General features: G+C 45.1%; 1 protein-coding gene across 2 annotated transcripts; it reads left to right on the top strand.

The window, feature by feature from the left end:
• Positions 1-33,904: 33,904 nt before the first annotated feature.
• NDUFAF6 (NADH:ubiquinone oxidoreductase complex assembly factor 6) lies at positions 33,905-65,335 on the top strand. Of its 2 annotated transcripts, none has more exons than XM_038745296.1 (8): positions 33,905-34,000; positions 35,000-35,122; positions 42,215-42,271; positions 51,482-51,584; positions 53,987-54,120; positions 57,164-57,265; positions 61,432-61,488; positions 65,030-65,335. In XM_038745296.1, exons 2-8 carry the CDS (start codon positions 35,036-35,038, stop codon positions 65,156-65,158), a joined length of 669 nt encoding a protein of 222 aa, XP_038601224.1. In that variant the 5' UTR covers positions 33,905-34,000; positions 35,000-35,035; the 3' UTR covers positions 65,159-65,335. The 2 variants fall into 2 exon arrangements, with proteins under 2 accessions (XP_038601224.1, XP_038601223.1); XM_038745295.1 differs by having other exon boundaries at positions 33,917-34,004.
• Positions 65,336-72,089: the final 6,754 nt, after the last annotated feature.

The following is a 72,089-nucleotide window of genomic DNA, read 5'->3' as shown; positions in this document are numbered from 1 at the left end:
CCCAGCGCTTAGAACAGTGCTTTGCACATAGTAAGAACTTAACAAATACCATTATTATTAATAAATACGGTTGAATGAATGAATGAAAATGGCAGAACTGGAATTAGAACCCATGACCTCCGACTCCCAAGCCCCGGATCCTTCCACTGAGCCACGCTGCTTCTCTAGTCCCCGGCCCATAGCAAGGGCTTACCAAATACTACACAGAATACGATCGATCGATTGATAGAGCCGCTGAGTTCAAAGATGAGCATCGAAAGTATATATGTCTGTACATATTTATTACTCTATTTATTTATTTGACTTGTACGTATCTATTCTATTTATTTTATTTTGTTAGTATGTTTGGTTTTGTTCTCAGTCTCCCCCTTCTAGACTGTGAGCCCACTGTTGGGTAGGGACTGTCTATATATGTTGCCAACTTGGACTTCCCAAGCGCTTAGTCCAGTGCTCTGCACACAGTAAGCGCTCAATAAATACGATTGATTGATTGATTGATTGATTGAAAGCCTCGCTTGTGAGGCGGCCAGTTGTAAAGGATCCAGCAGAAGAGAATTGGATACTGCGAGGTGGGGGAGACTCTGAATTAAAGAGGACCCGCTCTCCTCCACTTTCAGCAGCAGCTGAAGTCAGGTAAATTAGGGTGAAACTGGCTGGGTGGTGTCCCCCTCCATCAATCAATCAATCAATCAATCAATCGATCGTATTTATTGAGCGCTTACTGTGTACAGAGCCCTGTACTAAGTGCTTGGGAAGTACAAGTTGGCAACATATAGAGACAGTCCCTACCCAACAGTGGGCTCACAGTCTAAAAGGGGGAGACAGAGAAGAAAAACCAAACATACTAACAAAATAAAATAAATAGAATAGATATGTACAAGTAAAATAAATAGAGTAATAAATATGTACAGACATATATACATATATACAGGTATATATGTATATACATATACATATACGGAAGCAGCGTGGCTCAGTGGAAAAGAGCCCGGGCTTTGGAGTCAGAGGTCATGGGTTCAAACCCCAGCTCCACCAATTGTCAGCTGTGTGGCTTTGGGCAAGTCACTTGACTTCTCTGTGCCTCAGTTACCTCATCTGCAAAATGGGGATTAAGACTGTGAGCCCAGCGTAGGACACCTGATCACCTTGTAACCTCCCCAGCGCTTAGAACAGTGCTCTGCACATAGTAAGCGCTTAATAAATGTCATTATTATTATTATTATTATTATTATTATTATTATTATTATATATACCTCCATTGACCATCTCTGTGGATATTGGTTTTGGCCTGGGGCCCCTACCGGGGTCCCAGGGGGCAGGACATCCCTGTGTTTCCTCTTGTTGGCTCCGAGTTTACTTTCAGTTTCTCCTGGCCCCATTTCTGGATTTGGCTGGACTTATTACTCTGTTTATTTGTACATATTAATTCTATTTATTTTAGTTTGTTAATATGTTTGGTTTTGTTGTCTGTCTCCCCCTTCTAGACTGTGAGCCCGCTGTTGGGTAGGGACCGTCTCTATATGTTGCCAACGTGTACTTCCCAAGCGCTTAGTACAGTGCTCTGCACACAGTAAGCGCTCAATAAATATGATTGATGATTTATTTGTACATATTAATTCTATTTATTTTATTTTGTTAATATGTTGGGTTTTGTTGTCTGTCTCCCCCTTCTAGACTGTGAGCCCGCTGTTGGGTAGGGACTGTCTCTAGATGTTGCCAACTCGGACTTCCCAAGTGCTTAGTACAGTGCTCTGCACACAGTAAGCGCTCAATAAATACGATTGATTCATTGATTGATTGGAGGACCGAAAGTTGCGGCGGGGGTGGGGGTTCGAGGAGAGGAAGTGGGGAAACTCCACTTGAAGCGCAAATCTGCAGATAATAATGACGGTATTTGTTAATAATAATAATAATGATGATGATGATGGTATTTGTTAAGCACTTACTATGTGCAAAGCACTGTTCTAAGCACTGGGGGGGCATACAAGGTGATCAGGTTGTCCCACGTGGGGCTCACAGTCTTCATCCCCATTTTACAGGTGAGGTAACTGAGGCTCAGAGAAGTTAAGTCACACAGCTGATAAGTGGCGGAGCCAGTGAGGCCTGTGGCGGCCTAGAGGAAAGGTAACAGCCTTGGAAGGCTGGAGGCCTGGGTTCTAATCCCCTCTCTGCTTTGAGAATTAAAAAAAAAATTTGAAAATACACTGGCAGGTTTAAAATAAATCACTTAGTTCCGCCTCCTCCAGGAGGCCTTCCCAGATTGAGCCCCTTCCTTCCTCTCCCCCCCGTCCCCCTCTCCATCCCCCACATCTTACCTCCTTCCCTTCCCCACAGCACCTGTATATATGTATATATGTCTGGACATATTTGTTACTCTATTTATTTTACTTGTCCATATCTATTCTATTTATTTTATTTTGTTAGTATGTTTGGTTTTGTTCTCTGTCTCCCCCTTTTAGACTGTGAGCCCACTGTTGGGTAGGGACTGTCTCTATATGTTGCCAACTTGGACTTCCCAAGCGCTTAGTACAGTGCTCTGCACACAGTAAGCGCTCAATAAATACGATTGATTGACTTAGGAGTACTGAGATAGAATTTTTCTTCTAGACTGTGAGCCCACTGTTGGGTAGGGACCGTCTCTATATGTTGCCAACTTGTACTTCCCCAGCGCTTAGTACAGTGCTCTGCACACAGTAAGCGCTCAATAAATACGATTGAATGAATGACCTCTGACTCCCAAACCCGTGCTCTTTCCACAGAGCCACACTGCTTCTCATGCTTACTATGTGTCGGGGACTGTACTAAGCGCTGGGGTAGAAAGAAGATAGTCAGGTTGGATACAGTCCCTGATCCACATGGGGCTTACAGTCTTCACCAACCAGGCTTCTCATTTTTTTCACCACTGTCATAAATACTGAAAAATACAGGAGCATGCTTCCAGCCATGAGTAGTTTACAGAATTTTTCTGTTAAAATTTTATTTTATTACTACATTTTTTGCCACAGAAGAAGGTGCTAATGCAGTCTAGTCCCAAATATTCTAGACTGTGAGCCCACTGTTGGGTAGGGACCGTCTCTATATGTCGCCAACTTGGACTTCCCAAGCGCTTAGTACAGTGCTCTGCACACAGTAAGCGCTCAATAAATACGATTGATTGATTGATTGATTGTTCGTATTTATTACTCTATTTATTCTACTTGTACATATCTATTCTATCTATTTTATTTTGTTAATATGTTTTGTTTTGTTCTCTGTCTCCCCCTTCTAGACTGTGAGCCCACTGTTGGGTAGGGACCGTCTCTCTATGTTGCCAACTTGTACTTCCCAAGCGCTTAGTACAGTGCTCTGCACACAGTAAGCGCTCAATAAATACGATTGATTGATTGATTGATTGATTGATCCCCACTTTACAGATGAGGGAACTGAGGCCCACAGAAGTGAAGTGATTTGCCCAAGATCCCACAGCAGACAAGCGGCAGAGCTGGGATTAGAACCCAAGCTCTGAAGGGAGAAAATGAGGGTGATGTAGAAGGGAGTGAGAGAAGAGGAAAGGAGGGCTTAGTCAGGGAACCTTCTTGGAGGAGATGTGCCTTCAATAAGGCTGGAATTAGAACCCAGATCCATGCTCCATTTATTCCATCGTATTTATTGAGCGCTTACTGTGTGCAGGGCGCTGTACTAAGCGCTTGGGAAGTACAAGTCGGTAACATATAGAGACGGTCCCTCCCCAACAACGGGCTCACAGTCTAGAAGGCTTAGTGCTCTATCCACTAGACCATCCCCCAGCACATCTTGCAAACCCTGGAGGTGTGAATTTTGTTCTTCCTGTCTCACTTGCCTCCTGCAGTCCTGATCCAATCAATCAATCGTATTTATTGAGCGCTTACTGTGTGCAGAGCACTGGACTAAGCGCTTGGGAAGGACAAGTTGGCAACATATAGAGACAGTCCCTACCCAACAGTGGGCTCACAGTCTAGAAGGGGGAGACAGAGAACAAAACCAAACATATTAACAAAATAAAATAAATAGAATAGATATGTACAAGTAGAATAAATAGAGTAATAAATATGAACAAACATATATACATATATATATACATATATACAGTATATATATACATATATACATGATGATGAAGATGATGATATCCTTTAACTTCTCCATGCCTGTTACCTTGTCTATAAAATGGAGATTAAAACTGTGATCCCTATATGGGACATGATCAATCAATCAATTGTATTTATTGAGCGCTTACTGTGTGCAGAGCACTGTCCTAAGCACTTGGGAAGTACAAGTTGGCAACATATAGAGACAGTCCCTACCCAACAGTGGGCTCACAGTCTAGAAGGGGGAGACAGAGAACAAAACAAAACATATTATCAAAATAAAATAAATAGAATAGATATGTACAAGTAGAATAAATAGAGTAATAAATATGAACAAACATATATACATATATATATACAGTATATATACATATATACATGATGATGAAGATGATGATATCCTTTAACTTCTCCGTGCCTGTGACCTCGTCTATAAAATGGAGATTAAAACCGTGATCCCTATGTGGGACATGATCAATCAATCAATCAATTGTATTTATTGAGCGCTTACTGTGTGCAGAGCACTGGACTAAGCGCTTGGGAAGTCCAAGTTGGCAACATATAGAGACAGTCCCTACCCAACAGTGGGCTCACAGTCTAAAAGGTGATCTAAAACATGATCTTCTTGTATTTACCTCAGCGCTTAGTACGGTGTTTGGCACAAAGTTGGAGCTCAACAAATACCACACTTATCGTTATTATCCTTTCTTCCAGAGTGAGCGTTGACGCGGAACTTGCCGGATGTCTTGCGCATGGCCGATGTCGTGAACTTACGGGGCCCGTCATCCTCGTTCTCTGTGAAAGTGAGGGATGTGATCGTGGCTGAGTCTACCCACCTGCCTGAGGGAGGGGTTGGCAATCAATCGTATTTATTGAGCGCTTACTGTGGGCAGAGCAAGAGGTTGGGTTGGGTTCTTTTCCAAGTCTCCAGGCCTGCCGTCCTGCTCTGCTGCTCATCCGAAAACCCTTCCACAGCCTCCAGAGACGATGGCAGCAGGGTGAGGGAAGCAGTTTAGAGGTAGCAGCCCCCCCGAGCCAGCAGCTAGGAATTAGGTGGTCAAGGGACGCGTCTGTTTATTATTACATCGTGCTCTCCCAAGCACTTAGTACACTGCTCTGCACACAGTAAGCGCTCAATAAATACCCACTGACTGACCGACGTGTCCCCTGAGCGACCAACACTCGCTTACAGCCTCCCAGCCACGCATCCAAGTCATTTTACTTCTCCGGGCCTCCGTTACCTCATCTGTAAAATGGGGATTAAGACTGTGAGCCAAGAGCCCGGGCTTTGGAGTCAGAGGTCATTGGTTCAAATCCCGGCTCTGCCACTTATCAGCTGTGTGACTTTGGGCAGGTCACTCAACTTCTCTGTGCCTCAGTTCCCTCATCTGTAAAATGGGGATTAAGACTGTGAGCCCCACGTGGGACAACCTGAGCACCTTGTAACCTCCCCAGCGCTTAGAACGGTGCTTTGCACAGAGTAAGCGCTTAATAAATGCCATCATTATTATTATCCAGATCGGCGGAAGCTCGGAGCCAACTGCTTTCGGGCGGTTCATGAAGACGAAGACAGAAGCACGAGCTGCAAATCTTCCCTTTTTGGGGATCGAAAATGGGGCGTTCGCCGCGGTAGGAAAACCGTGGACTTTGCATGTTTGTTTTTCCCTAAATGAGAGTTGGGATTGGCCCTTTGGGGACAAGCCTAGATGTTCGCCTGGAGTTCTGGTTCCAGCTAAAGTGCAAAGTCCCTTGGTGGCTCTCTGGGACTCTTAGAGAATCAATCAATCAGTCAATCAATCAATCGTATTTATTGAGCACTTACTATGTGCAGAGCACTGTACTAAGCGCTTGGGAAGTACAAGTGGGCAACATATAGAGACATTCCCTACCCAACAGTGGGTTCACAGTCTAAAAGGGGAAGACAGAAAACAAAACCAAACATACTAACAAAATAAAATAAATAGAATAGATATGTACAAGTAAAATAAATAAATAAATAGGGTAATAAATATGTACAAACATATATACAGGTGCTGTTGGGAAGGGAAGGAGGTAAGGTGAGAGAAATCAGTTACTGGACTGTGTACTCAATCAATCCTTCTTATTTATTGAGCGCTTACTGTGTGCAGACACAATACTAAGTGCTAGGGAGAGTACAGCATAACAGTGTTGGTAGATACGTTCCCTGCCCACAACGAGCTTACGGTCTAGCTTATATGTTGCCAACTTGTGCTTCCCAAGCGCTTAGTACAGTGCTCTGCACACAGTATGCGCTCAATACAATTGATTGATTGATAGAGGGGGAGACAGACATTAATATAAATGAATAAATTACAGATACGTTCGTAAGTGCTGTGGGGCTGAGGGAGGGGTGAATAGAGGGAGCAAATCCAAGTTCAAGGGTGATGCAGAAGGGGGTGGGAGAAGAGGAAATGGGAGATTAGTTGGGAAAGGCCTCTTGGAGGAGGTGTGCTTCTGTGGGTAGGGAATGTGTCTGTTTATTGTTGTACTCTCCCAAGTGCTTAGTACAGTGCTCTGCACACAGTAAGCGCTCAATAAATATGATTGATTGATTGATTGATAGAGGGGGAGACAGACATTAATATAAATGAATAAATTACAGATACATTCATAAGTGCTGTGAGGCTGAGGGAGGGGTGAATAGAGGGAGCAAATCCAAGTTCAAGGGTGATGCAGAAGGGGGTGGGAGAAGAGGAAATGGGGGCTTAGTTGGGAAAGGCCTCTTGGAGGAGGTGTGCTTTTGTGGGTAGGGAATGTGTCTGTTTATTGTTGTATTGTACTCTCCCAAGCACTTAGTACAGTGCTCTGCACACAGTAAGCACTCAGCAAATACAATTGGATTAATGGCGAGGGAGGGGTGAATAGAGGGAGCAAATCCAAGTTCAAGGGTGGTGCAGAAGGGAGTGGGAGAAGAGGAAATGGGGGCTTAGTTGGGAGAGGCCTCTTGGAGGAGGTATGCTTTTGTGGGTAGGGAATGTGTCTGTTTATTGTTGTACTGTACTCTCCCAAGCGCTTAGTACAGTGCTCCGCACACAGTAAGAGCTCAATAAATACAATTGGATTAATGGCGAGGGAGGGGTGAATAGAGGGAGCAAATCCAAGTACAAGGGTGATGCAGAAGGGAGTGGGAGAAGAGGAAATGGGGGCTTAGTTGGGAAAGGCCTCTTGGAGGAGGTATGCTTTTGTGGGTAGGGAATGTGTCTGTTTATTGTTGTATTGTATAAGTGCTCAATAAATACAATTGGATTAATGGTGAGGGAGGGGTGAATAGAGGGAGCAAATCCAAGTTCAAGGGTGATGCAGAAGGGAGTGGGAGAAGAGGAAATGGGGGCTTAGTTGGGAAAGGCCTCTTGGAGGAGGTGTGCTTTTGTGGGTAGGGAATGTGTCTGCTTATTGTTGTATTGTACTCTCCCAAGCGCTTAGTACAGTGCTCTGCACACAGTAAGCGCTCAATAAACACAATTGGATTAATGGCGAGGGAGGGGTGAATAGAGGGAGCAAATCCAAGTTCAAGAGTGATGCAGAAGGGAGTGGGAGAAGAGGAAATGGGGGCTTAGTTGGGAAAGGCCTCTTGGAGGAGGTGTGCTTTTGTGGGTAGGGAATGTGTCTGTTTATTGTTGTGCTGTACTCTCCCAAGCGCTTAGTACAGTGCTCTGCACACAGTAAGCGCTCAATAAATACAACTGGATTAATGAACGAATGAATAAGGCTTTGAAATGAGTAACTGTCCATCAGATATGAAGAGGGAGGGAGGCCAGAGGCAGGACGCGGGCGAGGGGACGGTGGGGAGACAGGTGAGATGGAGGCACAGTGAGAAGGAGCACGAGAGGAGCGAAGCGTGTGGGTTGGGTCGTAGTAGAAAAGCAGCGAGGTAAGCTAGTCCAGGAGTTTTGATTCTTACTTAGCTCCATTTTGTTCCAGTTGGCTTTACAGTAGTGGTCCACTTATACTGACTAGCCGGACCTGCGCTGATCCAGGTTCTTATTGCACTTAAATATGGCTCTTTGTTTCCCCGAACCCTGACCATTTCGGCCACAAACGTTATCACTCATTTTCATTCACTCAATCGTATTTATTGAGCGCTTACTGTGTGCACAGCACTGGACTAAGCGCTTGGGAAGTACAAGTCGGCAACATCTAGAGACGGTCCCTACCCGACAACGGGCTCACAGTCTAGAAGGGGGAGACGGACAACGGAACATGTGGACAGGTGGCGAGTCATCAGAACAAAAAGAATTAAAGCCAAATGCACACCATTAACAAAATAAATAGAATAGTAGATACAAAACATGTGGACAGGTGGCGAGTCATCAGAACAAAAAGAATTAAAGCCAAATGCACACCACTAACAAAATAAATAGAACAGCAAATACAAAACATGTGGACAGGTGTCATCAGAACAAAAAGAATTAAAGCAAAATGCACACCATTAACAAAATAGAATAGTAAATCGGGAGGTATGTAGGTGGCAACTGCTGAACACCATCACCAGAAGAGAAACAGCCATTCCAATCAATTAGTCAATCGATGGTATTTATTGAGCGCCTACTGTGTGCCGAGCACTGTACTAAACGCTTGGGAAGTACAAGTCGGCAACATATAGAGACGGTCCCTACCCGACAACGGGCTCACAGTCTAGAAGGGGGAGACGGACAACGAAACATGTGGACAGGTGGCGAGTCATCAGAACAAAAAGAATTAAAGCCAAATGCACACCATTAACAAAATAAATAGAATAGTAAATACAAAACATGTGGACAGGTGTCGAGTCATCAGAACAAAAAGAATTAAAGCAAAATGCACGCCATTAACAAAATAGAATAGTAAATCGGGAGGTATGTAGGTGGCAACTGCTGAACACCATCACCGGAAGAGAAACAGCCATTCCAATCAATTAGTCAATCGATGGTATTTATTGAGCGCCTACTATGTGCCGAGCACTGTACTAAGCGCTTGGGAGAGTACAATATAGAAGTGATAGACACATCTCCTGCTCACAAGGGGCTTTTTTCCACAAACCCCATTAATCATCATCATCATCATCAATCGTATTTATTGAGCGCTTACTATGTGCAGAGCACTGTACTAAGCGCTTGGGAAGTACAAATTGGCAACATATAGAGACAGTCCCTACCCAACAGTGGGCTCACAGTCTAAAAGGGGGAGACAGAGAACAAAACCAAACATACTAACAAAATAAAATAAATAGAATTGATATGTACAAATAAAATAAATAAATTAATCCCACTATACATGTTCCCCTCACTGCACCTCCCCCCTCCCCGATTTTATTTCACAACAGAGATCACAGTTCTTTATTTCACTTTCCCATGGACGTGACGGGCTGATTGGAGGCTTCCGGACCGCAACCTAGCCAATTTGATCAATCAATCAGTCGCATTTATTGAGCGTTCACTCCGCGCAGAGCGCTGTACTTTCTTTCTCTAAGCAGAGCGGCCCTCCATTTCAGAAGCCCTTGAACTGTGGGGAAGGGACTAAGACAGCATATTGATTTTTTTAAAAAAACAAATACATTTTAGATCTGGGTTGGCTTTGTGTGGGGAAATGAAAGTCGCCTGCCTTTCGACTCTCATTATATTAATTCCAGCCCTAAAAGTGTCCTGTTGTCCCCCATATTTGAGAGAACTGCAACGTATTTTGGAACTGCAACAAAATTTACCGGTGTAAGACGAAGGTGACGGTCATTTTGCCTTCTTAAAAGCAGTTGCCCCAAAATTCACCAGTGTAAGAGGAAGGTGATGGTCATTTCGCCTTCTTAAAAGCACCTAGAAGCAGTTGCCCCAACCAACTGCTCAATAAAGTACACACTGTACCCACTGGGCACTCAACAAATGCTATTTCCCAAGCTCTTAGTACACAGGAAGTGCTCAATAAATGCGATCGAACTGAATGAATAAGTAATAATAATAATAACGGTATTTGTTAAGTGCTTACTATGTGCCAAGTGCTGTTCTAAGCACTGGGGTCGATGCAGAGAAATCAGGTTGTCCCACATGGGGCTCACAGTTTTAATCCCCATTTTGCAAATGAGGTAACTGAGGCACAGAGAAGTGAAGTGACTTGCCCAAGGTCATCGAGTGGACGAGTGGCAGAGCCGGCATTAAAACCCATCTCCCCGTTTTCGACTGTGAGCCCACGGTTGGGTAGGGACCGTCTCTATGTGTTGCCAACTTGGACTTCCCAAGCGCTTAGTACAGTGCTCTGCACACAGTAAGCGCTCAATAAATACGATTGATTGATTGATTGATGTCCTCTGATTCCCAAGCCCGTGCCCTTTCCCCTAAGCCACGCTGCTTTTCTATTGATAAGTACTATTACTACTAGTAGTACTAAGTAGTAGTACCCTTATTAGGTGGCTCAGTGGAAAGAACACGGGCTTTGGAGTCAGAGGTCCTGGGTTCAAATCCCGGCTCCAATTGTCAGCTGTGTGACTTTGGGCAAGTCACTTCACTTCTCTGGGCCTCAGTTACCTCATCTGCAAAATGGGGATTAAGACCGTGAGCCCCCCATGGGACAACCTGATCACCCTGTAACCTCCCCAGCGCTTAGAACAGTGCTTTGCACATAATAATAATAATACTAATAATGGCATTTATTAAGCGCTTACTAAGTGTAAAGCACTGGTCTAAGCGCTGGGGAGGTTACAAGGTGATCAGGTTGTCCCACGGGGGGCTCACGGTCTTCATCCCCATTTTCCGGATGAGGTAACTGAGGCCCAGAGAAGTGAAGTGACTTGCCCAAAGTCACACAGCTGACAAGTGGCGGAGCCGGGATTTGAACCCATGACCTCTGACTCCAAAGCCTGGGCTCTTTCCACTGGGCCACGCTGCTTCTCTATAGTAAGGGCTTAATAAATGCCATAATTATTATTATTATTATTATTATTATTATTAATTCAATCTTATTTACTGAGTGCTTACTGTATGCAGAGCACTATACTAAGCGCTTGGAAAGTACAATTCAGCAACCAAGAGAGACAATCCCTGCCCACAACGGGCTCACAGTCTAGAAGGGGGGAGACAGACATCAAAACAAGTAAACAGGCATCCATAGCATCAATATAAAGAAACAGAATTATAGATCTATATGTACACTATAATTTTATATATTTACTTATATAATTATCATAATGTATACTTTTAAATGTAATATGATGCCATTTATAACATAATTATCAATGATATTGATATTCTAGACTGTGAGCCCACTGTTGGGTAGGGACTGTCTCTATATGTTGCCAACTTGTACTTCCCAAGCGCTTAGTACAGTGCTCTGCACACAGGAAGCGCTCAATAAATACGATTGATGATGATGATGATGATATTCAGTCAGTCAGTCAATTGAGCGCTTACTGTGTGCAGAGCACTGTACTAAGCACTTTGGAAAGTATAATTCGGCAACATATAGAGACCCAACAACGGGGAGGCAGACAGCAAAACAGAACAAGTAGACAGGTTCAATGCCATCAGAATAAATAGAATTATAGCTATATACACATTATTATTCATTTTATACACTGCTTCACATCATTGGGAAGACAGACAGCAAAACAGAACAAGTAGACAGGCTCGATGCCATCAGAATAAATAGAATTATAGCTATATACACATTATTATTCATTTTATACACTGCTTCACATCACTGGGAAGACAGACAGCAAAACAGAACAAGTAGACAGGTTCAATGCCATCAGAATAAATAGAATTATAGCTATATACACATCGTTATTCATTTTATATACTGCTTCACATCATTGGGAAGCAGTGTGGCTCAGTGGAAAGAGCCCGGGCTTTGGAGTCAGAGGGCAGGGGTTCAAATCCCGGCTCCACCACTTGTCAGCTGTGTGACTTTGGGTAAGTCACTTCACTTCTCTGGGCCTCAGTTCCCTCATCTGGAAAATGGGGATGAGGACTGTGAGCCCCCCCATGGGACAACCTGATCACCTTGTAACCTCCCCAGCGCTTAGAACAGTGCTTTGCACATAGTAAGCGCTTAATAAATGCCATTAAACAAAATCATTAATGAAATAGAGTAATAAATATGTACAAATATACACATCGTATCATTGAAAGGGGTGCTGCCTTCAGGCCAGCCGGGCTCAGTTGCAAGAGCCAGGCCTTGGGAGTCAGAGGTCGTGGGTTCTGGTCCCGCCTCCGCCACTTGTCAGCTGGGTGACTTGGGACAAGTCATTTCGCTTCTCTGGGCCTCGGTTCCCTCATCTGTAAAATGGGGATGAAGACTGTGAGCCCCATGTGGGACAACCTGATTAGTCTGTATCTCCCCCAGCGCTTAGAACGGTGCTTGGCACATGGGAAGCGCTCGAGAAATACCAACATTATTAAGCATTATTATTAGAAGCAGCGTGGCTTTGTGGAAAGAGCCCGGGCTTAGGAGTCGGAGGTCTTGGGTTCTAATTCCGCCTCTGCCACTTGTCAGCTGTGTGACTCTGGACAAGACACTTCACTTCTCTGTGCCTCAGTTACCTCATCTGTAAAATGGGGATGGAGACTGTGAGCCCCATGTGGGACAACCTGATTACCTTGTATCCCCCCCAGTGCTTAGAACAGTGCTTGGCACAGAGTAAGCGCTAAACAAATACCCTCATTATTATTATTATTACTATGATGATGATGACGACTGTTGTTGGGTAGAGACTGTCTCTATCTGTGGCTGAATTGTCAATCAATCAATCAATCAATCGTATTTATTGAGCACTTACTATGTGCAGAGCACTGTACTAAGCGCTTGGGAAGTACAAGTTGGCAACATATACAGTCCCTACCCAACAGTGGGCTCACAGTCTGGGGGGAAGGGGGGGCGCTTAGCAGAGTCCTCTGCACACTCCTCCCCATACCCCTGCCCTACCTCCTTCCCCTCCCCACAGCACCTGTATATATGTTTGTACAGATTTATTACTCTATTTATTTTACTTGTACATATTTCCTATTCTATTTATTTTGTTAATGATGTGCGTTTGGCTTTAATTCTATTTGTTCTGACGACTTGCGTTTTGTTTTGTTGTCTGTCTCCCCCTTCTAGACTGTGAGCCCGTTGTTCATTCATTCATTCAATCGTATTTATTGAGCACTTACTGTGAGCAGAGCTCTGTACTAAGCGCCTGGGAAGTACAAGTTGGCAACATATGGAGACGGTCCCTACCCAACAACGGGTTCACAGTCTAGAAGGGGGAGACGGACAACAAAACAAATCATGTGGCCAGGTGTTCATTCATTCATTCAATCATATTTATTGAGTGCTTACTGTGTGCAGAGCACTGGACTAAGCGCTTGGGAAGTACAAGTTGGCAACATACAGAGACGGTCCCTACCCAACAACGGGCTCACAGTCTAGAAGGGGGAGACGGATAACAAAACAAAACATGTGGATAGGTGTCAAGTCCTGTATATATGTATATTTGTTTGTACATATTTATTACTCTATTTATTTATTTTACTTGTACATGTTTATTCTATTTATTTTATTTGGTTTATATGTTTTGTTGTCTGTCTCCCCCTTCTAGACTGTGAGCCCACTGTTGGGTAGGGACTGTCTCTATATGTTGCCAACTTGTACTTCCCAAGCGCTTAGTAGAGTGCTCTGCACAAAGTAAGTGCTCAATAAATACGATTGATGATGATGAGCCGTTGTTGGGTAGGGACCGTCACTATATGTTGCCGACTTGTACTTCCCAAGCGCTTAGTCCAGTGCTCTGCACACAGTAAGCGCTCAATAAATACAATTGAATGAATGAATGAATGTGGACAGGTGTCAAGTCCTGTATATATGTATATATGTTTGTACATATTTCTTACTCTATTTATTCATTTTACTTGTACATGTTTATTCTATTTATTTTATTTGTTTTATATGTTTTGTTTTGTTGTCTGTCTCCCCCTTCTAGACTGTGAGCCTGCTGTTGTGTAGGGACCGTCTCTATATGTTACCAGCTTGTACTTCCCAAGTGCTTAGTCCAGTGATCTGCACACAGGAAGCGCTCAATAAATACGATTGAATGAATGAATGAAGTCACCAGAACAAATAGAAGTAAAGCTAGATGCACATCATTAACAAAATAAATGGAATAGTAAATGTATACAAGTCAAATGTTGGTTAGAGACCGTCTCTATATGTTGCCAACTTGTACTTCCCAAGCGCTTAGTCCAGTGCTCTGCACACAGTAAGCGCTCAATAAATACGATTGAATGAATGAATGAAGTCATCAGAACAAATAGAAGTAAAGCTAGATGCACATCATTAACAAAATAAATGGAATAGTAAATATATACAAGTCAAATGTTGGTTAGGGACTGTCTCTATATGTTGCCAACTTGTCCTTCCCAAGCGCTTAGTCCAGTGCTCTGCATACAGTAAGCGCTCAATAAATACAATTGAATGAATGAATGAAGTCACCAGAACAAAAAGTAAAGCTAGATGCACATTATTAACAAAATAAATGGAATAGTAAATATATACAAGTAAAATGTCGGTTAGAGACTGTCTCTATATGTTGCCAACTTGTCCTTCCCAAGCTCTTAGTCCAGTGCTCTGCATACAGTAAGCGCTCAGTAAATACAATTGAATGAATGAAGTCATCAGAACAAATGGAAGTAAAACTAGATGCACATCATTAACAAAATAAATGGAATAGTAAATATATACAAGTAAAATGTTGGTTAGAGACCGTCTCTATATGTTGCCAACTAGTCCTTCCCAAGCGCTTAGTCCAGTGCTCTGCATACAGTAAGCGCTCAGTAAATACAATTGAATGAATGAAGTCATCAGAACAAATGGAAGTAAAACTAGATGCAAATCATTAACAAAATAAATGGAATAGTAAATATATACAAGTAAAATGTTGGTTAGGGACCGTCTCTATATGTTGCCAACTTGTACTTCCCAAGCGCTTAGTCCAGTGCTCTGCATACAGTAAGCGCTCAATAAATACAATTGAATGAATGAAGTCATCAGAACAAATAGGAGTAAAGCTAGATGCACATCATTAACAAAATTAATGGAATAGTAAATATATACAAGTAAAATGTTGGTTAGAGACCGTCTCTATATGTTGCCAACTAGTCCTTCCCAAGCGCTTAGTCCAGTGCTCTGCACACAGGAAGCGCTCAATAAATACGACTGAATGAATGAATGAAGTCATCAGAACAAATAGAAGTAAAGCTAGATGCGCATCATTAACAAAATAAATGGAATAGTAAATATATACAAGTAAAATGTTGGTTAGGGACCGTCTCTATATGTTGCCAACTAGTCCTTCCCAAGCGCTTAGTCCAGTGCTCTGCACACAGTAAGTGCTCAATAAATACAACTGAATGAATGAAGTCATCAGAACAAATAGGAGTAAAGCTAGATGCACATCATTAACAAAATTAATGGAATACTAAATATATACAAGTAAAATGTTGGTTAGAGACCATCTCTCTATGTTGCCAACTTGTCCTTCCCAAGAGCTTAGTCCAGTGCTCTGCACACAGTAAGTGCTCAATAAATACGATTGAATGAATGAATAGGGTTAAATACGATTGAATGAATGAATGAATGAATAGGGTTAAGTGAATGAATGACTGACTAAATGAATGAATGACTGACTGACTGAATGATGAGCAGGTCCACCGCGGGCGGCGGTGGGTGAAGGCCGGGCGCCCTCTGGCGGCACGGCGCGGTATTGCCGAGGGAGGGAGGGGGCAGGGCCGGAAGCACGTGTGTGTATTTATTCATTTTAATCGTATTTATTCATTTACTATTCATTCAATCGTATGTATTGAGCGCTTACTGTGTGCCGAGCACTGTACTAAGCGCTTGGGAAGTCCAAGTCGGCAACAGATAGAGACAATCCCTACCCAACAACGAACTCACAGTGTCCCCTGGGCCTCAGTGACCTCATTTGCCAAATGGGGATTAAAACAGTGACCCCCTCCACGTGGGACAAACTGATTTCTAAGCGCTTAGCAGAGTGCTCTGCACACTCCTCCCCATCATTCATTCAATCGTATTTATTGAGCGCTTACTGTGTGCAGAGCACTGTCCTAAGCGCTTGGGAAGTACAAGTTGGCAACATATAGAGACGGTCCCTACCCAACAGTGGGCTCACAGTCTAGAAATCCCCCCCGCCCTACCTCTCCTTCCCCTCCCCACAGCACCTGTATATATGTTTGTACAGATTTATTACTCTATATTTTACTTGTATGTGTATACTGCGTGGCTCAGTGGAAAGAGCCCGGGCTTTGGAGTCAGAGGTCATGGGTTCAAATTCCGGCTCTGCCAGCTGTCAGCTGTGTGGCTTTGGGCAAGTCACTTCACTTCTCGGTGCCTCAGGTACCTCATCTGTAAAAATGGGGATGAAAACTGTGAGCCCCCCCGTTGGACAACTTGATCACCTTGTAACCTCCCCAGTGCTAAGAACAGTGCTTTGCACATAGTAAGCGCTTAACAAATACCATTATTATTACTATTATTATTATTATGGGGATTAAGACTGTGAGCACTGTGCGGGACAACCTGATCACCTTGTAACCTCCCCAGCCCTTAGAACAGTGCTTTGCACATAGTAAGCGCTTAACAAATACCATCATTATTATTATTATTATTATGGGGATTAAGACTGTGAGCACTGTGCGGGACAACCTGATCACCTTGTAACCTCCCCAGCCCTTAGAACAGTGCTTTGCACATAGTAAGCGCTTAACAAATACCATCATTATTATTATTATTATTATGGGGATTAAGACTGTGAGCACTGTGTGGGACAACCTGATCACCTTGTAACATCCCCAGCGCTAAGAACAGTGCTTTGCACATAGTAAGCGCTTAACAAATACCATCATCATTATTTATTACAACTTGTAATACAAGTACAACTTGTACTTCCCAAGCACTTAGTACAGTTCTCTGCACACAGTAAGTGCTCAATAAATACGATTGATTGATTATTATTATTATTATGGGGATTAAGACTGTGAGCACCGCGTGGGACAACCTGATCACCTTGTAACCTCCCCAGCGCTTAGAACAGTGCTTTGCACATAGTAAGCGCTTAACAAATACCATCATGATTATTATTATTATTATGGGGATTAAGACTGTGAGCCCCACGTGGGACAACCTGATCACCTTGTAACCTCCTGAGCGCTTAGAACAGTGCTATGCACATAGTAAGCACTTAACAAATACCGTCATTATTATTATTATTATTATGGGGATTAAGACTGTGAGCCCCACATGGGACAACCTGATCACCTTGTAACCACCCCAGCGCTTAGAACAGTGCTTTGCACATAGTAAGCGCTTAATAAATGTCATTATTATTATTTTGTTAATGATGTGCATTTAGCTTTAATTCTATTTGTTCTGATGACTTGACACCTGTCCACATGTTTTGTTTTGTTGTCTCTCTCCCCCTTCTAGACTGTGAGCCCGTTGTTCATGATTTCAGGGAATTCATGATTTCCCTGTCCCCCTGATTTCCCTGTATCTACCCTAGTGCTTGGGATAGCGCTGGGCACTTAACGAATACCATTCAATCGTATTTATTGAGCGCTTACTGTGTGCAGAGCACTGTACTAAGCGCTTGGGAAGTCCAAGTTGGCAACATAGAGAGACGGTCCCTACCCAACAGTGGGCTCACAGTCTAGAAGGGCGAGACAGACAATAAAACAAAGCATGTTAACAAAATAAAATAGAATATGTACAAATAAAATAAATAAATAAATACAGTAATAAATACGTACAAACATATATACATATATACAGGTGCTGTGGGGAGGGGGAGGAGGGGGAGAGGAAGGAGGGGGCTCAGTGTGGGAAGGCATCCTGGAGGAGGTGAGCTCTCAGTAGGGCTTTGAAGGAAGAGAGCTAGTTTGGCGGATGGAGAGCCATACCATAATACCATAATTATTATTACGATTATTACTTTCACCCATTTACCCGATCGTATTGATTGCGCGCTTTCTGCGTGCGGAACACTGTACTAAGCGCTTGGAAAGGACAAGTCGGCAACATAGAGAGATGATCCCTATTATTCATTCATTCAATTCAGTCGTATTTATTGAGCGCTTACTGTGTTCAGAGCACTGTACTAAGCGCTTGGGAAGTCCAAGTTGGCAACATATAGAGACGGTTCCTACCCAACAGCGGGCTCACAGTCTAGAATGGGGAGACGGAGAACAAAACAAAATATATTAACAAAATAAAATAAATAGAATAAATATGTACAAATAAAATAGAGCAATAAATACGTACAAACATATATACATATATAGAGGTGCTGTGGGGAGGGGTAGGAGACTGTGAGCCTGTTCTCGGGCTCACAGTCTAGAAGGGGGAGACAGACAACAAAACCAAACATATTAACAAAATAAAATAAATAGAATAAATATGTACAAATAAAATAAAAAAATAAATAGAGTAATAAATGCATACAAACATATATACAGGTGCTGTGGGAGAGGAAATCAATCAGTCAATCAATCATATTTATTGAGTGCTTACTGTGCACAGAGCACTGTGCTAAGTGCTTGGGAAGTACAAGTTGGCAACAGATAGAGACAGTCCCTACCCAACAGTGGGCTCACAGTCTAGAAGGGGGAGACAGAGAACAAAACCAAACATATTAACAAAATAAAATAAATAGAATAGATATGTACAAGTAAAATAAATAAATAACTAGAGTAGTAAATATGTACAAACTAAGAGACGGTGAGCCTGCTGTCGGGCTCACAGTCTAGAAGGGGGAGACAGACAACAAAACAAAACATATTGACAAAATAAAATAAATAGAATAAATATGTACAAATGAAATAAATGAATAAATAGAGTAATATATGCGTACTAACATATATACATATATAGAGGTGCAGTGGGGAGGGGAAGGAGACTGTGAGCCCGCTGTCGGGCTCACAGTCTAGAAGGGGGAGACAGACAACAAAACAAAACGTATCAACAAAATAAAATAAATAGAATAAGTCTGTACAAATAAAATAAATAAATGAATAAATAAATAATAAATAGAGTAATAAATACGTACAAACATATATACATATATACAGGTGCTGTGGGGAGGGGAAAGAGACTGTGAGCCCGCTGTCGGGCTCACAGTCTAGAAGGGGAAGACAGACAACAAGACAAAACATATTAACAAAATAAAATAAATAGAATAAGTATGTACAAATAAAATAAATAAATGAATAAATAAATAATAAATAAATAGAGTAATAAATACGTACAAACATATATACAGGTGCTGTGGGGAGGGGAAAGAGACTGTGAGCCCGCTGTCAGGCTCACAGTCTAGAAGGGGGAGACAGACAACAAGACAAAACATATTAACAAAATAAAATAAATAGAATAAATAGAATAAGTATGTACAAATAAAATAAATAAATGAATAAATAAATAATAAATAAATAGAGTAATAAATACGTACAAACATATATACATATATAGAGGTGCTGTGGGGAGGGGAAAGAGACTGTGAGCCCGCTGTCGGGCTCACAGTCTAGAAGGGGGAAGACAGACAACAAGACAAAACATGTTAACAAAATAAAATAAATAGAATAAATATGTACAAATGAAAAAAAAAATAAATAAATAAATAAATGAATAAGAGTAATAAATACGTACAAACATATATACATATATACAGGTGCTGTGGGGAGGGGAAAGAGACTGTGAGCCCGCTGTCGGGCTCACAGTCTAGAAGGGGGAGACAGACAACAAAACAAAACATATCAACAAAATAAAATAAATACAATAAATATGTACAAATAAAATAAATAAATGAATAGGGTAATAAATGCATACAAACATATATACATATACACAGGTGCTGTGTGGAGGGGAAAGAGACTGTGAGCCCACTGTCGGGCTCACAGTCTAGAAGGGGGAGACAGACAACAAAACAAAACATATCGACAAAATAAAATAAATACAATAAATATGTACAAATAAAATAAATAAATGAATGGAGTAATAAATGCATACAAACATATATACAGGTGCTGTGGGGAGGGGAAAGAGACTGTGAGCCCGCTGTTGGGCTCACAGTCTAGAAGGGGGAGACAGATAACAAGACAAGACATATTAACAAAATAAAATAAATACAATAAATATGTACAAATAAAATAAATAAATGGAGTAATAAATGCTTACAAACATATATACATATATACAGGTGCTGTGGGGAGGGGAAGAAGACTGTGAACCCGCTGTTGGGTAGGGACCGTCTCTATGTGTTGCCAACTTGTACTTCCCAAGCGCTTAGTCCAGTGCTCTGCGCACAATAAGCGCTCAATAAAGACGATTGAATGAATGAATGAATGAATGAATGAATGAGGTAAGGCTGGGGGGATGGGGGGAGAGGAAGGAGGGGGCTCAGTCTGGGAAGGCCTCCTGGAGGAGGCGAGCTCTCAGTAGGGCTTTGAAGGGAGGAAGAGAGCGAGCTCGGCGGACGGAGAGCCAGACCATAATACCGTAATCCTATAATTATCATCACGATTATTACTTTCATCCATCATCATCATCATCAATCGTATTTATTGAGCGCTTACTATGTGCAGAGCACTGTACTAAGCGCTTGGGAAGTACAAATTGGCAACATCTAGAGACAGTCCCTACCCAACAGTGGGCTCACAGTCCCGAAGGGGGAGACAGAGAACAAAACCAAACATACTAACAAAATAAAATAAATAGAATAGATATGTACAAATAAAATAAATAAATAGAGTAAAAAAATATGTACAAACATATATCCATATATACAGGTGCTGTGGGGAAGGGAAGGAGGTAAGATGGGGGGGATGGAGGGGGGACGAGGGGGAGAGGAAGGAAGGGGCTCAGTCTGGGAAGGCCTCCTGGAGGAGGCGAGCTCTCAGTAGGGCCTTGAAGGGAGGAAGAGAGCGAGCTCGGCGGACGGAGAGCCAGACCATAATACCGTAATCCTATAATTATCATCACGATTATTACTTTCATCCATTCATCCAATCGCATTGATTGCGCGCTCCCTGCGTGCGGAGCACTGTACTAAGCGCTTGGAAAGGACAAGTCGGCAACACCGACGATCCCTATTAATAATAATAATAATGGCATTTATTAAGCGCTTACCATTTGCCAAGCACTGTTCTAAACGCTGGGGAGGTTACCAGGTGATCAGGTTTTCCCACAGAAGGCTCACAGTCTTAATCCCCATTTTACAGACCAACTCCCAAGCCTGGGCTCTTTCCACTGAGCCACGCTGCTTCTCTTATAATAGTAATGGCGTTTATTAAGCGCCATTATTCATTCATTCAATGCGGCCGTATTTACGGGGCCCTTACCACGTGAGGGGCAGCGTACTGAGCGCCGGGGAGGGGGCGGTAGGCCAATAAGCGGTGGCTTTGTGGCGGGGGGGTCAAAGGTCAGGGGGTGGTGCTGTCATGGCGGCGGGTGGGATGGGCCTGGGACTGGGCCTGGGCCTGCGGCGACGACGGGGGCCGGGGGCCACTTTATCCTCCTCCTTCTCCTCCTTCTTCTTTTCCTCCTCCTCCTCCTTCCCCTCCTTCTTCTTTTCCTCCTCCTCCTCCTTCCCCTCCTTCCCCTCCTCCTCCTTCCCCTCCTTCCCCTCCTCCTCCTCCTCCCCCTCCCCGTCCTTCCCCTCCTCCTTCCCCTCCTTCTCCTCCTCTTCCTCTTCCTCCTCCTCCTCCTCCTCCAGGTGGTCCTCCTGGTTGTCCTCCCGCCCCCGGCGTCCCGTTCTCCTCCCGGGCCCCGACCCCCGACCCCCACCCGCCCTCCACCTCTACTGCGCCCACCTCCTCCGGTGAGCCCAACTGGACGCCTGACCGAGGGAGTGGGCGGGGGGCAGGGGATGGAGACAGGGCCAGGAGGGGGTCAGGGGTCACGGCTGTAGGGGACGGACCCTGGACCGGGACTGGAGGACGGACAGGGGTCGGGGGAGGGGATGGAGACTGGACCAGGAGGGGTCAGGGGTCAGGGCTAGGGGACGGACCCTGGACCGGGAGTGGAGGACGGACAGGGGTCGGGGGAGGGGATGGAGACAGGACCAGGAGGGGGTCAGTGGTCAGGGGATGGAGACTGGGCCAGGAGGGGGGCAGGGGGCAGGGCTATAGGGGACGGACACCGGGATCGGGGCAGGGGATGGAGACTGGGCCAGAAGGGGGTCAGGGTTAGGGGAAGGACCGTGGACCGGGATCAGAGGACGGACAGGAGTCGGGGGAGTGGACAGAGGCTGGACCAGGAGGGGGGCAGGGATCAGGGGTCAGGGTTAGGGGCTGGACCCTGGACTGGGACTGGAGGATGGACAGGGGTCGGGGGAGTAGATAGAGACTGGACCAGGAGGGGGTCAGGGGGCAGGGCTATAGGGGACGGACCCTGGACGGACTGGAGGACAGACAGTGGTCGGGGGAGTAGGTAGAGACTGGACCAGAAGGGGGTCAGGGGGCAGGGCTATAGGGGACAGACACCAGGATCGGGGCAGGGGATGGAGACTGGGCCAGGAGGGGGTCAGGGTTAGGGGACGGACCCTGGACCGGGATCAGAGGACGGACAGGAGTCGGGGGAGTGGACAGAGGCTGGACCAGGAGGGGGGCAGGGGGCAGGGTTAGGGGATGGACCCTGGATTGGGACTGGAGGACAGACAGGGGTCGGGGGAGTAGATAGAGACTGGACCAGGAGGGGGTCAGGGGGCAGGGCTATAGGGGACGGACCCTGGACAGGGACTGGAGGACGGACAGGGGTCGGGGGAGTAGATAGAGACTGGACCAGAAGGGGGTCAGGGGGCAGGGCTATAGGGGATGGACCCTGGACAGGGACTGGAGGACAGACAGGGGTCGGGGGAGTAGATAGAGACTGGACCAGGAAAGGGTCAGGGGGCAGGGCTATGGGGGACGGACGCTGGCCAGGATCAGGGCAGGGGATGGAGACTGGGCCAGGAGGGGGCAGGGGACGGACCCCGGGCCAGGACCAGAGGACAGACAGGGGTCGGGGGAGTGGATGGAGACTGGACCAGGAGGGGGTCGGGGGCAGGGTGACAGGGAATGGACACCGGACCAGGATCGGGGCAGGGGATGGAGACTGGGCCAGGAGGGGGTCAGGGGGCAGGGCTCTAGGGGACAGACACCGGGATCAGGGCAGGGGATGGAGACTGGGCCAGGAGAGGTCCAGGGGTCAGGGTTAGGGGACGGACCCTGGACCGGGACCACAGGATGGGCAGGGGTCGGGGGAGTGGATGGAGACTGGGCCAGGAGGGGGTCAGGGGGCAGGACGACAGGGGACGGACACCGGGATCGGGGCAGGGGATGGAGACTGGGCCAGGAGGGGGTCAGGGGGCAGGGTTAGGGGACTGACCCTGGACCAGGACTGGAGAACAAACAGAGGTTGGGCAGGGGATGGAGACTGGGCCAAGAGGGAGTCAGGGCTATAGGGGACGGACCCTGGGTCGGGGAGGGGATGGAGACTGGACCAGGAGAAGTACAGGGGTCAGGGCTATAGGGGACGGACCCTGGGCCGGGGCCGGGGAATGGGAAGGAGTTGGGGACAGGATGGAGACTGGGCCAGGAGGGGGTCGGGGGACAGGGCTATAGGGGACGGACCCTGGGCAGGGACCGGGGGACTGAGAGGGGTCGGGGGAGGGGATGGAGACTGGACCAGGGGGCAGGGGACGGACCCTGGACCAGGCCCGGGACCGATAGAGATCAGGGGAGGGGACGGACGGGGATGGAGACTGGACCAGGCTAGCTGGGGGCAGGGCTAGGGGATGGACCCTATCTATTTATATTAATGTCTGTCTCCTTGGCGCCCAGACTGTAAGCTTGTTAAGGGCAGGGAATGTGTCTGTTTAGTGTTATAGTGTACTCTCCCAGGTTCTTAGTACAGTTCTCTGAGCACAGTAAATGTTCAATAAGTACCCTTGAATTGAATGAATGAATAAGAAGTAATAATAATAATTATGGTAATTAAGTGCTTACCATGTGCTGAGCGCTAGGGTAGGTACAGGGAAATCAGGTGGTCAGGGGTCAGGGCTAGGGGATGGAACCCAGGCCAGACCCCGGGGACCGAGAGATGTCAGGGGACGGACCCCAAGCCGGACCCGGGGATGGCGAGGGGCCCGGAGAGGGGATGGAGACTGGACCAGGAGGCGGGCGGGGGTCAGGGCTAGGGGACAGACCCCGTTTATTGATTTATATTAATGTCCGTCTCCCTGGCGCCCAGACCGTAAGCTTGTTGCGGGCAGTGACTGAGTCTGTTTATTGTTATATTCTCTCCCAAGCGCTGAGTACAGTGCTCTGCACACAGTAAGTGCTCAATAAATCCGATTGAATTGAATAAGTAATAATAATTATGGTATTTGTTAAGTGCTTACTATGTGCCAAGCACTAGGGTAGGTAGAGGGAAATCAGGTAGTGAGGGGTCCGGGAAAGGGGGCGGACCCTGGGCCGGGCCCGGGGGAACCGAGAGAGGTCAAGGAGCGTATAGACCCCCGAGTTGGGCCCTGGGGGATGCGGAGGGGTCAGGGCAGGAGTGGAGACTGGACCAGGAGGGGGGCAGGGGTCACGGCTATGGGGGATGGATATTGGGCCGGGACCGGAGGACGGAGAGGGGTAGGGGAGGGGATGGAGACTAGACCATCTAGTCTAGACTAGACTAGACCTGTATATATGTATATATGTTTGTACATATTTATTACTCTATTTATTTATTTATTTTACCTGTACATATCTATTCTATTTATATTATTCTGTTAGTATGTTTGGTTTTGTTCTCTGTCTCCCCCTTTTAGACTGTGAGCCCACCGTTGGGTAGGGACTGTCTCTATATGTTGCCAACTTGGACTTCCCAAGCGCTTAGTACAGTGCTCTGCACACAGTAAGCGCTCAATAAATACGATTGATTGATTGATAGACCAGGAGGCGGGCAGGGGTCAGGGGGTAGAGCTAGGGGACAGACACTGGGCCGGGGACGAGCGGAGGAGATGGGGACGGGGCTGGGGCTGGGGAGGGGCCCAGAAGAGGGACCAGAGGTGGGGTCCTCTACACTGTCAGCTCCTACGCTTGGAACGTATCCACCGACCCGTTCATTCATTCATTGTCATATTTATTGAGCACTTACTGAGTGCAGAGCACTCTACTAAGTGGTTGGAAAGTACAATTCGGCATTAGACAGAGACAATCCCTACCACCCAACAACAAGCTCACAGAAGGGGGGAGACAGACAGCCAAACAAAACAAGTCTACAGGCGTCAATACCATCAAAATAGAGAAATGGAATTATAGACACGTACGCATCATTAATAAAATAAATAGAATGATAGCAATGTACAAATCAATCATATTTATTGAGCGCTTACTGTGTGCAGAGTACTGTACTAAGCGCTTGGGAAGTCCAAGTTGGCAACATATACAGTCCCTACCCAACAGTGGGTTCACAGTCTAAAAGGGGAGACAGAGAACAAAACCAAACATACTAACAAAATAAAATAAATGGAATAGATATGTACAAGTAAAATAGATAAGTAAATAAATAGAGTAATAAATATGTATAAACATATATACAAATATACACAAGTGCTGTGGGGCGAGGAAGGGGACTCTCTTAGAGTGTACTCTCCCCAGCGCTTAGTACAGTGCTCTGCACACTGATGTTCAGTTAAATACCGCTGCTTGATTGATTTAATTGGGCCAGGGGACAGGCAGGTGTCCCAGTCTGAGACCAGGTCGAGGTCAGAGGAGGGACCAGAGCCCAGGCCGGGGCACGGGGAGAGCGCGGCCTCCTCGGCTTCTGGCTTCCGCCAATAAGAATAATAACAGTACTTGTTGAGTGCTTACTATGTGCCGAGCACTGTTCTAAACACTGGAATAAATAATAATAATAATAATAATAGCATATATTAAGCTACTATGTACAAAGCACTGTTCTAAGCGCTGGCGAGGTTACAGAGTAATCAGGTTGTCCCACGTGGGGCTCACAGTCTTAATCCCCATTTTACAGATGAGGGAACTGAGGCACAGAGATGTGAATTGACTTGCCCAAAGTCACACAGCTGACAATTGGCGGAGCCGAGATTAGAACCCATGACCTCTGACTCCAAAGCCTGAGCCACGCTGCTTCTCTGGACACAGTCCCTGTCCCACATGAGGCTCACACTCATCCCTATTTTACAGACGAGGGAGCTGAGGCCCAGAGAAGTAAAGTGACTTTCCCAAGGTCATACGGCAGACATGTGGTGGAGCCGGGATTAGAACCCAGGTCCTTCTGGCTCCAGGCCCATGCTCTATCCACTAAGCCACGCTGCTTCTCAATAATGATTCATTCATTCATCCAGTCGTATTTATTGAGCACTTACTGTGTGCAGAGCACTGTACTAAGCGCTTGGGAAGTACAAGTCGGTAACATAGAGAGACGGTCTCTACCCAACAACGGGCTCACAGTCTAGAAGGGGGATGATGGTATTCATTGAGCACTTACTGTGTGCAGAGCACTGTACTAAGTGCTTGGGAAGTACAAGTTGGCAACATATAGAGACGGTCCCTACCCAACAGCGGGCTCACAGTCTAGAAGGGGGATGATGGTATTCATTGAGCACTTACTGTGTGCAGAGCACTGTACTAAGCGCTTGGGAAGTACAAGTTGGCAACGTATAGAGACGGTCTGTACCCAACAACGTGCTCACAGTCTAGAAGGGGGATGATGGTATTCATTAAGGTATTCGATAAGGCTTTGAAGTGGAGCCCACTTAGACTGTGAGCCCACTGTTGGGTAGGGACTGTCGACATGTATGTTGCCAACTTGTACTTCCCAAGCGCTTAGTACAGTGCTCTGCACACAGTAAGCGCTCAATAAATACGATTGATTGATTGATTAAGCACTTAGCATGTGCCAAGCACCGTTTGGGATAGATACAAGGTAATCAGGTTGTCCCATGTGGGGCTCACAGTCTTAATCCCCATTTTACAGATGAGGTAAAGGCTCAGAGAAGTGAAGTGGCTTGCCCGGAGCCGGGAGTCGAACCCATGTCTTCTGACTCCGAAGCCCGTGTTCTTTCCACTAAGCCACGCTGCTTCTGGTACCCCTGTGCCACCCCGGGCTCAACCCATCCACGTGAGCCGCCGTTTGCCCAGGGGGTGGCTAGGGCGAGGATGAGGGAAAGGGGTCGGCAGTGAGATAGACGAGATCGATTTAAAGGCCAGTGGTGAGGAGTGTCTGTTTAATGCAGGGGTGGATGGGGTTCTTGAATCGGAGGTTCTTGAGGAGTGCAGAGACTTGGACCGAATGGTTTTTTAGAAAAATCAATCAATCAATCGTATTTATTGAGCGCTTACTGTGTGCAGAGCACTGTACTAAGCGCTTGGGAAGTCCAAGTTGGCAACATATAGAGACGGTCCCTACCCAGCAAGTGGGCTCACAGTCTAAAAGGAAAGAAAAATGATCTGTGCAGCAGAGTGAATGATGGACTGGAGTGGGGAGAGACAGGAGGCTGGGAGGTCAGCAAGGAGGTTAATACAGTAATCAGGGTGGGAAAGGATGAGAGGCTGGATCAGTGTAGTAATAAAAATGATGGCATTTATTAAGCGCTTACTATGTGCAAAGGGCTGTTCTAAGCACTGGGGAGGTTACAAGGTGATCAGGTTGTCCCAGGGGGGGCTCACGGTCTTAATCTTCTCCTGCTCGTCCCCCTCTCCATCCCCCCGTCTTACCTCCTTCCCTTCCCCACAGCACCTGTATATATGTATATATGTTTGTACATGTTTATTACTCTTTATTTTACTTGTACATATCTATTCTATTTATTTTATTTTGTTAATTATGCTTGGTTTTGTTCTCTGTCTCCCCCTTCTAGACTGTGAGCCCACTGTTGGGTAGGGACTGTCTCTGTATGTTGCCAACTTGTACTTCCCAAGTGCTTAGTCCAGTGCTCTGCACACAGTAAGCACTCAATAAATACGATTGATGATGATGATGATGTATATACGTTTGTACATATTTATTACTCTATTTTACTTGTACATACCTATTCTATTTTATTTTGTTAATATGTTTGGTTTTGTTCTCTGTCTCCCCCTTCTAGACTGTGAGCCCACTTTTGGGTAGAGACTGTCTCTATATTTGCCAGCTTGTACTTCCCAAGTGCTTAGTACAGTGCTCTGCACACAGTAAGGGCTCAATAAATATGATTGATTGATTGATTGATTAATCTTCATTTTCCAGATGAGGTAACTGAGGCCCAGAGAAGTGAAGTGACTTGCCCAAAGTCACACAGCTGACAATTGTCAGAGCCAGAATTTGAGCCCAAAGTCACACAGCTGACAATTGTCAGAGCCAGGATTTGAACCCACGACCTCCGACTCCAAAGCCCGGGCTCTTTCCACCGAGCCAGGCTGCTTCTCTCAAGCATTTTGAGAGAAGTAGCATTTTGGATGGAGAAGGGCAGATTTTAGTGGCGTTGTGAAGGTAGACCCGGCAAGGAGTTGATGATAGGTTGAATACGCGGGTGGAAGGAGAAAGTCAAGGACAACACCAAGGTTATGAGGTTGGGAGATAGGGAGATAATGATATTGTTTATGGCGATGGGAAAGAAAGTGGAGGACAGGTTTAGGGAGAGAAGATAAGGAGTTCTGTTTTGCACGTTTAGTCTGAGGTGTCGGTGGGACATCTTTTAGACTGTGAGCCCACTGTTGGATAGGGACTGTCTCTCTATGTTGCCAACTTGTACTTCCCAAGCGCTTAGTACAGTGCTCTGCACACAGTAAGCGCTCAATAAATACGATTGATCTCGGTAGAGTTGTCCTGAAGGCAGGAGGAGATGCAGAGAAGGAGAGAGGTCGGGGCTGGAGATGGAGATCTGGGAATCACCCGCCGAGAGTTGGTAGTTGAAGTCATGGGAGAAAATGAGTTCTCCAAGGTGGAGGTTAGAAAGTCACCTAGAAGTGAACCCCGAGGGACCCCTTCACCCCCTTCAGAGGGTGGGAGGCACAGGACTCGTCTAGACCACTGTTGGGTAGGGACCGTCTCTATATGTTGCCAACTTGGACTTCCCAAGCGCTTAGTACAGCGCTCTGCACACAGTAAGCGCTCAATAAATACGATTGAACGAATGAATGAAAGGAGGAACCAGCAAAGGAAAAAGGAACTGAGAAGGAGGGGTCAGAGAGATAGGAGAACCGAGAGAGGATAGTGTCGGTGAAGCCTGCGTATTCAGTCTCTCACTGAATTCTGTGACCTTCTCGCTGTATCTTAATCTTGTCTCTCGCCACCCGCATCAATCAATCAATCAATCGTATTTATTGAGCACTTACTGTGTGCAGAGCACTGTACTAAGCACTTGGGAAGTACAAGTTGGCAACATATAGAGACGGTCCCTACCCAACAGTGGGCTGGGGTCGGAGGTCATGGGTTCAAATCCTGGCTCTGACAATTGTCAGCTGTGTGACGTTGGGCAAGTCACTTCACTTCTCTGGCCCTCAGTTACCCCATCTGTAAAATGAAGATTAATTAAGATCCGCATCCTGCCTCTGGCCTGGAATGCCCTCCCTCTTCACATCTGGCAGTCTTAATCCCCATTTGACAGATGAGATCACTGAGGCTCAGGGAAGTTAAGTGACTTGCCCAAAGTCACACAGCAGACACGTGGCAGAGTTGGTATTAGAACCCATGACCTCCGACTCCCAAGCCCGGGCTCTTTCCACTGAGCCACACTGCTTCTTTAGAGAAAGAGCTTCTGCCACTCCCACTTCTGTTCCTCAATTCCCTCATCTGTAAAAGGGGGATTAAATTCTTCTCCTGCCTACTTCGAATGTGAGCTTTGTTTGGGACAGGGGCTGTGTCTATCCTGAACGTCTCATCTAACCCAGTGTTTAGCACATAGTAAGCACTTAAAAAGCACCATAGTAGTAAGAATAAGAAGAATTATGGTTTTCAAGTGCATACCACGTGCCAAACACCGTATTAAATGCTGGGTTAGGTAGTAGATAATCAGGTCCAAGTAATAGTCATCGTCATCTTTGAAAGAAAAGGACAGCTTGGCCAAGTGTAGGAGTGAAATGTTAGCCGTTGGGGAAAACTTCACGGAGATGATTTCTAAACCTCCTCGGAAAAATATATCAATCTCTTTTGAGCAACAATTATGTGCAAGGCACTGAATCAAGACACTTGCAAATTGTTCAGAGGGAGAAAGACAAGCCGCCGACAAGCAAGTAAGAAAGCAGCAAGGCTTAGTGGAAAGAGCAGTGGCCAAGGAAGCACAGAACTTGGGCTGTAATCCCGGCGCTGCTGCTTGCCTGCCGTGTGACCTTGGGCAAGCCGGTTCACTTCTCTGGGCCTCAGTTTCCTCATCTATATTTCTAGACTGTGAGCCCATTGTTGGGTAGGGACCGTCTCTCTATGTTGCCGACTTGTACTTCCCAAGTGCTTAGTACAGTGATCTACACAGTAAGCGCTCTATAAATACGATTGAATGAATGAGGATTAAATCCTCTTTCCTCCGACTGTAAGCCCCTTGCGGGCCCCAGTTCTTGTGCTCAACCTGATTAGCTTGTATAATAATGATGGTGTTTATTAAGCGCTTATTATGTGCAAAGCACTGTTCTAAGCGCTGGGGAGGTTACAAGGTGATCGGGTTGTCCCACGGGGGGCTCACAGACTTCATCCCCATTTTACAGATGAGGGAACTGAGGCACGGAGAAGTGAAGTGACTTGCCCAAAGTCACAAAGCTGACACATGGCAGAGCCGAGATTTGAACCCATGAACTGACAGTCCCTACCCTACAGAGAGTAAGTTCATTCATTCAGTCGTATTTATTGAGCACCTACTGTGTGCAGAGCACTGGACTAAACGCTTGAGGAGTACACGTCGGCAACATATAGAGACGGTCCCTCCCCAACAACGGGCTCACAGTCTAGAAGGGGGGGACAGATGACAAACAAACCAAATAGACAGGTGTCAAAATCGTCAGAACAAATAGGATTAAAGCAATATGCACATCATTAACAAAATAAATAGAATAGTAAATATGTACAAGTAATATAGAGTAATAAATCTGTACAAATATATATATATAGGTGCTGTGGGGAGGGGAAGGAGGTGGGATGGGGAGGAGGAGAGGAAAAAGGGGGCTCAGTGTGGGCAGGCCTCCTGGAGGAGGTGAGCTCTCAGTAGGGCCTTGAAGGGAGGAAGAGAGCGAGCTTGGCGGATGGGCGGAGGGAGGACATTCCAGGCCCGGGGGATGACGTGGGCTGGGGGTCAGTGGCAGGACGGGCGAGAACGAGGCACGGTGAGGAGATTAGCGGCGGAGGAGCGGAGGGTGCGGGCTGGGCTGGAGAAGGAGAGAAAGGAGGTGAGGTAGGAGGGGGCGAGGCGATGGACAGCTTTGAGAGGAGAAGTGCAGAGTAGCCTAGTGGAAAGAGCAGGCCCTTAGAGTCAGGGGACCCTAAGTTCTGATTCCGGCTCTGCCGCCCGCCTGCTGTGTGACCTCGGGCAAGTCTGGTAACTTCCCGGCACCTCAGCTTCCTCCTCTGTAAAATGGGGAGGAAATCCTCCTCCCTCCAACTTAGAGCGTGAGCCACACGTGGGACAGCGCTGAAGCCAAGGGACCAACGGCAGGGCCAAGTACTTCAATCAGTCAATCATCAGTCATATTTATTGAGCACTTACTGTGTGCAGAGCACTGAACTAAGCACTTGGGATTCAGAAGGACCCGAGTTCTTGCCCTGGCTCTGCCACTTGTCTGCTGCGTCATCTGGGGCAATCAATCAATCAATCAATCATATTTATTGAGCGCTTACTATGTGCAGAGCACTGTACTAAGCGCTTGGGAAGTACAAATTGGCAACACATAGAGACAGTCCCTACCCAACAGTGGGCTCACAGTCTAAAAGTGGCAAGTGACTTCACATTTGGGCAAGTCACTTCACTTCTCCATGCCTCAGTTGCCTCATCTGTAAAATGGGGATTAAGACTGTGAGCCCCAAGTGGGACAATCTGATAACCTTGTATCTACCCCAGCGCTTAGAATAGTACTTGGCACATAGTAAGTGCTTAACAAATGCTATTATTACTATTATTATTATTATTATTATTATTATCTCTGGGCCTCAGTTCCCTCATCTGGAAAATGGGGATGAAGACTGCAAGCCCTGTGAGGGACAGGGATTGTGTCCAATCCAATTATCTTGCATCTGGTCCAGCACTTAGAACAGTGCCTGGCACCTAGTAAGCACTTAACATGTCTGCTGTGTGACCTTGGGCAAGTCACTTCCCCGAGCCTCAGTGACCTCATCTGTAAAATGGGGATTAAGACTGTGAACCCCACGTGGGACAAACTGATCACCTTGTATCCCCCCCAGCGCTTAGAACAGTGCTCTGCACATAGCATCATCATCATTATTATTATTATTATTAACAAATGTCACAATTATTATTATTCTTACAACATGGTACTAGACAGTTGGCAGAGCCATTCCCTGCCCACAACGAGCTTCCAGTCTAGAGGGGAAAGTTCTGACGATTCCTGGGGTATTTCTGTGGCTTTCCTAGAGGGGACTTTTGCCACTTCTGTCCCCCAAAACTTGCAGTGTCAACAACAATATGCTGCTTCTCTTTTTATGGTTGGGAACTTTCATTACAGCAAGTACCGTCCGATTACAAAGGTCGGGGGCATTTTGCAAATGGACCAAAAACCTCAGAGGAGATTAAGTAGCAGCGTGGTTTAGTGGAAAGAGCACGCGCTTGGGAGTCAGAGGACACGGGTCCTAATCCCGGCTCCACCATTTGTCTGCTGTGTGACATCGGGCAAGTCACTTAACTTCTCTGTACCTCAGTTACCTCATCTGGAGAATGGGGATGAAGACTGTGAGCCCCACGTGGGACAACCTGATTACCTTGTATCTACCCCAGCGCTTAGAACAGTGCTTGGCACATAGAAAGTGCTTAACAAATACCGTTATTGTTATTATTATTATTCCTTCAATCGTCCTTTGTGTCTGTACAGTAATACTGGCATGAAATTGTATAGGTCTGGCCCTTTAGAGATGGAGGAAAATATCTTCTGGAGGTAACATATAGACTTTATATTAATCATCATCATCATCAATCGTATTTATTGAGCGCTTACTGTGTGCAGAGCACTGTACTAATGCTTGTCTACCCTTCTAGATTGCAAGCTCATTGTGGGCAGGGAACACGTCTACCAGTTCTGTTGTACTATACTCTCCCAAGTGTTTAGGACAGAGCTTTGTACGCATTAAGGGCTCAACAAAGCTGATTAAGCCCCCTCTCTTCCGTGGGTCACTCTCCCCTCTGCATCGTCTCTGCGCTTCAGTCTGTGACCTTTTGACATTTGATATTCGCCCCACCCCATAGTAGTTATGCTCCTATCTTTAAATTCGACATTGTAAATTACTTATTTATTCATATTAATGTCTGTCTCCCCCTCTAGACTGTCAGCTGGCTATGGACAGGAAATATGGCTGCTATTTCTGTTGTACTCTTCCAAGTGCTTCAGACAATGCTCTGTGCCTAGTAAGCACTCAATAAATACAATTGATTGATTGAATAAATACCGTTTTCCGCCCGTATTCTCGTGTCTTGAAATTAGGGGTCGGTATTTGATGCACTCACATTCCTGAATATCGTTTTTCGCCTGTATCCTGATGTCTTGAAATTCGGGGTCCGTATTTGATGCACTCACATTTCTGCGGGTTTTTATGTGGTTTAGGCAGGGAATTAAAACCCCGTCTTTCTCTTTACGGTTTCTAGGAAACGCGACTATGAAGGTTACTTGTGCTCCTTGCTGCTGCCTTCTGAATACCGCAGCTCAGCTTTTGCGCTGAGAGCCTTCAACGTGGAACTGGCCCAGGCAGGTATTAAAATCCGTCAGATACTGAATGGCAAAGCGGTGATGTGTGAGTGTTCTGTTTTAACTTCCACAAACCAAAATTATTAAGGAAATTAGGACCAGCTGATAGCCAACATCTTTTCTTTTTTTTTAATCAAGACCAAAGCTATAGATTCCACTGCCTGTTTTGCAGCTTTAACTAATGAACCGCCTTCCAAAAATGTCAGCGTGGGAAACGTTGCACTTCCTTTTTTCAGGGATTAATTGCGCTGTATTCAGTAATGCAGTTACAGTGCCCACTTTTTTAATGGTAGTGATAAGTGCTTATAACGGGCCAAGCACTATACTAAGTGCCGGGGTGGATACAAGCAAATGGGGTTGGATACAGTCTCTGTCCCATATGGGGCTCACAGTCATAATCCCCACTTTACAGGAGAGGTCACTGAGGCACAGAAGAGTGAAGTGACTTGCCCGGCGTCACACAGCAGACTAGCGGCAGAGCCGGGATTAGAACCCATGACCTTCTGGCTCTATTCACTATGCCTCGAGTTAATGCTTAAATCGTACGGTATTGAATCGATAATGACCAGGATAGAACTGCCTGTCAGTCAGCAAGTATTTTTTGAGTTTCAGAGGGTAAAAAGAACTATCATGGCAAGGCACGATTTATAGTTTATTGCCGGGGTAAGGATAGGGAAGATTTTTCAGTTAGGTAGAAAGACTGGAAAAAGTACCTTCTAAGAATAGACTTGATCTGGAGTAGGCATGTTTTCTTTCACCGTTCAATCTTTTCTGAGCTCTAATCTTTGGTGCTCTTTCGGTATCAAAATAAGCAGTTTTTCTCCAAACGTCTGGAACCGAGAAGCCGCTATCGGTTACGCGATTTGATAAGAAATCGGAAACAGCCTAGCAAACAAAGCTCATTTTTTACTGAATCGTCCGATCGCAACTGTGCCTTGCAAGTGCCTGTTTCATGTCGAGGAAGAGAACGTTTGTAAAAGTTTTTAGCGTGATCCTCAGGTTAAAGACGCCGTCTCTGAGAAGACGATCGGCCTGATGCGGATGCAGTTTTGGAGGAAAGTGGTGGAAGATATATATCGTGATAACCCACCTCATCAGCCAGTGGCCATTGAACTCTGGAAGGTAAAAAGAAAAAAAAATCTGTTCTCTTTTGCTTTGACCCTCTCCTCAAATTCTCTCCCCTGATAATAGGGTATTGGGAAACTATTTTGTTTGTTAGTTGTGTCCTCCAAATATGGAGATGTATATAGCAGTCAGAGAACAGGTCTCCAGGCCTGCTACCAGCTAAAAATCAGTTCAAACATAGGTCCACTTCTGGTGTGCTTCTTAAAACGTTACTCCATGATAACCTAGATGATCCTTCTCTTCTCCCCGCCCCCCACCCCGCTATTATTACTGTAAATGATTATTTTTAAAAAGCTCCCAACTTAAATGACGAGAAGCAGTGTGGCCTAATGGATAGAGCATGGACCTGGCTTCTAATCCCAGCTCTGCCACTTGTCTGCTGTGTGACCTTGGGTAAGCCACTTCTCTGTGCCTTAGCTTCCTCACCTGTAAAATGGGGAATCTGAGCCCCATGAGGGACAGGGACTGTTCAAACCGATAATCTTTTATCTACCCCAGTGCCTGGCACAAAGTTAGCGCTTAACAAAATATCCTAAAAAAGCATTTCTTATAATAAAGCAAGTGTCCCTGATGTCCAGTAGTTGACACTTCCACAAGAGAACCATTGGTTCATTCATTCATTCAGATGTATTTATTGAGCGCTTACTGTGTGCAGAGCACTGTACTAAGCGCTTGGGAAGTACAAGTTGGCAACATGTAGAGGCGGTATCTCACAACGGGCTCACAGTCTAGAATGGGGAGACAGACAACAAAACAAAACACGTAGATAGGTGTCAAAATCGTCAGAACAAATAGAAGTAAAGCTATATGCACATCATTAACAAAATAAATAGAGTAGTAAATAGGTACAAGTAAAATAAATAGAATAATAAATCTGTACAAATATATACAAGTGCTGTGGGGAGGGGAAGGAGGTAGGGCAGTGGGGATGGGGAGGAGGAGAGGAAAAAGGGGGCTCAGTCTGGGAAGGCCTCCGGGAGGAGGTGAGCTCTCAGTACCATCATTGGTTGAGTGATGTGGGACAGTCTTGAAGAGCTGGAACAGTAGGGAGTGAGGATGATCCAGATAAATGACAATTGAGGTATTGTGAGGAGAGTCTACGTGACCTGCAGGGTCACTGCCAAACTATAGGTCCCATTTTGATGGCCCCCAGCCTGTCTGGTTTCTGAGTCCCAAAACTTCAACTTTGAGGTATCTACTATCACCCGGATATGCCATTGTCATGCTGAGGAACTTTAGTTATCGCTCCATCTCGCTCCTACCATTCCTCTCCAAACTCTGTGAGCGAGTTGTCTACGCCTGCTACCTCCACTTCCTCTCCACCAATTCTCTCCTTCACCACCCTCTCCAGTCTGACTTTGGCCCTTTTGGCCCCTTTCTAGACTGTGAGCCCACTGTTGGGTAGGGACCGTCTCTATATGTTGCCAACTTGTGCTTCCCAAGCGCTTAGTACAGTGCTCTGCACACAGTAAGCGCTCAATAAATACGATTGATTGATTGATTCAAAGAAACTGCCCACTTAAAGGTCACCGCTGATCGTCTTCTTGCCAAATCCAACGGTCTGTACTCCATCCTAATCCTTCTCAGACTCTCAGCTGCCTTCAACACTGTGGACCACCCCCTTCTCCTGGACATTCATTCATTCAATCATATTTACTGAGCGCTTACTCTGTGCAGAGCACTGTACTAAGCGCTTGGGAAGTACAAGTTGGCAACATATAGAGACGGTCCCTACCCAACAGTGGGCTCACAGTGTAGAAGGGGGAGACGGACAACAAAACAAAACATATTAACAAAATAAAATAAATAGAATAAATATGTATGAATAAAATAAATAAATAGAGTAATAAATACGTACAAATACATATTATCCAGCTGTGGTTCACTGATGCTGTCCTCTGCTGTTTCACCTCCAATTTCTCCGGCTGCTCCTTTTTAGTATCTTTGTGGGTTCCTTCTCTGCTTCCCTCCCCCGAAATCCGGGAGTTCCTCTGTTCTCTGTCCGCACCCACGTGGAGAACTCATTTGCTCCCATGGCTTCAGTTTTCGCCTCCTTGAGGATGATTCCCAAATCTGTATTTCCAAGCCTGATCCTTCTTGGCGGATTTCCTTCTGCCTTCAGGACACCTCTACTTAGATGTCTCACTGACACCTCAATCTTAACAAGTCTCTAGACTATAAACTAGCGGGTGGGGAACGTGTTGACCAACTCTGTTTTACTGTAGTCTCCCAAGCGCTCAGTACAGTGCTTGGCATACAGTTAGTGCTCAATAAATACCATTGATGAAGATATCCAAAACAACTTCTTTTCTTCCCTCCCAAACTCTGTCCTCCCCTTGACTTTCCCATCATTGTTGACGGCCCCACCATTCTTTCTGTCTCACAAGCCCGTTACCTTGGCATTTTCCTTGACTCACCTCTTTCATTCAGCCCTCCTATTCTATCATCTATCACTACATCCCGTCAGTTTGACCTGTACAACATCGCTAAAATCTTCTTCATCCAAGCTGTTACTACGGTGATCTAAGCACGTCACTTTACTTCTCTGTGCCTTAGTTCCCTCATCTGTAAAATGGGGATTGAGACTGTGAGCCCGCCATGGGACAGGGACTGGTCCGGCCCGATTTACTTGTATTCACCCCAGGGCTTAGTACAGTGCCTGACACATAGTAAGCGCTTAACATATACGATTGTTATTATTATTGACTACTGCTTCTGCCTCCTCGTTGACCTCCCTGTGTCCTAGCTCTCCCCACTCCAGTCCATACTTCACTCTCCTGCCTGGATCATTTTTGCACAAAACCGTTAATTCATTTAATTCACTGCCATTCGTAGCTTAGCTATACCAGTGAAATTAGAGACCATTCCACAGGATAAGGAGAAGCAGTGTGGCCCAGTGAATAGAGCACAGACCTTGGAGTCAGAAGGACCTGGGTTCTAATCCCAGCACTACCACCTGTCTGCTCTGTGACGAGTCACTTCACTTCTCTGTGCCTCAGTTACCTCTTCTGTAAAAGGGGATTAAGGCTGTGAGCCCTCCCATGGGACAGTGACTGTGTCCAACCCAATTGGCTTGTATTCATCCAGCGCACAGTAGAGTGCCTGGCACACAGTAAGTGCTTAACAATTACCATTAAAGAAAAACTCAACACCCTCCTTGTAATAGGAAAAAAAAAAGGGCTTGGCACTAGGACACCTCTCCTTAGGTCTCGTGATCGGCCAGGGCATGTCAAGACTAAGGCCAGAGAAGCAGCGTGGCTCAGTGGAAAGAGCCCGGGCTATGGAGTCAGAGGTCATGGGTTCAAATCCCGGCTCTGCCAATTGTCAGCTGTGTGACTCAACTTCTCCGTGCCTCAGTTACTTCGTCTGTAAAATGGGGATGAAGACTGTGAGCCCCCCGTGGGACAACCTGATCACCCTGTAACCTCCCCAGTGCTTAGAACAGTGCTTTGCACATAGTAAGCGTTTAATAAATGCCATTATTATTATTATTATCCCTGACTGCAGGGCCAGGGAGAGAAAGTGGATGGGAGAAGCTGGAAGTCTCAGATTAGCTCTTTATCTCCGCCTGTTCAGTGGCCCAGCACAGCCCCAAACCACACCGGCTCTTCAACCTGCAGCGGGCCCGTCGTGGCGATCCCATTGTAACGTCCCCGCGTTAGAAACTGTTTCCAGTAGCGTAGCGAGGCCCGGGAGTGGATTTAAGTAGGACAAACCGGGTGGAATTTTTCTTTCCTGAAAGGCTGGGAAGCCTTTTCCAAAACAAGAAATTAAGTGGCTTCGCGTAGCCCATTGTATACTGGTGTTTGAGGACGACAGCACTGACAGCTAAGTTCACTTATGTGTGAGAGAGAGAGAGAGAGTTTGTGTGTGGCCGTCTAACAAACTAATGTGGGACACACAGTCCTTGCCACATTGTGCACACGGAAAGGCACTTTTTCGTTACATCTGTTGTTTGTCTCTTCTAGCCCTGTCCACCTACGTTTGTCCATCTGTCTGCCCAGTGCAGAGCAGCTTAAAGAAATGGATGGTATATGTTGCCAACTTGTGCTTCCCAAGTGCTTAGTACAGTGCTCTGCACACAGTAAGCGCTCAATAAATACGATTGATTGATTGATCATCATCATCATCATCAATCGTATTTATTGAGCGCTTACTATGTGCAGAGCACTGTACTAAGCGCTTGGGAAGTACAAATTGGCAACATCTAGAGACAGTCCCGACCCGACAGTGGGCTCACAGTCTAAAAGGGGGGAGACAGAGAACAAAACCAAACATACTAACAAAAGAAAATAAATAGAATAGATATGTACAAATAAATTAAATAAATAGAGTATAAAAATATGTACAAACATATATACATATATACAGGTGCTGTGGGGAAGGGAGGGATATTATCTGGAGCCCCTCCTCCTGTCCAATAATTGAAATCTTGGAGGGGGCAGGCCCGAAAGAGCAAATAGGCCAAATAAGTGGGCATCTTGGATCTTCGCCCCTGTTGGAAATGCCCAGAAGCTGGGGATGAGCAAGTCTGGGGGTCCAGACCAAACTATAGTTGGGGTGGTGGCCACCATTGCCCTCGTGGGGTGGCCACCTGTGGCTTTGGGAACCTGCTGTACTTTTCCAAGAGTTTAGGTCGGCGCAGCGCACTTCCGAACTCGGCGGAGTGGCCTTGTGGAAAGAGCACAGGCCTGGGCGTCAGAAAGACTTGGGTTCCTGGCTCTGTGACTTTGGGCAAGTAGGCGCTCAATAAATACGATTGAATGCATGAATGAATGAATGAATGAAGTCACTTCACTTCTCTGGGCCTGAAACAGGGATTGAGACTGTGAGGACCCCCATGAGACAGGGACTGTGTCCATCCCAATTTGCTTCTATCCACCCCAGCCCTTAGTACAGTGCCCGGTACATAGTCCACGCTTTACAAATGCCACAATTATCATTATTACTGTCTCTGCTGCTAGTAGGGAGTTCTGTTTGGTCTCTACCAGTGTGGGCGTGCTCCCGGCCTCTGTAGGGGGTCATCGTCATCATCATCAATCGTATTTATTGAGCGCTTACTATGTGCAGAGCACTGTACTGAGCGCTTGGGAAGTACAAATTGGCAACATCTAGAGACAGTCCCTACCCAACAGTGGTCTCACAGTCTAAAAGGGGGAGACAGAGAACAAAACCAAACATGCTAGCAAAATAAAATAAATAGAATAGATATGTACAAATAAAATAAATAAATAGAGTAATAATAATAATAATAATAAATAGAGTCCTGGGAGTGGAGCTGTCCCTCCTGCTCCTGAGCTTCCCAGGTGAGACACCCCTTTTAGATTGTAAGCTCACTGTGGGCAGGGACTGTGGTCTGTTTATTCTTATATCGTACTCTCCCAAGCGCTCAGTACAGTGTTCTGCACACAGTAAGTGCTCAATAAATCCGATCGACTGACTGATTAGACAGCCTCCTGCCGTGTGTCCTTCAGAGCTCTTCAGATAAGTGAACCGCTACTGCTAACGCTAAGGCAGTGGGGCCACCATCTTGTCCACCTCTGTCCAAAAAAGACTTACGGGGATGATGATGGTGGTGGCATTTGTTAAGCGCTTACTATGTGCCAAGCACCGTCTAAGTGCGGTGGTAGATACGAGCCCGCAAGGGGCTTGCAGTGTAAGTAGAAATGAGGTGAACAGGTATTGGATCCCCATTTTGCAGATAATAGAACTGAGGCACGGAGGAAGTGAAGTGACTCGCTCAAGGTCATTCATTCGGTTGTATTTATTGAGCTCTTACTGTGTGCAGAGCACTGTACTAAGCGCTTGGGAAGTACAAGTTGGCAGCATCTAGACTGTGAGCCCACTGTTGGGTAGGGACCGTCTCTATATGCTGCCAACTTGGACTTCCCAAGCGCTCTGCACACAGTAAGCGCTCAATAAATACGACTGAATGAATGAATCTAGAGACGGTCCCTACCCAACAGCGGGCTCACAGTCTAGAAGGGGGAGACAGACAACCAAACAAAACATATTAACAAAATAAAATAAATAGAATAAATATGCACAAGTAAAATAAACAGAGTAATAAATATGCACAAACATATATACATATATACATGGTGGTGTGAGGAGGGGAAGGAGATTAGGCGGGGGGATGGGGAGGGGGAGAGGAAGGAGTGCTTTGCACATAGTAAGTGCTTAATAAATGCCATTATTATTCATTCATTCATTCAATCATTTATTGAGTGCTTACTGTGTGCAGAGCACTGTACTAAGCGCTTGGGAGGGACAAGTTGGCAACATAGAGAGACGGTCCCTACCCAACAGTGGGCTCACAGTTTAGAAGGGGGGAGACAGACAACAAAACAAAACATATTAACAAAATAAATAGAATAAATATGTACAACATTCAGTGCTTAGAACAGTGCACTGCACATAGTAAGCACTTAATAAATGCCATCATCATTATTATTATTATTGTTATTATAAATAGAGTAGTAAATATGTACAAACATATATACATATAAACAGGTGCTGTGGGGAGGGGAAGGAGGTAAGGCGGGGGGAGGGGGAGAGGAAGGAGTGCTTTGCACATAGTCAGCACTTAATAAATGCCATTATTATTCATTCATTCATTCACACAGCAGACAAGGGGCAGAGCCAGGATTAGAACCCAGATCCTTCCAACTCCCAGGCCCATTCTCTGCCATATTGCTGCTTCTATAGTAGAAATTATTCTCTGAGTAGAGGTGAATAATCCGTGACGGGGAAGGGGCCCCAAAGATACTTATGTGCTCAATTACATAAATATTTTCTGGGGTCCCCCCGATCAGGGATCGTTCACCTCTACTGATACTGATGATGACACGGTGTGAAGTCTTTTTCTGGTGACTTTCTTCTCCTTCCCTAATATGTGTCCTTTTGTAAATTCTAGGTGTGCTGTCCATCCAGTTATGAACGATTACAGATGCTGTTCTTTAATGAGTAGTTTTGTTTGGTGGTAGTGTGGTGGTGGTAGTGCTTGACTCCTGTGAATTCAAACTGCAGAATGTCTGAAATCATTTTTACTTCTATGTGTCGGGTCTTACCAGTTCTTTTCTTTTCCAGGCGGTCAAGAGGCATAACCTGACTAAAAGGTGGCTTATGAGAATTATTGATGAAAGAGTAAGTTTAAGAAAATTTCTTGTTTTCATTTCCCTCAATCTCGAAGCTGGTCTTTTGAGTGTCTACCAGCTCTGCTGTACTCTCCCAAGCGCTTGGTACAGTGATGATGATAATGGCATTTATTAAGCGCTTACTATGTGCAAAGCACCGTTCTAAGCGCTGGGGAGGTTACAAGGTGATCAGGTTGCCCCACGGGGGGCTCCCAGTCTTAATCCCCATTTTACAGATGAGGTAACTGAGGCCCAGAGAAGTGAAGTGACTTGCCCAAAGTCACACAGCTGACAATTGGCAGAGCCGGGATTTGAACCCATGACCTCTGACTCCAAAGCCTGGGCTCTTTCCACTGAGCCGTGCTGCTTCTCTAAATAATAATAATAATTACAATGATAGCATTTATGAAGCACTTACTGTGTGCAAATGAACTGTTCTAAGCGCTGCGGAGGTTACAAGGTGATCAGGTTGTCCCACGGGGGGCTCACAGTCTTAATCCCCATTTTACAGCTGAGGTAACTGAGGCTCAAGTGCTCTGCTCACGGTAAGCGCTCAGTAAATACGACCGGTTAAGTCCTAAGGAAGCTCATCCTCCTAAGAGACAAACTGAATCGTGTTGACTTCTGGAGGCCTTCCCGCTTTTCGTTTGCTTCAACCCACTTCCTCCATCTGGCCTGAAGCTCCCTCGCCCTTTCATATCCAACAGACTACCGCCTCCCATCTTCAAAGCTCTTATATTATTATATATTATATTATATTATATATAATAATTATATTATGTTATATTATAATTCAACCCACTTCCTCCATCTGGCCTGAAGCTCCCTCGCCCTTTCATATCCAACAGACTACCGCCTCCCATCTTCAAAGCTCTTATATTATTATATATTATATTATATATAATAATTATATTATATTATGTTATAACTTCTCCTTCCCTGACTAAGCCTCCTTTCCCCCATTCGCCCTCCCTTCTGTGTCGTCTGTGTCCTTGAATCTGCCTGCCTTAAGCCCTCGATATGTACCCGACCCCCTCAGCCCTTTAGTACGTCTCAATCAATCAATCAATCAATCAATCAATCAATCGTATTTATTGAGCGCTTACTGTGTGCAGAGCACTGTACTAAGCGCTTGGGAAGTACAAGTGGTCTCGATTTCCCTTATCTGCGTGACCTTGGGCAAGTCAGTTCACTCCTCTGGGCCTCATCTGCAAAATGGGGATTCCCATTTCTCTTCTCCCTCCTACTTAGTCTGTGAGATCTGTGCGGGACTCAGTTATCTCGTATCTGTCATCATCATCATCAATCGTATTTATTGAGCGCTTACTGTGTGCAGAGCACTGGACTAAGCGCTTGGGAAGGACAAATTGGCAACATATAGAGACAGTCCCTACCCAACAGTGGGCTCACAGTCTAAAAGGGGGAGACAGAACAAAACCAAACATACTAACAAAATAAAATAGAATAGATATGTACAAGTAAAATAAATAAATAAATAGAGTAATAAATATGTACAAACATATATCCATATATACAGGTGCTGTGGGGAAGGGAAGGGGGTAAGATGGGGGGATGGAGAGGGGGACGAGGGGGAGAGGAGGGAAGGGGCTCAGTCTGGGAAGACCATGTTACAGATGAGGGAACTGAGGACGAGAGAAGTGAATCAATCAATCAATCAATCGTATTTATTGAGGAGGTGAGCTCTCAGCAGGGCCAAGCGCTTAGTACAGTCCTCGGCTTAGAGTAAGCGCTTAACGAATACCACAGTTGTTGTTATTAATTTATTTGATTGTCTGTCTCTCCCTTATATGTTGCAGTATTCTGGTGGGCAAGGATCATGTCTACCAACTCTTTTGCGTTGTATTCTCCCAAGTGCTCAGTCCAAGTGTTCTGCACACAGTAAGCGCTCAATAAATTCCACTGATTGATTGCCTTCAAATGCCCACACCCTGCCCTTCTGCGTATCGTCTCCCCTTTCCCTCGAGCCCCTGGAGGGTCCCCCAGCCTGGACCTCAGCCCTCCTCCGTCCAGCGGGCTTGGGTGACTGCCAGTCGAACCAGGGGGAAGTTGGAGGGGGCGAAGGATTTCTGGATTTCTTGGATTTCTGCTCCTCACTCTGCACATTTCCTCCAAGAAGCCCTCCCTGATTAAATCCTCTCTTCTTCTCCCATTCCCTTCTGCGCCGCTCTTACTGGCTCCTTCGCTCTTTCTCCTCTCAGCCCCACAGCACGTATAGCTCGGCTTCATCATCATCTCCTCCCCTTCCCCACAGCACCTGTATATATGTTTGTACATATTTATTACTCTATTTCTTTATTTATCTTACTTGTACATATCTATTCTATTTATTTTATTTTGTTGGTATGTTTGGTTTTGTTCTCCGTCTCCCCCTTCTAGACTGTGAGCCCACCGTTGGGTAGGGACTGTCTCTATATGTTGCCGACTTGTACTTTCCAAGCGCTTAGTACAGTGCTCTGCACACAGTAAGCGCTCAATAAATACGATTGATTGATTGATTGTGAGCCCACTGTTGGGTAGGGACCGTCTCTATATGTTGCCAACTTGTACTTCCCAAGCGCTTAGTACAGTGCTCTGCACTCAGTAAGCGCTCAATAAATACGATTGATTGATTGATTGATTCGTGTGCTTGGTGGTCATATTTACCGAGCGCTTATTGCTTGCGGAGCGCTGTACTAAGCGCCGTGGAGCGTACAGGGTGACAGTAAACAGTCCCATTCCCTGCCCACCCCGATCGGACTGTCTAGAGCTGGGGAGGCGGACGGGGCGCGCGGAAAGAGCCTGGGCTTTGGAGTCAGAGGTTGTGGGTTCAAATCCTGGCTCCGCCACTTAGCTGTGTGACTTTGGGTGAGTCACTTCACTTCTCTGGGCCTCAGTGCCCTCATCTGTAAAATGGGGATGAAGATGGTGAGTCACCTTGTAACCTCCCCAGCGCTGAGAATGATGCTTTGCACATAGTAAGCGCTTAATAAATGCCATTTATTATTATTATTATTAATGCCCATCTCCCCCTCTAGACTGTGAGCTTGTGGGGCAGGGATGTGTCTATCATGTTGTTATAGTGTAATAATAATAATAATAATGTTGGTATTTTTTAAGCGCTTACTATGTGCCAAGCACTGTTCTAAGCACTGGGGGAGATACAGGGTCATCAGGTTGTCCCCCATGGGGCTCACAGTCTTCATCCCCATTTTACAGATGAGGAAACTGAGGCCCAGAGAAGACTCTCCCCTTCATCCCCCTCTCCATCCCCCCATCTTACCTCCTTCCCTTCCCCACAGCACCTGTATATATGTATATATGTTTGTACATATTTATTACCCTATTTATTTATTCATTTATTTTACTTGTGCGTATCTATTCTATTTATTTTATTGTGTTAATATGTTTGGTTTTGTTCTCTGTCTCCCCCTTCTAGACTGTGAGCCCACTGTTGGGTAGGGCCCGTCTCTATATGTTGCCAACTTGTACTTCCCAAGCGCTTAGTCCAGTGCTCTGCACACAGTAAGCGCTCAGTAAATACGATTGATTGATTGATTGATTGACTTGCTCTGCACACAGTAAGCGCTCAATAAATATGATTGATTGATTGATTGATTAAGTGACTTGCCCAAAGTCACACCGCTGACAAGTGGCAGAGGCGGGATTAGAAACCATGACCTCTGACTCCCAAGCCCGGGCTCTTTCCACTGAGCCACGCTGCTTCTCTCTCCCAAGTGTGTAGTACAGTGCTCTGCACACAGTAGGCGTTCAGTAAATACGATTGAATGAATGAACTCTGCCACCAGTGTCCGCCTTGCCTTGCTGCCGCCGACAGTGAGCCCAGGTCAACCGCCCCCGCATGAGCAGTGTGGCCTAGTGGATAGAGCACGGGCCACAGAGTCAGAAGGACCTGGGTTCTGATCCCGGCTCCATCACATAATAATAATAATAATGATGGCATTTATTAAGCGCTTACTGTGTGCAAAGCACTGTTCTAAGCGCTGGGGAGGTTACAGGGTGATCAGGTTGTCCCATGGCGGGGGCTCCCGGTCTTCATCCCCGTTTTACAGATGAGTGAACTGAGGCCCAGAGAAGTTGTGACTTGCCCAAAGTCACCCAGCTGACAATTGGAGTCACGATTTGAACCCATGACCTCTGACTCAAGGCCCGTGACTGTCTCTATATGTTGCCAACTTGTACTTCCCAAGCGCTTAGTACAGTGCCCTGCACACAGTAAGCGCTCAATAAATACGACTGATTGATTGATTTCCACTGAGCCACGCTGCCGCTGGGTGAGCCCACTGTTGGGTAGGGACTAGAGGTCTCTATATGTTGCCAATTTGTACTTCCCAAGCGCTTAGTACAGTGCTCTGCACATAGTAAGTGCTCAATAAATACGATTGATGATGATGATGATGACCTTACGCAAGTCACTTGACTTCCCTGGGCCTCGGTTCCCTCACCTGTAAAATGGGGATAAAGACTGAGCCCCGTGTGGGACAGGGGCTGCGTCCAACATGACTACCTTTTATCTACCCCAGTACTTGGAACAGTGCTTGACACATAGTAAGCGCTTCACAGATCCCATCATCACCATCACTGCCAATCCCTCAGCTTCCCCCGCTGCAGAGGAAGGAGGCTCAGAGGAGGGCGATGCCCTTAAGGGGCAGAGGGAAGGGCTGGTGGCGGGGCTGGGGGATGGTGTCAATCAATCAATCAATCAATCAATCGTATTTATTGAGCGCTTACTGTGTGCAGAGCACTGTACTAAGCGCTTGGGAAGTACAAGTTGGCAACATATAGAGACAGTCCCTACCCAACAGTGGGCTCACGGTCTAAAAGGTGTCACTTCTCTGTGCCTCAGTTCCCTCATCCGTAAAGTGGGGATTAAGACTGTAAGCCGCATGTGGGACAACCTGATTTACTTGTATCTACTCCAGTGCCTAGAAAAGTGCTTGGCACATAGTAAGTGCTTAAATTCCATTATTATTATTATTATTATTATTATTATTATTATTATCATTATTATTATTATTATCATTATTATTATGTAATAATAATACAAGGAGGCAGCACTGGCCTGTGAGTCTGAGCCAGGCAGGGGGATGAGGAGCAGTTGGGGCTGGGCCCGGAGGAGTCCATGTATTTATCGAGCACTTACCGTGTGCAGAGCACTGTACTAAACACTTGCGAGAGTACCGTGTAGCAATAAACAGACACATTCCCTGCCCACAACGAGCTTACAGTCTAGAGGGGGAGACTGATATTAATATAAGTAAATAAATTACATTTATGGACACACGACAGACACATTCCCTGCCCACAACAAGCTTACAGTCTGGAGGGGGAGACTGATATTAATATAAGTAAATAAATTACATTTATGGACACACGACAGACACATTCCCTGCCCACAATGAGCTTACAGTCTGGAGGGGGAGACTGATATTAATATAAGTAAATAAATTACATTTATGGACACACGACAGACACATTCCCTGCCCACAGTGAGCTTACAGTCTGGAGGGGGAGACTGATATTAATATAAGTAAATAAATTACATTTATGGACACACGACAGACACATTCCCTGCCCACAGTGAGCTTACAGTCTGGAGGGGGAGACTGATATTAATATAAGTAAATAAATTACATTTATGGACACACGTGCTGTGGGGCTGGGCGGGGAGAGGAATAAAGGGAGCCAGTCAGGGTGACGCAGAAGGGAGTGGGAGAAGAGGAAAGGAGGGTTTAGTCAAGGAAGGCCTCTTGGAGGAGATGGGCCTTCAGTAAGGCCGTGACTCTTCCGGGATGGGCGGGATCCGACCCAACTCCTCCGACTTCTGGGACGCTTCCTTCTTGGTTTGCTCAAATCCCAAAGCAAAATACTTTGTCCCATTGTGGGTGGTCACCTGGGCACTTGGATTTGCCCCCCTTTATTCACCCCTTGAATAAATATTGTATTTACTTATATGAATGTCTGTTTCCCTCTCTAGACTGTGAGCTCACAGTGGGCAAGGAACATGTCTACCAACTCTGCTGTGTTACATTCTCCCGAATGCTTACAGAAAGCACTCAATAAATACCATTGATTGATTGATTAAACATACGGTGCTTGTCACAGCAGAATGCTATTCAGTCTAGAAGTGTATTAGCCTCAAAAAGAGAAGTGGCGGAGCTGGGGTTAGAATTAGCTGGGAAGAGGCTTGCTTCTCTTAAAAGCAGCTCCTGCTCTTTAGAAACGGAAAGGGGTTCTGAAGCCCAGTTCGTACGTGGTGGTTGGGCCACTTAACTTCTCTGTGCCTCGGTTCCCTCATCTGTAAAATGGGGATGAAGACTGTGAGCCCCGCGTGGGACAACCTCATCTGTAAAATGGGGATGAAGACTGTGAGCCCCATGTGGGACAACCTCATCTGTAAAATGGGGATTAAGACTGTGAGCCCCCCCCCGCCCCCCCGCCGTGGGACAACCTGATTCATTCATTCATTCAATCGTATTTATTGAGCGCTTACTGTGTGCAGAGCACTGTACTAAGCGCTTGGGAAGTACAACTCCTCTTCACAATGTTAGGCCCCTCCTCACACTCTTCACTCCTCCCATGCTAGTCTCCTAACTATACCTTACTCTCAACATCTTGTCCGGGTCCCATTCTGTGCGCCTTGTTCTTGACATTGTGCCATTGCACAAGCCTTTCTCCTTTGCTAGAAATTCCTCTTCCCTCAACACCAGCAACTAGGCTTCTCCCTACCTTGAAAGGCCCCTAAAAAAGCCACTATTTCCTGCAAATCCCTATCTCCCTGATTTTGCCACCCCCACCAACCACCTTTAGCACCAAGGTGTTTGGGTGCTATTTACTTTACTTACTGTTTCCTTTTGTAGTTACCAGCTGTGTGCATTTTTTCCCATCCATTGGATATTCGTTATCTGTCTGCCTGTCTCCCCTATTAGACTGCACATTTCTCAAGGGCAGGGAAGGCTTGTCTACTTTTATTATACACCCCCAAGTACCTAAGCTAATGTTCGGTACATAAAAGGGGCTCAATAAATACTGGAGATGAAAATGATACCTTGGGAATAGTTAACATTCATTAGAGGTGGAGCTGCTACAGTTCATTCATTCATTCATTCACTTGTATTTATTGAGGGCCCACTGTGCGCAGAACACTGTACTAAGCGTTTGGAAAGAAGAATTCAGCAACAAATAGGGACAATCCCTATCCAACAACGGGCTCACAGTCTAGAAGGGGGTAGAACCTTGCCTACTTCGTCTAGGAGTAGCCCCCCTCCAGCGCGTAGAACAGTGCTTTGCACATAGTAAGCGCTTAACAAATACCACCATTATTATTATTATTATTATTATTATAATTATTATTATTATTATTCACTGAAATAATCTTGTTGAGCTGAATTCTGGTGCCAAAAATTGCTCTGGAAGGAAATTAAGCCCTTTGGGAGGAGCATTAGCGCTTTCAGGCCACTAGGGGGCCACTTGCTGCATTGCAACTATCGATCTTCATTCAATTGTATTCATTCAGTCATTCAGTCGTATTTATTCAATCGTATTATTGATTGATTGATTGATTCATTCATTCAGTCGTATTTATTTAGCGCCTACTGTGTGCAGAGCACTGGACTAAGCGCTTGGGCAGTCCAAGTTGGCAACATCTAGAGACGGTCCCTACCCAACAGTGGGCTCACAGTCGAGAAAAGTGGGCTCACAGTCTAGAAGTATTTATTGAGCGCTTACTGTGTGCAGAGCACTGTACTAAGCGCTTGGGAAGGACAAGTCGGCAACATATAGAGACGGTCCCTCCCCAACAACGGGCTCACAGTCTGGAAGGGGGAGACACAAAACAAAACATGTAGACAGGTGTCAAGATCGTCAGAACAAATAGAATTAAAGCTAGATGCACATCGTTAACAAAAGAAATAGAATAGTAAATATGTGCAAGTAAAATAAATAGAGTAGTAAATCTGTACAAGTATATATCCAAGTGCTGTGGGGAGGGGAAGGAGGTAGGGCGGGGGGATGGGGTGGAGAAGAGGAAAAAGGGGGCTCAGTCTGGGAAGGCCTCCTGGAGGAGGTGAGCTCTCAGTAGGAAGGGAGGAAGAGAGCGAGGTTGGCGGAGGTGTGGAGGGAGGGCATTCCGGGCCAGGGGAAGGACGTGGGCCGGGGGTCGACGGCGGGACGGGCGAGAACGAGGCCCAGTGAGGAGGTGAGCGGTGGCAGAGGAGCGGAGGGTGCGGGCTGGGCTGGAGAAGGACAGAAGGGAGGTGAGGGAGGAGGGGGCGAGGGGATGGACAGCCTTGAAGCCCAGGGTGAGGAATTTTTGCTTACTATGAGTTCTTACTGAGTGCTTACTGTGTGCACTGTATTAAGCAATTTATCTGTCCATCTAGTAAGTATACTCACAGGCACGCACACACGTATAAATATATAGCTATATGTATATCTATATACAATATTTGTCTAGCATTTACTATGTGCCAGGCACTATTCTAAGGCCTGTGGTAGACACAGGCGAATCAGGTTGGACACAGTCTGTGTCCCACTTTCGGCTCACAGTCTCAATCCCCATTTTACAGATGAGGTAACAGAGGCACAGAGAAGCGAAGTGAGTTGCCCAAGGTCACCCAGCAGACAAATGGAGTGCCTGGGATTAGGACCCAGGTACTGCTCTCAGGCCCACGCTGTCACCAGGCCCCGCCGCTTCTCTTGAGAAGCAGCAGATATTAGCAAAGTAATCGATCAGTGGTATCTATTGAGCATTTACAGTGTGTAGAGCACTGTACTAAATACTTGGGAGAGTACAATGGAGTTGGTAGGCATTTTTCTTGCCCACAACAAACTTACAGTCTTGAGGGGGAGAAAAACATTAAATAATTTTTAATTTATAGATATGTACAGAAGTGCCGTGGAACTGAGGTTGGGGTGAACAGCAACTACAGTATTTTCAGCAGTGCCCTAAAGTGATGGGTGTACTTTTAAGCCCAGTATCCACAAGTGTAGCAGCATGGGCAGTTTAAAAAAAAACTCCCAATTTCCTGTTTAGTGTAGTCATCTATTCATTTTTATTAGCTCATCATTAAAAAAATTATATTTAATCGCTAAGCATTTTTACTATTCAGTAGTTGGATTGTAGTTGGGTTGTGTTCCAGTCTGAGATGTTAGTGCCTTCTTAAAGTTCATTTGTATTTTGTTTACTGTGTTTTATTTGTAGGAAAAAAATTTGGATGATAAAGCCTATAGCAACATCCATGAACTAGAAACATACGCTGAAAACACACAAAGCTCTCTCTTATATCTGATACTGGAAATGTTGGGTAGGTGTTCTTTCCATTCCGTATTTCTCCGTTGTTCAGAAGTTCTCCAAGCCAAGGACGAGTTGTTTATTTGGGAAGTGTCGGCTGCTGTTGTGGGATATTGGAGTAAATCAGTTCTAATTTGACGTCCCACCAGGAGAACCAGAGTGGCCTTGTGGAAAGAGCATAGGCCTGGGAATCGGACGACCTGGGTTCTAATAATACTTATTATTATGGTATTTATTAAGCGCTTACTAGGTGCTAAGCACTGTTCTAAATTCTCGGGGTAGATACAGGTTAACCAGATTGGACACAGTCCTTGTCCCACCTCGGGCTCACCCTCTTAATCCCCATTTTTCGCAAATGAGGAAACTGAGGTACAGAGAAGTGAAGTGACTTGCCCAAGGTCACACAGCAAACAAGTGGTGGAGCCGGGATTAGAGCCTTCCAACTCCCAGGCTTGTTCTCTGTCCACTCCACCATGCTGCTTCTCTGCCAGCTCTGCCACTTCATTCATTCATTCATTCATTCAATCGTATTTATTGAGCGCTTACTGTGTGCAGAGCACTGTACTAAGCGCTTGGAAAGTACAAGTCGGCAACATATAGAGACGGTCCCTACCCAACAGCGGGCTCACAGTCTAGACGGGGCAGACAGACAACAAAACAAAACGTATTAACAAAATAAAATAAATAGAATAAATATGTACAAGTGAAATAAATAAAAAAGTAATAAATATGTACAAACATATATACAGGAATAATAATAATGGCATTTACTAAGCATTTACTATGTGCAAAGCACTGTTCTAAGTGCTGGGGAAGTTACAAGGTGATCAGGTTGTCCCACTGGGGACTCACAGTCTTAATCCCCATTTTGCAGATGAGGTAACTGAGGCACAGAGAAGTTAAGTGACTTGCCCAAGGTCACACGGCTGACACTTGGCGGAGCTGGGATTTGAACCCATGACCTCTGACTCCAAAGCCCGGGCTCTTTCCACTGAGCTACGCTGCTTCTCTACTTGCCACTTGCCTGCTGTGTGACCTCGGGCAAACCACTTCACTTCTCTGTGCCTCAGTTACCTCATCTGTAAAATGGAGATTGACTGTGAGCCCCCTGTGGGGCAGGGACTGTGTCCAACCTGATTAGCTTGTATGTACCCTAATGCCTAGAATGGTGCTTGACACATAAGTGCTTAAAAAATGCCGTTTGAAAACAAAAAAGAGAAAAAAACACAAAACCCTGAGTTGCCAATACCCAGAAACATGTTTTCCTCTCACTGAAAACAACAAACAGCAGGATTTGTATATTCATTGAATTGGAAAATATGCTGAGGGGAAGAGAATTGCCAAGATGATGGAATACATTTATCCAGCTATGTTTCCGGGAGACACGGTATTGTGCAGTATTGCAAGCTGAGTTTTCCCCTTCGTTTGTTGAGGTTAAGAAATCTGCAATTTGTTGTACAAGCTTTCCTCTGCCCCTTCCACTCTGTTTTGCCCTGAGGGTTCGGTTGCTCAAAAACAGTCAAATGCATTTGAGTCCCTTTCTTTTCTTTCTTTCTTTCTTTCTTTCTTTCTTTCTTTCTTTCTTTCTCTCTTTCTTTCTCTCTCTCTCTCTCTCTCTCTCTCTCTCTCTCTCTTCCTTCCTTCCTTCCTTCCCTCCCTCCCTCCCTCCCTCCTTCCTTCCTTCCTTCTTTTCTTTCTTTCTTTCTTACTTTCTTACTTTCTTTCTTTCTTTCTTTCTTTCTTTCTTTCTTTCTTTCTTTCTTTCCTTTCTCTCTTTCTCCCTTTCTCTCTTTCTTTCCTTTCTTTCCTTTCTTTCTTTCCTTCCTTTCTTTCTTTCTTTCTTTCTTTCTTTCTTTCTTTCTTTCTTTCTTTCTTTCTTTCTTTCTTTCTTTCTTTCTTTCTTTCTTTCTTTCTTTCTCTTCTTTCTTTCCCTTCCTTCCTTCCTTCCTTCCTTCCTTCCTTCCTTCCTTCCTTCCTTCCTTCCTTCCTTCCTTCCTTCCTTCCTTCCTTCCTTCTCTTTCTTTCTCGTTCTTTTTCTTTCCCTTTCTTTCCCTTTCTTCCTTTCTTCCTTCCTTTCTTCCTTCTTTCCCTCTTTCCCTTTCCTTCCCTTTCCTTCCCTTTCCTTCCCTTCCCTTCCCTTCCCTTCCCTTCCCTTCCCTTCCCTTCCCTTTCCTTCCCTTTCCTTCCCTTTCCTTTCCTTTCCTTCCCTTCCCTTCCCTTCCCTTCCCTTCCCTTCCCTTCCCTTCCCTTCCCTTCCCTTCCCTTCCTATCCGTGTCAGGCAGTGTGTCTGTTTATTGTTGTATTGTACTCTCCCAAGTGCTTAGTAGGGTGCTCTGCCTGCACAAGCACTCAACAAATACGACTGAGTGGATGAAAAACTAAGCTGGTTGCATCTGTTAATTTTTTTTTCATAGGCATAAAGGACCTTCATGCTGATCATGCCGCCAGTCATATTGGAAAAGCACAAGGCATTGTCACCTGTTTGAGAGCAACTCCGTATCACGGGAGCAGGCGAAAGGTGTTTCTTCCCATGGATATTTGTATGCTGGTAAGTGTCCACCTGGAGTAGAAGGGGGTGGAATGTAGCCTGTGGGCAGAATTGGGCCCCCAGGCCTGCCAGTTGATCGGTGGCAAATGCCTCTGTAGTTTTACGTGCCACAGCTTCTTGCTGGCTCCAAGACTGTCAGTCAGTCAGTTGTATTTATTGAGTGCTTACTGCATGCAGAGGACTGTACTAAGCACTTGGGAGATTATCCTATTACAATAAACAGACACAGTCCCTGCCCACAACAAGCTTACAGTCTAGAGGGGGAGACAGACATTAATATAAATAAATATATGACAGATATGGACCTAAGTGCTGTGGGGCTAGGAGGGGGAGATAAATAAAGGGAGCAAGTCAGGGTGATGCAGAAGGGAGCGGAAGAAGAAGAAAGGAGAGGTTAGTCAGGAAAGGCCTCTTGGAGGAGATGGACCTCCAATAAGGCTTTGAAGGAGGGGAGAATCAGGAACAGTCAGCGATCCTACCCCATTCCCCGGCCCCTTGAAGCCCCGGACTAGTTGGTTGACATTCTCCTTGGCGGGAGCAGAGCCAGCTAGCCACTGTTGCAAGAAGAAACAGAGTCATTTTCAGGCTTTAAACAGTCTGCCTTCCTGTCCCTCTTTCCCGTCGTAGCCAGAAAGGTTGTGGGCAGCCCACAGAGGGTTCAGAAAAGTTGGCAACTGGCCTCTACTGGCTACCGATTTCTCTCCATATCAAGCAGTAACTCGTAGCCAGTGGTTTTAAGGCCTTCAATCAGTCTTCTCCTTCCTTCTTATCCATTCCCTTTTCCCACTACACCCCAGCCTGCTCTCTTCGTTCCTCTCAAACTGACCTACTCTCCGGGCCTCACTTTCGTCTCTCCTGTGACCGATTCCTTGCTCATATCCTCCCCCCATGCGTGGAACTCCTTCACAGCCTACACAGCTTTCCCTATCTCCACAGGCCTCCTGAAAACTCATTTCCTCCAGGAGGCCTTCCCCGATTAGTTTCTTGCCCCCTCCTACCTCACCTCTCCTCTCCTTCATTCAATCGTATTTATTGAGGGCTTACTGTGTGCAGAGCACCGTACTAAGCGCTTGGGAAGTACAAGTTGGCAACATAAAGAGACGGTCCCTACCGAATGGCGGGCTTACAGTCACAGTCTCCTGCTACAACCCAGCCTGCGCGCTTCATTCCTCTCATGCGAACCCTGTCATTGTGCCTTGATCTCATCTCTCTCGCCACCGACCTCTCGCCCATAGCCCGCCTCTAGCCTGGAACGCCCTCCTTCCTCATTTCAGACAGATAAATTCCTCTCCTCCACTTCAAGGCCTTACTGAAGACACACCTCCTCCAAGCAGCCTTCCCTGAGGTAAACCCTCCTCTCCCACTTCCTACTGCATCACCCGACCTGCTCCCTTGCTCGTCCAAGGTCACACAGCAGACAAGAGCAGAACTGGGATTAGAACCCAGGCCCGGGCTCTATCCACTAGGCCATGCTGCTTCCTCTTATTTAAAATATACTGCAATGTTCTTCAGGATCTGTCTTCCCCCCTAGACTGTAATCAATCCATCAATTAATAAATCAATCCACGAATGCTTACTGAAAATACAACATAATTGGAAGACAGATCCGTACCCACAGGGGGAAATTACAGTAGAGCATAAGAATATTTTCCTGAGTACCGGGGAGCTGGGCCGATAAAGCGAGGGATCATGTCTTCTAACACTGTTGCTCTCTTGTGTGCTTTGTACAGTGCTCTGCACACAGTAAGTGTTTGTTAGCTGATGATTGATTGAAATAATCATCCATCCTTGCTTTGGGAACTGATAGTACTCTCCAGTCATTGAAGTTCCTCTTTTTTGAAGCCGTTCCTTTGTATCTGGTATATCCCAATTCCTCGTTCTTTCTGTGACATTTTGCAACCAATACTCAGAAAAGACTACCAGCTCCTTCTGAAATAGCCAGAGTGATTTTAATGGGACTTTGTTGCTTCCGCAAGTGCAGTCCTCTTCAAGCAATCAGTGGCATTTATGTAGTGCTTACGGTGTGCAGAGGACTGTACTGGATCAAAATTGCTGTTGTCCATGCATTTCTGTATTTCTGCACCCAAGTGATGGTTTAAAGGATTTTGTATTTCTTATGTTGATGTCTCTTTTCTTAACTGAGCAGGGCAGAAAAATTAGCTTTCTTCATCCTTCCCTATGGTGTACGCCAAGTAGCTGGGCGGGTGTTTTTTTTAATAGACAATATATGATAAACTACCAAAACCATTTAATAGTTTATATTTAACAGATACCTATTATCTATTAATCTATTAATTAAATACATTTAATTAAATATTTAATATTATCTTGAATAGACAATATATGATAAACTACCAAAACCGTTTAGTAGTTTATATTTAATAGATATCTATTATCTATTATCGATTAATCTATTAATTAAATATATTTAAATATTTATTTAATATTATATTTAATACTATTTTATATTGTATATTTAATAGACAGCATATGATAAACTACCAAAACTATCCCCCCCCAATTTAATTATGAAGAAATATATCAATTTTATACATCTTGGAATGAAATCGACCAATACCTCCTCTTTTAAACTTTTTGCTAGTAGATTTTTATTGCTCAGAATCTTATCTTGAATGAGTAAAGTCTAGGATCTTGTGGGGAATTGCTCCTGAACGCTGAATCTGTCTCACTTTTATTAGATACTTGGTTGGTTGGTTTCAAGTACCCATTTAGCGTCCTATCAATCAATCAATCAATCAATCAATCGTATTTATTGAGCGCTTACTGTGTGCAGAGCTCTGTACTAAGCGCTTGGGAAGTACAAGTTGGCAACATATTGAGACAGTCCCTACCCAACAGTGGGCTCACAGTCTAAAAGGGGGAGACAGAGAACAAAACCAAACATACTAACAAAATAAAATAAATAGAATAGATATGTACAAGTAAAATAAATAAATAAATAGAGTAATAAATATGTACAAACATATATACATATACATATATACATATATATTCCTACTAAAATATGGACTTCTTCCCACAGCATGGTGTTTCACAAGAGGATTTTCTAAGAAAGAATCGTGAGAAAAATGTGAGAGATGTGATTTATGACATTGCCAGCCAAGCACATATTCATCTAGAACATGTAAGTTTATTTGTGTTGTTCTTAATGTAACAAGATATAACCACTGGATTCAGCTATTTCTGGGATATTGTCATAGTGTTCTTTTTCATAGATACTTAATGTTCTTTTCAAAGATTATGTAGTGGTAGCAGAAAGGCGCAGCTTATGTGGGTTAGATGACTACTGTTTTTTTTTTTTCCTGGAGCCCTAGTCCCTTCTTCTTTAATCTCTTTCTTTAGCTTTCTCCATCACTCTCTTCCTAGATATCCTCTTGCGTATTATTTCTCTCTCCTGTTGCCTTTGTCTTTATATTTTTGGTCCCTCTCTTTTCCTCCGTGCTTGTCTAGCATTTTCTGTCACTTTTCCTTCTCTCCTCACACCCTTTCTACCTCTCCTATCCTCTCTTCTTTCAGACTCTCTCCCCTCTCTCTCCCTCTCTTTAATGGTATTTAAGGACTTACTCTGTGCCCGACACCGCACTAAGCTCTGGAATAGATACAACATAATCAGGCTGGACACAGTCCCTGGCACACATGGGGCTCACAGTCTTAACCCCCATTTTACAGATGAGGCAGCTGAGGCCCAGAGAAGTGAAGCGACATGCCCAAGGTCACACAGCAGACAAGCGGAAGATCCAGGATTAGAATCCAAGTCCTCCTGACTCCCGGGCCTGTGTTTTTTTCCACTAGGTCACGTCGCTTCTATCCTATTACCCTCTACAATCCCACGATAAGCCCTCAGAATCCAGAAGACCCCTCTGTTTGTCTTTAGAATAACTCTTTGTGGCAATCCCAGAAAAATGAACTGTGAGCCTTTCTAGTAATAATAATATTATTATTATTTCTGACTGGGGAGAAATGTAGGGGGAGGGCGGGTGGGGTGCCTGGGAGTTCATAAGCTGGAAAAGTCTGACTGTACTGGACAGTATAGTTTAGTTATAAATCACACATGAGTCCCCAAAACTCCTGCCACTAACTGAGCATTATACAAGAGCGGCCACAGCCTGAGGCCTCCACAAAATATAGGATGTTGGGAAGATAGAGAGGTAGCGTGGCTTGGCAAATAGAGCCTGGGATGCAGAAGGACCTGGGTTCTAATCCCAGCTCCACCACTTGTCTGCTGTGACACCTTGGGCAAGTCACTTCACTTCTCTGGGCCTCAGTTCCCTCATCTACAAGATGGGGATTGAGATTGTGAGTCCCACGTGGGACAGGGACTGTGTCCAACCTAATAATAATAATGGCATTTATTAAGCGCTTACTCTGTGCAAAGCACTGTTCTAAGCGCTGGGGAGGTTACACGGTGATCAGGTTGTTCCATGGGGGGCTCACAGTCTTCACCCCCATTTTACAGATGAGGTTAATGAGGCCCAGAGAAGTGAAGTGACTTGCCCAAAGTCACACAGCTGACAGTTGGCAGAGCCGGGGTTTGACCCATGACCTCTGACTCCAAAGCCCGGGCTCTTTCCATTGAGCCACGCTGCTTCTCTAGCCACGCTGCTTCTCAGAGTAATTATCCTGTACCTACCCCAGAGCTTAGTACAGTGCCTGGCACATGGTAAGCACTTAACGAATACCATTATCATCATTATTATTGCAGTTGTGACTGCTGGACTTTGATTAATGAGTAATCCAAAACACTTTCTGTCCCCTTGGTACTGTACTGCTTTCTTGTTTCAGTTTGGGGTATATGTCCCTGTCTTTGGTGTTGATGCAGAGTTTTTATTGTTTCATCTCTCCCTGGGGCCATATGTTGCCAGCCCCTTCACTTCCCTTTATTTTTAGATCACGAGTCCCCGTGTCTAGGGACTATGTCTGATTCGCACCCAGTGTTTCGAACACAGTAAACGCTTAATAAATACTCTTACTACTACTGCTAGTCCTACCAGGTAATTGGTAACGGGTAAGAAAAGTTCCAAGTGCTCTGCCCATAGTAAGTGCTCAGTAAATACAATTAACAGCGCTTTGAACACAGCATGCCCTTAATAAATACTCTTACAACGACTGCTAGCTCTACCAGGTAACGGGCAAGAAAAGTTGTAAGTGCAGTGCTCTGCCCGTAGTAAGTGCTCAGTAAATACAATTAACAGCACTTTGAACACAGCATGCCCTTAATAAATACTCTTACAACTACTGCTAGCTCTACCAGGTAACGGGCAAGAAAAGTTGTAAGTACAGTGCTCTGCCCATAGTAAGTGCTCAGTAAATGCAATTTAACAGCGCTTTGAACACAACATGCCCTTAATAAATACTCTTACAACGACTGCTAGCTCTACCAGGTAACGGGCAAGAAAAGTTGTAAGTACAGTGCTCTGCCCATAGTAAGTGCTCAGTAAATACAATTAACAGCGCTTTGAACACAGCATGCCCTTAATAAATACTCTTACAACTACTGCAAGCTCTACCAGGTAACGGGCAAGAAAAGTTGTAAGTACAGTGCTCTGCCCATAGTAAGTGCTCAGTAAATGCAATTAACAGCACTTTGAACACAGCGTGCCCTTAATAAATACTCTTACAACGACTGCTAGCTCTACCAGGTAACGGGCAAGAAAAGTTGTAAGTACAGTGCTCTGCCCATAGTAAGTGCTCAGTAAATACAATTAACAGTGCTTTGAACACAGCATGCCCTTAATAAATACTCTTAAAACTACTGCTAGCTCTACCAGGTAACGGGCAAGAAAAGTTGTGAGTACAGTGCTCTGCCCATAGTAAGTGCTCAGTAAATACAATTAACAGCGCTTTGAACACAGCATGCCCTTAATAAATACTCTTACAACTACTGCTAGCTCTACCAGGTAACGGGCAAGAAAAGTTGTAAGTACAGTGCTCTGCACACAGTAAGCGCTCAATAAATACGATTGAATGAATGCTAAGTAAATGCGATTGATAGCGCAGAATCCTAGGAGAGGCGGTTTCTAGCAAGAGCGAGCATCTTAAAACCTTCTCGAGTCGCGGTTTCTAGCGAGAGTGAGCACCTTAAAACCTTCTTGAGTCGGTTGGCCGAATGATCCCCTGTTGGGTCTCCTTGTTGCCGTGTGAGGAGTAGGATAGAGAGATCCTGGACGCTCAGGCTCCGGGAGGGAGGATCTGGTCACTTGAGTAGGGGTAGAGCAGGGAGCCTGTGTGTTGGAAAGAGGTTGGGTTTCTTAGAGTAAAACATTCTGGGGAGATGCTCTGCCACACTGGAGAAATCTGTTCCATTTCCTATGCAGGATCCCACATTCTGTAGAAACTCGGCTCTGACATTTGAAGTCTGGGGAGGGTTGAGTGGGGGGTGGTAAACATACTCGCACACAAGCCAGCCAGAGCCGCATTACACCCCTTTCCTCCCGGGATAAAAGAGGGCCAAAATAAAGGCGTTGTAATACGTTAACAGCTTCTCACGGTGTGGGGCTCTAGTCACTTTCCAGTGTAGGGTGTATCAGTCATTTAATAATAATAATAATAATGGCATTTGTTAAGCGCTTACGATGTGCAAAGCGCTGTTCTAAGCGCTGGGGAGGATACAGGGTGATCAGGTTGTCCCACGTGGGGCTCACAGTCTTAATCCCCATTTTACAGATGAGGGAACTGAGGCCCAGAGAAGTGAAGTGACTTGCCCAAAGTCACACAGCTGACAAGCGGCGGAGCCGGGATTTGAACCCGTGACCTCTTGACTCCCAAGCCCGGGCTCTTTCCACTGAGCCACACTGCTTCTCATTTGGTAGACTGTGAGCCCACTGTTGGGTAGGGACTGTCTCTATATGTTGCCAATTTGTACTTCCCAAGCGCTTAGTCCAGTGCTCTGCACATAGTAAGCGCTCAATAAATACGATTGGTGATGATGATGATGGTGGTAGTGGTTGTTGAGCCTCTTCTAGGGGCAGAGCACCGGACAGAGCCCTTGGGAGAGAACAAGTAGAATCAGCAGTCATTAGTCCTGTCCTCGAGGGGTTTACCATCTAGCTGGGGAGACAGATACTAAAATCACGTCTAGACTGTAAGCTCGTTATGGGCAGGGAACGCGTCTGCTGATTCTGCCGTACTGTACCCCCCCGAGCGCTTAGTATAAGGCTTTGTACATAGTAAGTGCTCAGTACACACCACTGATTGATGGATGGGTGGAAAGAGGGAAAGCGGATATTTAGGTGATTAAGTGTTTAAGTAATTAGGTCTGTCGATTCATGTTTTCTCGCCCTTCTTTTTTAGGCCAGATCCTTCCGTAAAAATGTCCCCGTAAAGACGTTTCCTGCTTTTCTCCAGACGGTAAGTGTAATTATAGAGAAGACACATGGGTGGACTAATTTATTTATTTATTTATTTTACTTGTACATATCTATTCTATTTATTTTGTTTTGTTACTATGTTTGGTTTTGTTGTCTGTCTCCCCCTTCTAGACTGTGAGCCCGCTGTTGGGTAGGGACCGTCTCTATACGTTGCCAACTTGGACTTCCCAAGCGCTTAGTACAGTGCTCTGCACACAGTAAGCGCTCAATAAATACGATTGATTGATCTTCAGTATTACCACGAAAAGCAGCGTGGCTCAGTGGAAAGAGCATGGGCTTGAGAGTCAGAGGTCATGGATTCTGATCCTGGCTTCGCCACTTGTCAGCTGTGTGACCTTGGGCAAGTCACTTCACTTCTCTGGGCTTCAGTTCCCTTATCTGTAAAATGGGGATGAAGGCCGTGAGCCCTATGTGGGACAACCTGATTACTTTGTATCTACCCCAGTGCTTAGAACAGTGCTTGGCACATAGTAAGCGCTTAAACAAATACCAACTTTTTTTTTTTTAATTTCTTAAAACCCCCTAAATTTGATTCACTCAGTTGTATTTATTGAGCGTGTACCGCTGTACGAAGCGCTTGGGAGAGTACACTCACTATAACAGTAAATGGACCCATTTCCATGGCCACAACGATCTCTCAGTGCGTGGCTCCCAGATTCATTTCAGCCCTCCACAGAGAGATTCCTTGCACACAATAAGCACTCAATAAATGCCATTGATGTTATTTTACTTGAGCTACAAGGGAAACTATTCAGAACATAGATTGTTGGAAAAAAGAACAGGCGTAGAATTAGATGAAAGCAAAAGACGCCTTCCTAAATTGGTCGTAACATTATGAAGAAACCGAAGGCCCTGCCAGGAAGCCGCGTGGCCTGGTGGCGAGACCCCGGGCTTGGGAGTCTGAAGTCGTGGGTTCTAATCCTGGTTCCGCCACTTGTCCGCTGTGTGACCTTTGGCAAGTCACTTCACTTCTCTGTGCCTCAGTTCCCTCACAAGAACTGTGTCCAACCCGATTACTGATTACAGTATTTGGCATATTGTAAGCACTCCCCAGATACCATAATTATTTTTATTATTATCATCACCCAATTAGTTCAGCCTGGTACTGTTTGCCTGGACAAAGGCTTGGAAAAACAGCGTTGGTCTTGAGTCGCCAGTTGTCCATGCCCACGTTAAAGCAAAAGGGGTGCTTTTCATTTCTTGTCTGTGATCCAAATTCCCATTATGGATTATTTATGGAGCGCTTACTGCGTGCAGAGCACTATACTAAGTGCTTGGGTGAGAACAATATAACAGAGTCAGTATACACGTTCCCCGCCCACAGCGAGCTTACAGCGTAGAGGTCTTTAAGCTCCGGCATGAGATGAAGTATAAAGAACGTTACCTTTCCTTTTTAGATGTGTCTATCACGTGTATTCCGGTACTGTCTTCCCGGCAGTTTATCGTTTTCCCGAGCTCAGTCCCAAGGTTGTAGTTTTTAAAAAATGGGCTGGAGTTGAGAGGTCTGTATTGGTCACGGTGGCATCAGTTAGCTGGCAACTTGCTATTTTGTTTCTAGATCAGTCAGCGAAAGGTCGTCTTAAAACCACAATGTTTTAAATGTAACTCTGCTAGTGGCAAACTCTTGTTAATTTCAGAAGATCAGTTGAGATCACGTAGCTGATATTTCTTCCCCTCAAAAGCCCACGATCATGTGGGTTGTGACTACATTATAAAAGTAGAAAAAGTGTTTTCCTTTAACCGTGTTATTAAGCTGTGGGTGGCTACACGAGAAGGTTATCTGTGGACTGCGATCACATCTCCCAATTCTTTCATATTATATTTTCCCAAGTGCTTAGTACAGTGCCCTGCACACAGTAAGCACTCAGTAAATACCATTGATGGGATATGCAGAAACTAACCACCCACCCTTCCTAGACTTTCCAGAGAAATTGCTGAGCACTCTTATTAACGGTGATTCAAAGAAGAACAACAATCATTATGGTATTTAAGAGTTTACTATGTGCCGAGCACGCTACTAAGCACTGGGGTGGAGACAAGATGATCACGTCGGACACGGTCCCTGTCTTTCACGGGGCTCATGGGAAATGCACTGTGTGATTTTAGCACAACATTTAAAAACTACAATCATTATTTTAGAGATATGAAACATTCCTACCTCACTAAAGGCTAAGTAACGGTAGTCACTTATTTAAACCCCCAAAACCTGATTCCGTAAAGGACACCAACACACATTTTTTCTTCCCATAAAATGAGGACAAATAAGTAGTGTTAATATATAGATGTGCATATCACATTTTGCTATGCTGTATGTGATACACTTTGTGGTTACTGAACAAACACTAGCTGATATTAGTGGATGTATTTATTCTTATTAATGTCTGTCTCCCCCTCTGGACTGTAAACTTGTTGTGGGCAGGGAATGTGTCTGCTGATTCTGTTGTATTGTGCTCTCCCAAGTGTTTACTACAGTGCTGTGCACATAGGAAGCGATCAGTAAATACAATTGACTATGTGGCAATCTTCTTTTTTTAGCAATGAAAATTTAGTCAGGTTTTATATCCTGTTCCCCCTCCTGCTTAGACTTATAAGCCCTATATGGGACAGGGACTGCGTCCAACCTGATCCTCTTATATCCACTGCAGTGCTTAGTGCAGTGTTTGGCCCATAGTAAGCACTTAAGTACCATAATTATAGATAAAAAGTTAATTATAAATTATAAACTTGGTTCCCAGTCTCTTTCCTCCTTACACGTCATTCCTGCAGTCCTCTGAGAAGATGTCCAAAATTGTTAGTTTTGGGCCCGAAGAAAGGTTTACGTTGTGGCAGTAGCTCCAGTGCTATAACATTTACAAGGCCTGGACTGATCCTCGGACAGATATTTTAGAGAAAAGAATTCATTGCCGCTCTTCCCATTTCTTTCAGTACTATTTTGAAGTATCAGTCTTCTCAAAAGGCAATGTGAGATTGAAATGATTAGCTTCTTTCATCATTCTCAATAAATACGATTGAATGAATGAATGAGTGAATGAATCATTCAGTAATTAAAGCAAAAGAAGGCTTATCCCCTGAACTAAAATGTCAAGTATAGAATTACATTTTCTATAATTTGACTTCCGCAGCAGGTGACTAACTGGAAATTGCTATTTGTGTCACATAAGTAAAGTCAAGGAGGCTTCATATTGCAGTGACAAGCTCTGTCGTGTTCTGACTAGGTACTTCATTAAAACCATTAAAAATTGGTTTTTTCATCCGGGCACACATTTCGTATCTCTCCAACTCAGGTTTACTGGCTTGTACTGGGAAATAGTCTTTTCCTGGAATTTGGAGATCCTGTTTCTTGTTGATAATGGGTTGCAGTTTTCTTCTACTTTTAAAAATTCCCATTCCTTTTTCTTTACTATCCGTCACAGCAGGGTAAGTTCTTATTTTACCCGGGCTGTTTTGTTCCTTAAGTTTTGTATAGGATACGGCTTCTTCTGTGGTACTATATCGACTGATGACCCGTTCTCTCTTTTCAGGTTGTGTTAGAAGATTTTTTAAGGAAAATCCAGAAAGTAGATTTTGATGTTTTCCACCCAAGCTTACAACAGAAGAACACATTACTACCGTTGCATTTGTATATTCGGTCCTGGAAAAAAACATATTAAAACCATCTTAAAACAACCAAGATGGGTTGCCTATCAAAATTGTAAGTCAGCTGAACACAGGGTAGCTAAAGTGAGAGGGTGCTTGGGGTCAAATTCATGGCTTTTACAGACTCCTTTATGATGTCTTTGCTATAATAATGATGATGGGATTTGTTAAACGCTTACCATACGTCAAGCACTGTTCTAAGCTCTGCGGTAGATGCAGGCTAATCAGGTTGGAAAACGTCCCCGTCCCCGTCGGGCTCACAGGAATCGGACGCCCATCTTACAGATGAGTAAGCTGAGGTACCGAAAAGTGAAAAAACTTGCCCAAGGTCACAACAGCAGGCAAGCGGCGGTGCCGGGATTAGAACCCAGGTCCTTTGACTCCCAGCCTGTGCGCTTCCCATTAGGCCACGCTGCTTTTCTGCCGCTGTTTCGCTAGAAGACGACTGTGGTCCCAACTATTTATTCAGTGAATAACTCGGTGAAATGCATTGAACACCCACTGTGTATTACGCACAGGCGGGAAGATCCGGTAAGAGATAAATAAGACACGATCCCTGGCCCTCAGGGGGCTGCCAGTCTAGGAAGCGGGGCTGGGCTGGGAGGTTGGCACGTGAGGAAAGATCGAAATCCAGAGAGACGGAACAAGGAATGCAGAAGCAGCCCTGTGCCGCGTACGAACGCACGAGCACTTTGGGGGAAAAAGTCATTTTGAGCTCTGTAACTCCGTGATTATCAGCTGTCAATCACACACTCACCTCATCTACCTTGGGCAAAGCAACTGACGGGAAGGTGGAAAGAGCCCGGGAGTCAGAGGACGTGGGTTCTAATCCCGGCTCTGCCACTTGCCTGCATCATCATCAATCGTATTTATTGAGCGCTTACTGTGTGCTTTCTAAGTGCAGAGCACTGTACTAAGCACTGTACTAAGCGCCTGCAGTGTGAGGGCAAGCCGCTTAACTTCTCTGTGCCTCAGTTACCTCATCTGGAAAATGGGGATGCAGACTGTGAGCCCCATGTGGGACAACCTGATTACCTTCTGTCTATCCCACAGTGCTTGGCACATAGTAAGTGCTTAACAAATACCATAATCACTATTATTATTATTAAGGTCACCTCCTGAATTGTGATTAAAAAAAGGAGCTGGAGCCCCAGATGGTCATTCATAATAATAATAATAATAATAATAATAATGGCATTTATTAAGCACTTCCTATGTGCAAAGCACTGTTCTAAGCGCTGGGGAGGTTACAAGGTGATCAGGTTGTCCCACCGGGGGCTCAGAGTCTTCATCCCCATTTTACAGATGAGGGAACTGAGGCCCAGAGAAGCGAAGTGACTTGCCCAAAGTCACCCAGCTGACAAGTGGTGGAGCCGAGATTTGAACCCATGACCTCTGACTCCAAAGCCTGGGCTCTTTCCACTGAGCCACGCTGCTTCTCTAAGCATTATGTGGCAGAAATCATCTTTTCATTCTTTTCAATCTGCTGTACTGTACATTTCCTGAATACTGAAACCCCGAGTGATTTTTGAGCAAGTCGCTTTCCCTAGCTGAACCTTCATCTCTACACATGAAAGAGGAGGAGGAGGAGAAGGAAATAGTAGCATTTATTATTGTTATATACCAGGAACAAGAGATGTCTCTTGCTCTGAAGGAGCTTATGGTTATGGAGATGAAATTTTGAAATTATTTAAATAAATACACAAGTACTAGAGGTGGCTGTGTGGTGGATATGTCTTGGGATTTGGGGAATTAATCATGGAAGGCTTTGGGATGGATAAGTCAGTGGTATTTATTGAGTGCTTACTACATGCAGAATGCTGAACTAAGCGCTTGGGAGAGTAGGCTAGAGCAAAATTAGCAGACGCGTTCCCTGCTCATAACGAGCTTACATTCTAGAGGGAGAGAACAGGCATTAAAAGGAATAAGTAATCCTATAATAAATCATTTAAAGATATGTTCCGTAAGCGCTATGAAGTTGGGGATGCGGTGAATATCAAATGGCCAAAGTGGGGAGAAGCAGCGTGGCTCAATGGAAAGAGCATGGGCTTTGGAGTCGGAGGTCAGGGGTTCAAATCCCGGCTCCGCCACTTGTCAGCTGTGTGACTTTGGGCAAGTCACTTCACTTCTCTGGGCCTCAGTTATCTCATCTGTAAAATGGGGATTAAGACTGTGAGCCCCCCGTGGGACAACCTGATCACCTTGTAACCTCTCCAGCGCTTAGAACAGTGCTTTGCACATAGTAAGTGCTTAATAAATGCCATTTTATTATTATTATTATTATTAAAGTTCACAGATCCAAGTGCATGGAGGATGCACAGGGGAGAGGGAGTTGGGAAAAAGAGGGCTTAATCATCAGGGAAGGCCTCAAGAATCAAGAGTGAGTTATAGTTCGACGGTTTCTTCCTCACCTCATGGGGTCTTTAGTGTTTTTTTGAACGGGGTGTTTTCAGAAGTTGCTATATCCTTATCAGATACTGGTACTGTAGAAATAATACTGAAGAAATACGAAATGTGAAGAAATAATACCGAAATAGGTTTGTCCATAATCACGTAATGTCACGTGATTATGTTTTCTTTCCGTAACAACTCTGTGCATATACAATTATTTTGCTGTCAAAGTGATGTGATGGGTCTGTTCCCGCTAGACTATAATCAATCAATCATATTTATTGAGCACTTACTGTGTGCAGAGCACTGTACTAAGCGCTTGGGAAGTACAAGTTGGCAACATATAGAGACAGTCCCTACCCAACAGTGGGCTCACAGTCTAAAAGACTGTCTATAGTCTAAAAGTCTATAAGCTCCTTGTGGGCAGGGAATGTGTCTGTTTATTGTTATATTGCGCTCTCCCAAGAGCGTAGTAGAGTGCTGTGCGCACAGTAAGCGCTTAATTCATTCAATCGTATTTATTGAGCGCTTACTGTGTGCAGAGCACTGTACTAAGCGCTTGGAAAATACAAGTAATGAATACGATACACTGACTGGATGCCAAAGCGCCTACTTAGTGGGCGATGGCCCCCATGTTTTCTGAGCTGACTCCTAGATTTGCTCTTCCTAGATCTCTGGCAAGACCTGACAGTTTCCAATCAGAAATAAAAAGTCCCCAAATGCTGGCTTTCTGACCTAATAACTGTCTTATTTGTTAAGTGTTTGCTATACACCGACTTCTGGTGTTGTTACATTGTAAGCAGGTCAGGCACAGTGTGATGAGGCTCACGGTCAAAAGAGGGAGGGAGAACAGGGATTTTCTCCCTATTTTACTGATGAGGAAACTGAGGTACAGGGATCAGGCTCCAAAACGTTAGAGAAGCTGTGTGACCTAGTGGAAAGAGTCATAATCAGTTATGTTAGTTATGTTAGTTATGTTATGTTAGTAACATAACATATGTTATGTTACTTATGTTAGTAACATATAATAATAATAATAATAATAATGGCATTTATTAAGCACTCACTATGTGCAAAGCACTGTTCTAAGCGCTGGGAAGGTTACAAGGTGATCAGGTTGTCCCACGTGGGGCTCACAGTCTTAATCCCCATTTTACAGATGAGGGAACTGAGGCCCAGAGAAGTTAAGTAACTTGCCCAAAGTCACCCAGCTGACAACTGGCGGAGCCGGGATTTGAACCCATGACCTCTGACTCCAAAGCCCGGGCTCTTTCCACTGCGCCGTAACATATGTTATGTTAGTTATATATCAGTTATGTCAGTTATGTTAGTATGTTTGGTTTTGTCTCCCCCTTTTAGACTGTGAGCCCACTGTTGGGTAGGGACTGTATATGTTGCCAATTTGTACTTCCCAAGAGCTTATTACAGTGCTCTGCACACAGTAAGCGCTCAATAAATACGATTGATTGATTGATTGATAATCAGAGTACCTGGGTTCTAATCCCGTACCTGCCAATTGCTTGCTTGTGACCTTGGTCAAGTCACTTTCCTTCTCTGCTTCCGTTTCCTCAGCCGTAATAAGGGAACTAAATCCTGCTCCCTCCTGCTTAGACTGTAGGACCCGTGTGGGATGGTGTCCAACCTGATTGACTTGTATCTCCCCCAGCACTGAGAAGCAGCGTGGCTTCGTGAAAAGAGCCCGGACTTGGGATTCAGAGGACGTGGGTTCTAATCGCGCCTCTGCCACTTGTCTGCTGTGTGAACTTGGGCAAGCCACTTCACTTCTCCGTGCCTCAGTCACCTCATCTGGAAAATGGGGATTAAGACTGGAAGCCCCACGTGGGGCAACCTGATTACCTCGTATCTACCCCAGCTCGTAGGACAATGCTTGACACATAATAAGTGCTTAACAAATACCATCGTTATTAATATTATTAGTATTATTATTAACAGTGTTTGACACATGTTAAGTGCTTAACAAATGCCATTTTAAAAAACAAAAACAGAACTCACCCAGGGTCGCACAGCAGTCAAGTGACAGAGCTGGGATTCGAATCCAGGCCCTCTGACTCCGAGGTCTGTGCTCTTTTCACTAGGCCATGCTGCTTCTCTTATTAACTCTTTGAAGCCTGTCCCTTGCCAATGGTTATTTCTCCTTCCTTCCCACCCCAGTGCTTAAAATGAAAAGCTGGCCCCTCTGATGGGCAATAAAAATAGAGGACTTTCGGTTCTTCCCTTTTATTTGTTGCCCATGTTCTTCTTTGTAGTCTCCTTATTCAACAGCTCTTTATCTCCTCATGTGTTTACTTCATTTGCTCTTAATGAAGATCTTTCCTCTGCCTCCTGGGAATAAAACAATATCTCAGAAACCAAGATCCCAAGCTTTTTATTTACACGACCCGTTCAGGCGGTATTACAAAAGTCACTTCAGGAACCTGTAGCATTAAAGATTTATTGAAGAAATCTTTTTGCATCCCATAGGGACTTTGAAAACGTACTCACCGACTTTGTTTTCCTGTAGATATTTTTTTTATGGTATTCGTTAAGCTCTTACTAATGGTACTAATCAGGTTGGACACAGTCCATGTCCCACGTGGAGCTCACAGTCTTTATCCCCATTTTACATGTGGTAATTGAGGCTCAGAGAAGGGAAGTGACTTGCCCAAGCGGACAAGCGGCGGAGCTGGGATTAGAACCCAGATCCTTGTGACTCGGAGACCCGTGTGCCACACTGCTCCAACTTGTACTTCCCAAGCGCTTAGTAAAGTGTTCTGCACACAGTAAATAAATACGATTGAATGAATGATTTATTAAATGCTCGTTACGAGTATTTTAACCCTGGTGCACAAATAGACTCCTTCAGAGGTACCTCGCTGGGACACGAATTTGTTTATAATAATAATAATAATGATGATGGCGTTTATTGAGCGCTTACTACGTGCAGAGCACTGTTCTAAGCGCTGGGGGGGATACAAGGTGATCAGGATACAAGGTTTATCTCGGGAAATAGCAGCTAAAGGTATGTATATCCCGAATTGATTTGTTGAAACTGGCCAGAAATGAGTTGTTTTCCTCACAGGTCAGTTAAGGCAGCAGTGATGGTGTTCGCTAGGAGAGTTCTCTTGTGGTGTTTATTATGTCACTTGTGTCCAAGCGTCCGTTTAGGAAATTAACTGACTCATAGTTTTGCAAATATCCCCGCCTCCCACGCTGGTTCTGCTGATGGAAATATATCAGCAATTCAACTTTTTCAGAGTGCAGCCCATCCCAGTTGGCCTTTCCAAATGCTATTTTGAGGCAGGGCAATGGCGAGCTTCGTCGGAGGCGTACTTTGGGCCTTTTGCGAGTCTCTAATGTTGAATTCTGCCGCTTCTATTTGGCCCTCAGCATCTTCCATCTGGAGACTATTTAGTTTTTTTTCTGGTTTGTTCTCTTTAGTCGAGAAACTTCTCAGCAGCTTTCATATTTCACCCTCCCTGATAGGTATATTCATCTCGGTTTATCCTCTTGTGCTCCGTCGCTGAAAAAAAATTGTTTTTGCTTTGGAATCGTGTGGCTCTTACTGGGCACTCAAGCGAGTTTTGTGTCTGACGGCTGGAATAAATCAGAATACCCAACGAATTTTTCCATCTGAAAAATATGATGTTGTTTGTGGTCGTCTTTTGAGTTGTTTTTTTTTTCCACTGCTCTGCGTGGCTGGATGAGGTCCCATTGGATTTAGTAAATGGAGTTTTTGCCTCTGAAAGAACCGTAAGATTGGATTCTTAAAGCTTCGAGTCGATTTAATTTTAATCTGTATTGTAAATTAAGGTGCGTTAGCTCTATATTTTCTGAACTGTTATTCCAGTAGCTCTCTTTCTAACCTGTAAATGCCTTGTGGGCATGGAACACCTCACCCGACTCTGTTGTGTTGTACTCACCCAAGCGTTTAGTACAGTGTCCTGCACACAATAAGCACTCTATAAATACCATTGATTGATTAGGCTCCCTGAAGGACAGGGACTGTGTCTGGTTCATATAGTGACCCATAAATACAATTACTACTACTGCTAGCCCTGGACACTAGTTAATTACACTTTTGAAGAAACAAGAAACTCTTACGGGCTAGCTAGGAACCGTTTTGGGGCATAAAAACCAGAGCGGCCTGGTGGAAAGAGCTCGGGCCCGGGAGCCACGAGGACCTGGGTTCTAATCCTGGCTCCGCCACTCGTCTGCTGTGTGACCTTGGGCCAGTCACTTGACTTCTCTGGGTCTCAGTTACCTCATCTGTAAGATGGGGTTTAAGACTGTGAACTTGTGGGGTAGGGACTGTGTTCAACCCAGTTTGCTTGTATCCACCCCAGTGCTTAGTACAGTGTCTGGCACATAGTAAGCGCTTAGCAAATACCATTTAATACCTGTTTTAATACCTGTATATATGTCTGTACATATTTATTGCTCTATTTATTTTACTTGTACATATCTATTCTATTTATTTTATTTTGTTAGTATGTTTGATTTTGTTCTCTGTCTCTCCCTTTTAGACTGTGAGCCCACTGTTGGGTAGGGACTGTC

The sequence above is a fragment of the Tachyglossus aculeatus genome, chromosome 4, assembly GCF_015852505.1.
Source record: "Tachyglossus aculeatus isolate mTacAcu1 chromosome 4, mTacAcu1.pri, whole genome shotgun sequence".
NCBI classification, from domain to species: domain Eukaryota; kingdom Metazoa; phylum Chordata; class Mammalia; order Monotremata; family Tachyglossidae; genus Tachyglossus; species Tachyglossus aculeatus.
This window is presented reverse-complemented; position numbering and strand designations above follow the sequence as displayed.

What these genes read in the sequence shown, in the direction of transcription:
- NDUFAF6 (XM_038745296.1), top strand. Translation starts at nt 35,036, where the DNA reads ATGCGGATGCAGTTTTGGAGGAAAGTGGTGGAAGATATATATCGTGAT. An exon ending in TGAGAATTATTGATGAAAGA is followed by an intron (nt 42,272 to 51,481) that starts GTAAGTTTAAGA and finishes TTTTATTTGTAG; the next exon opens with GAAAAAAATTTGGATGATAA. An exon ending in TTCCTGCTTTTCTCCAGACG is followed by an intron (nt 61,489 to 65,029) that starts GTAAGTGTAATT and finishes CTCTCTTTTCAG; the next exon opens with GTTGTGTTAGAAGATTTTTT.